The following is a 60948-nucleotide window of genomic DNA, read 5'->3' on the forward strand; positions in this document are numbered from 1 at the left end:
GGTCTAAAGAAACGTATGAAGAAAATATAGTCATATTTTTGAAGAACATAATATCATAGTCTGAGTTTTCTTTGTTAGGAACTAATATGACTGCCATATTGCTGTGGGCTACACTAGTTCATTTAGCAGACAAGATTTGCTCAGAATTCCGTGGCATAATTTTTTCTTGTTTTATAGTATGAATAATATAATTGAACATAGCTGAATAAAATAAAATAATATTTTAAAATAATTTCCAAGGAAGTCTGCACTTCCTTGCTGAGCAGTTAATAACAGGACCTTCTACAGTGAATTCAGACCCCTAGACTTTTCCCATTTTTTTGTTACATTACAGCCTTATTCTAAAATTGATAAGGATTCTTTTTATCCACCTACACACAATACCCCATAATGACAAAGCAAAAACAGGTTTTTAATAATGTTTGCAAATGTATAAAAAATGAATAAAATGATACCACATTTACGTAAGTATTCAGACCCTTTACTCAGTACTTGGTTGAAGCACCTTTGTCAGCATTTACAGTCTCGAGTCTTACTGGGTGTGACACTACAAGCTTGGCACCTGTATTTGGGGAGTTTCTCCCATTCTTCACTTCAGATCGTCTCATGCTCTGTCAGGTTGGATGGGGAGCGTCGCTGAACAGCTATTTTCAGGTCTCTCCAGAGATGTTTGATCGGGTTCAAGTCCAGGTTCTGGCTGGGCCACTCAAGGAAATTCAGAGACTTGTCCCAAAGCCACTCCTGCGTTGTCTTGGTTGTGTGCTTAGGGTCGTTGTCCTGTTGGAAGGTGAACCTTTGCCCAAGTCTGAGGTCCTGAGTGTTCTGGAGCAGGTTTTCATCAAGGATCTCTCTGTACTTTGCTCCGTTCATCTTTCCCCTCGATCCTGTGTAGTCTCCCAGTCCCTGCCACTGAAAAACATCCCCACAACATGATGCTGCCACCACTGTCCTTCACTGTAGGGATGGTGCCGGGTTACCTCCAGACGTGACGCTTGCCATTGGGGCCAAAGAGTTCAATCTTGGTTTCATCAGACCAAATAATCTTGTTTCTCATGAGAGTCTGAGAGTCTTTTAGGTGCCTTTTGGCAAACTCCAAGCAGGCTGTCATGTTCCTTTTACTGAGCAGTGGCTTCCATCTGGCCACTCGACCATAAAAGCCTGATTGGTGGTGCTGCAGAGATGGTTGTCCTTCTGGAAGGTTCTCCCATCTCCACAGAGGAACTCTGGGGCTCTGTCAGAGTGACCATTGGGTTCTTGATCACCTCCCTGACCAAGGCCCTTCTTCCCCGATTGCTCAGTATGGCCGGGCAGCCAGCTCTAGGAAGAGCCTTGTTGGTTCTAAACTTCTTCAATTTAAGTATGATGGAGCCCACTGGTGTTCTTATGGACCTTCATTACTGCAGATATGTTACTGCAGACATTTTTCCCCCACCTTTTATTTAACCAGGTAGGCCAGTTGAGAACAAGTTCTCATTTACAACTGCGACCTGGCCAAGATAAAGCAAAACAGTGCGACACAAACAACACCGAATTTACACATGGAATAAACAAACGTACAGTCAATAACACAATAGAAAAGTCTATATACAGTGTGCAAATGAAGTAAGATTATGGAGGTAAGGTAATGAATAGGCCATAGTGGCAAAATAATTACAATTTAGCAATTAAACACGGGAGTGATAGATGACCAGAAGATGAATGTGCAAGTAGAGATACTGGGGTGCAAACGATCAAAAAATAAATAGCAATATGGGGACGAGGTAGTTGGGTGGGCTATTTACAGATGGGCTATGTACAGGTGCAATGATCTATAAGCTGCTCTGACAGCTGATGCTTAACGTTGGTGAGGCAGATACAGTGGGGAGAACAAGTATTTGATACACTGCCCGATTTTGCAGCTTTTCCTACTTACAAAGCGAGATGATGTGTGTTTCGGATCATTGTCATGCTGGAAGACCCAGCCACGATCCATCTTCAATGCCCTTACTGAGGGAAGGAGGTTGTTGGTCAAGATCTCACGATACATGGCCCCATCCATCCTCCCCTCAATACGGTGCAGTCGTCCTGTCCCCTTTGCAGAAAAGCATCCCCAAAGAATGATGTTTCCACCTCCATGCTTCACAGTTGGTATGGTGTTCTTGGGGTTGTACTCATCCTTCTTCTTCCTCTAAACACAACGAGTGGAGTTTTAAACCAAAAGGCTCTATTTTTGTCTCATCAGACCACATGACCTTCTCCCATTCCTCCTCTGGATCATCCAGATGGTCATTGGCAAACTTCAGGCGGGCCTGGACATGCGCTGGCTTGAGCAGGGGGACCTTGCGTGTGCTGCAAGATTTTAATCCATGACAGCGTAGTGTGTTACTAATGGTTTTCTTTGAGACTGTGGTCCCAGCTCTCTTCAGGTCATTGACCAGGTCCTGCCGTATGGTTCTGGGCTGATCCCTCACCTTCCTCATGATCCCACGAGGCGAGATCTTGCATGGAGCCCCAGACTGAGGGTGATTGACCATCATCTTGAACTTCTTCCTTTTTCTAATAATTGCGCCAACAGTTGTTGCCTTCTCACCAAGCTGCTTGCCTATTGTCCTGTAGCCCATCCCAGCCTTGTGCAGGTCTACAATTTAGCCCTGATGTCCTTACACAGCTCTCTGGTCTTGGCCATTGTGGAGAGGTTGGAGTCTGTTTGATTGAGTGTGTGGACAGGTGTCTTTTATACAGGTAACGAGTTCAAACAGGTGCAGTTAATACAGGTAATGAGTGGAGAACAGGAGGGCTTCTTAAAGAAAAACTAACAGATCTGTGAGAGCCGGAATTCTTACTGGTTGGTAGGTGATCAAATACTTATGTCATGCAATAAAATGCAAATTAATTATTTAAAAATCAAACAATGTGATTTTCTGGGTTTTTGTTTTAGATTCCGTCTCTCACAGTTGAAATGTACCTATGATAAAAATAACAGACCTCTCCATGCTTTGTAAGTAGGATACACTGCCGATTTGCAAGTTATCAAATACTTGTTCTCCCCACTGTATGTCTCCAGCCTCAGTGATTTTTGCAATTAGTTCCAGTCATTGGCAGCAGAGAACTGTAAGGAAAGGCGGCCAAAGGAGGAGTTGGCTTTGGGGGTGACCAGTGAACTATACCTGCTGCAGTGCGTGCTGCTATGGTGACCAGTGCCAGTGGGTTTGGCGATGAATATGAAGCGAGAGCCAGCATACAGGTCGTAGTGGTGGGTAGTATATGGGGCTTTGGTGACAAAATGGATGGCACTGTGATAGACTGCATCCAATTTGCTGAGTAGAGTGTTGGAGGCTATTTTGTAAATGACATCGCCGAAGTCGAGGATCGGTAGGATAGTCAGTTTTACGAGGGTATGTTTGGCAGCATGAGTGAAGGATGCTTTGTTGCGAAATAGGAAGCTGATTCTAGATTTCATTTTTGATTGGAGATGCTTAATGTGAGTCTGGAAGGAGAGTTTACAGTCTAACCAGACACCTAGGTATTTGTAGTTGTCCACATATTCTAAGTCAGAACCGTGCAGAGTAGTGGTGCGTGCAGAGATCCGTTGATGAGCATGCATTTAGTTTTACTTGCATTTAAGAGCATTTGGAGGCCACGGAAGGAGGGTTGTATGGCATTGAAGCTCGTCTGGAGGTTAGTTAACAGTTTCCAAAGAAGGGCCAGAAGTATACAGAATGGTGTCGTCTGCGTAGAGGTGGATGAGGGAATCACCAGCAGCAGGAGCGACATCATTGATGTATACAGAGAAAAGAGTCGGCCCGAGAATTGAACCCTGTGGCACCCCCATAGAGACTGCCAGAGGTCCGGACAACAGGCCCTCCGATTTGACACACTGAACTCTGTCTGAGAAGTAGTTGGTGAACCAGGCGAGGCAGTCATTTGAGAAACCAAGGCTGATGAGTCGAACGATAAGAATGTGGTGATTGACAGAGTCGAAAGCTTTGGCCGGGTCAACGAATATGGCTGCACAATATTGATGGCGGTTATGATATCGTTTAGGACCTTGAGCGTGGCTGAGGTGCACCCATGACCAGCTCGGAAACCAGATTGCATAGCGGAGAAGGTACGGTGGGATTTGAAATAGTCTGTGATCTGTTTGTTGACTTGCCTTTCGAAGACGTTAGAAAGGCAGGGTAGGATAGATATAGGTCTGTAACAGTTTGGTTCATCCCCCTTTTGAAGAGGGGGATGACCGCGGCAGCTTTCCAATCTTTAGGGATCTCAGACGATACGAAAGAGGTTGAACAGGCTAGCAAAAGGGGTTGCAACAATTGAGGCGGAAAATTTTTGAAAGAGAGGGTCCATTTTGTCTAGCCCAGCTGATTTGTTTAGGTCCAGATTTTGCAGCTCTTTCAGAACATCAGCTATCTGGATTTGGGTGAAGGAGAAATGGGGGAGGCTTGGACAAGTTGCTGTTGGGGGTGTAGAGCTGTTGGGGTAGCCAGGTGGAAAGCATGGCTAGCCGTAGAGAAAAGCTTATTGAAATTCACTGCCTCAGTGCAGTGGGCAGCTGGGAGGAGGTGCTCTTATTCTCCATGGACTTCAAATCAAATTTTATTTGTCACATACACATGGTTAGCAGATGTTAATGCGGGTGTAGTGAAATGCTTGTCCTTCTAGTTCCGACCATGCAGTAATATCTAACAAGTAATCTAACCTAACAATTTCACAACAATTACCTTATACACACAAGTGTAAAGGAATGAATAAGAATATGTACATAAAAATATATGAATGAGCGATGGCTGAAAAGCATAGGCAAGATGCAGTAGATGGTATAGAGGACAGTATATACATATGAGATGAGTCATGTAGGGTATGTAAACATTATAAAGTGGCATTGTTTAAAGTGGCTAGTGATACATTTATTACATACATTTTTCATTATTATAGTGGCTAGAGATGAGTCAGTATGTTGGCAGCAGCCACTCAATGTTAGTGATGGTTGTTTCACAAACAGTCTGATGGCCTTGAGATCGAGAGACTGAAAAACAGCTTCTGTCCCAGCTTTGATGCACCTCTATTGACCTCGCCTTCTTGATGATAGCGGGGTGAACAGGTGTTGGATCAGGTGGTTGATATCCTTGATGCGCTTTTTAGCCTTCCTGTGACATCGGGTGCTGTTGGTGTTCTGGAGGACAGGCAGTGTGCCCTGGGTGAAGCGTTGGGCAGACCGCATAACTCTAATGGGCCCTGCGGTTGCGGACGGTGCAGTTACCGTACCAGTCGGTGATACATGATGCTCTCTATTGTGCATTTGTAAAAGTGTTTGTGTAGATTTCTGTGGAACATTTGTTATTTTACCTATTTTAGAATAGGTAAAGACTACATTAAATGAAGAATAGTCTGATGGGTGATAATAGCCTATCACTTGTGAATGATGTATTATCACTTGTGAATGATGCTCAATTACGTGCAGCAAGGCAAGAAAAAGCGCATGCCTTTTTTTTGTGCGCAACTTTTCATAGTCGCACACCTCATGTAGCCTAGCCCATAGGCCTATATGTTTAGACTAAAGTGGCCAAATAACTCAAAATTAAGCATATTAATCCGCTTTACAACCGGTGAAGAGCCTTATTGGCAAACATAGGCGGTGCATGGGTTTCACGTTTGGGGAAGATCATTTTCACCATAAAAATGCACCTTTTTATAATAAAGCATTACATGCATAATCACATTTTGCAGTTACTTATGAGAAGTGTTTTCCCGCTAATTGACTGCATTTTGGAACATTCATGCCTATAGCCTACTGCCTTAAGTGCATTGCTGCGCTTATAATGCAAATAAATAGCTTAAAATGTTGATAAACTATTAGGCTAACGTTCTGATCTGTTGCATCAGCCTCATTGCTTTTAAACGTTTTTTTGATGCGAGTGGTTGTATAATTTGGGGTCTATTGCATCCCACAACTGTCCCAGAGTATGTTTGGAATATGTATTTCTTCTTCCAATAGAATAGGTCAACTTTTGTACTATGGGCGATAGCATATTGACATAGGCCAGTGCTTTTGCTGTTTGTTAGGCCTACTCATCTTGTTGGCTGACGACAAGTAGACTAAACGTGGACAGTTCTAGCATCTTCAATATGCACCTCGAAATTCGATAAGAAGGACGTGCGCAGTTGCATCCCCGATGTGTGCGTCTTCACTTGTAGCCTACTTCTTAGCCGAGATGCTTTGAGAAGGACCCGATCACGTGACGGGCATTGGCTAATAAGAATTGAGATATCTGAGAGAGCCATGTGAGTGAGAGGTTCTTCGGAGCATGGCAGCCGGGAGAAGGGTATTATAATTATTTTATTAAGCCCACAACGGCCACTTTGGTCACTAAAGGTATTTTTTTTAAGGTCATTATGGATACATAAGGGGGATGCTGCCAGGAAATTCAAGGCCTGGTGGGAATATTATCAAGGGCTTGCTAAATAGGGAATGAGAGACTGATGAATTGTGTGCAGCCTGCACAAGAAACAAAGCAGAACTCGTGCCTTTCATGAAAGTTTTTTCAAATCATCATCATTAGTCGCATCATGCAGCCTTAGAATGTATTAAAAATCAAAACATATAGCCCAAGGTATGTCTCATCTAAAGTTTCATAAATAACTTTAAGCATATACAGTGCATTTGGAAAGTTTTCAGATCCCTTTCCCTTTTCCACATTTTATTACGTTACAACCTTATTCTAAATAATGTGTGAATTAAGTTTTGATTTAGAATGGACCATTATCATGCACTCAGGGGAATGGGGAAAATAAATATATGTCATCTATGCACTTAAATAGCAAATGGAGAGCACTTTTCCCGTGGTTAATTTTCATGCCAGCCAGGTAGGCTATACTCCTGTTGCAAAGCAATGTGCTTAATATTAAGAAATTGAGAAATAAATAGTAGGCCAAGCCTATAGAAAGATGATAGGTCCTCCACTTCTTTAAAAGATGCTATCAAAACTCTGTTTTCTCTCGCAATTGCAGAGTCTATAGAAATGTTGCGCACTGTGCTCATTGGCTCTCATGAAGTGTTTTGATTTGAATTTTGGGGGAAAATATGCATTGATGTCACAGTGATTAGTACCAGGCAGTTAGCACGTTTGGTAGGCTACGAATGACCATCGGCAGCATCAGAGCTTGAAGAAGCCTAGTTACCTTGACTAAACGGTCACGTGTAATTTGACTGTGGTCATGACTCCTGACCGCCGATGTGGTGGTAATGCGTTCACCGTAATAGCCCTAGTATCGGACGATAATTCGACCAATATTCAATAAATAGGATGATAAAATGGTATTTCATGCTTATTTGAACACTTGCTTATCTGAACACTTGTGACCATTCTCATGATGTCATTATTGCCACAATGTATGAAATCAGCATTTGAAGCATAGTTATAGGACAATTGCTCTTCTGGATGACAAATCATGAGAATTCAATGTGGGAAAATTATCCCCCGCCCGCTGTCATAGTCAGCTATGTCGGTATCAGTCATTTTTGTCTCCCAAGAATCGGACCCGATAAAACACATTGGTCGGGCTCTACTTTAATATGATTTTCAGGGCAGTTATGTTCCTAAATCGCTGACGGATATACTGTCTGATTCCAATGAGTGATATCTTGTTTTTTATCTTCATTTTCAAATATTGTAGAGATGTTCATTGTTCACACACACAGTCAGTACCTCTGGCAAATTGCTAAACATCTAAATAGCACAGGGGAATCGAAGGTTCAAGCAGTGCATGAGTTTCATTCACAGGGTCAAAACACACAAGATCGCTCCACAATCTTTAAAACTGGATGTCATAGCTACCATGACTGTAAGTTGATCAACCATGTTGTATGACAGTAGAGTAAACCCTTTAACCCAGCTGATCCCACTCTGTAATCCAGTTCATCCAGACCTAGGATGGACCATCACTAGTGCAAGGATGGACCATCACTAGTGGCTTTAACTACTGACAGTCAGAAGGTTATGACATGCCAGACCTCCAGCCATTTACACTTAGTTTAAATGTTTACATTCAGCCTTCATCCCACTCTGCCTGTATGTGATGGGTTAATGTAGCTGCTGACTGACTCTTTTTATTTCATCATGAAGCAGCTGGACTGGTGAGGTGACCAGTGTCCCGTTCCCTACAGGCCACACCCTGTTGACAGTCCAGGGACTCAACACTGTGAGGCTCAGAAATGTCTGTTTTTTCTGAAGTCTTACAGGGTGTGGACTGTGGAGTCTGTCTTCTCCTCCTGCTGTCTGTAAAGCAGCCTGCTGCTCTCTGAGGTGACCTTGTCTGGCCTACTGTAGTCTACCCTGACAGGCCATGTACTTTTTAATATATACTGAACAAAAATATAAACACAACATGTCCAAGTGTTGGTCCAGTGTTTCATGAGCTGAAATAAAACATCCCAGAAATGTTCCATACATACAAAAAGCATATTTCTCTCACATTTTGTGCACAGTTTTGTTTACATCCCTGTTAGTGAGAATTTCTCCTTCGCTAAAATAATCCAAGAAGCTGATTTTAAACAGCATGATCATTACACAGGTACACCTTGTGCAGGGGACAGTAAAAGGCAGCTGTAAAATGTGCAGTTTTGAAATACAACACAATGCCACAGAGGTCTCAAGTTTTGAGGGAGTGTGCAATTGGCATGCTGACTGCAGGAATATCCACCAGAGCAGTTGCCATAGAATTGAATGGTCATTATCTACCTTAAGCTGCCTTCAATGTTGTTTTCAAGAATTTGGCAGTACGTCCAACCAGCCTCAACCGCAGACCATGTGTAATCACACCAGCCCAGGACCTCCACATCTGACTTTTTCACCTTTGGGCTCATCTGAGACCAGCCACCCGGACAACTGATGAAACTGTGGGTTTGCACAACTAAAGAATTTCTGAACAAAGTCTCAGAAACCGTCTCAGGGAAGCTCATCTGCGTGCCCGTCATCCTCACAAGGGTCTTAACTCCAGATCGGTGTTGTAATTTACTTCAGTGTGCAAATGCTCACCTTCAATGGCCACTGGCAGGCTGGAGAAGTGTGCTCTTCACAGATTAATCCCTGTTTCAACTTTATCGGGCAGATGGCAGACAGCGTATGGCGTTGTGTGAGGTCAAGCGGTTTGCTGATGTCAATGTTGTGAACAGAGTTCCCCATGGGGTTATGGTATAGGCAAGCATAAGCTATGGACAACAAACAACGACCAATGCCGTGCCATTTATCCACCGCCATCACCTAATGTTTCAGCATGGTAATGCACAGCCCCATGTCACAAGGATCTGTACACAATTCTTGGAAGCTAAAAATGTCCCAGTTTTACATGGCCTGCATACTGACCAGACATGTCACCCATTGAGCATGTTTGCAAAGATGTTGCACTGCATGAGGCAAATGGTGGTAACACCAGATACTGACTGGTTTTCTGATCCACACCCTACTTTTTTTTAAAGGTTTCTGTGACCAACCAATGGAAGTCTGTATTCCCAGTCATGTGAAATCTATAGATTAGGGCCTAACTTATTTATTTCATTTGACTGATTTCCTGTTTATGAACTGTAACTCAGTAAAATCTTTGAAATTGTTGGATGTTGCATTTTATTTTTGTTCAGTGTAGAACGTAATGTGGAAATGTATCCTTATGGTTTCCACTGCCTGAGAAGAGCTCTGGATTTAAAGTTTATTTTCATGTCTTTCATTAGCGGCTTCATCATTCCTGATACACACCAACATAGAAAAGCTTAAAATGACTCAGTGCAGCACTAGAGAAAGTCCACAAACCATTTTAGGCTGTGTCATCCACCCTGTGTAGCTAGAAATGAGGCATTGGGTAAGCCAAATGGAATTAGTGACATGCCCTTCTGTTTCCCTCCCTCTCTCTGTTGATGTCTTATTGTGTGTCCTGGGCAACAGCACTTTGGCCTAAATTAACCAAAGCACTACAACTCCAGTGTGAGAGCCCTAATGTGTCTGTTTAGTTCACAGACACCAGGCATGTGGATAATCTGATTTATGCCATATAGGCTAGTGTCCTGGGCTTGCCAGCCAGCTGTTGGATGTCATCACATTATTGAGGGTGACAGGAAATCTGCCCTAGTGCCCTTATTGGTCAGATGTAGGGGATGGATAAAAACAGATTCATATGGTTTGTTAGTGCAATTTTATATAAAAGAAAGAAAATGTAAAGAATATATTTTCGTTTATTTGTTATTGAATTGTAAACCTCTTACCAACCTAGAATCTGTGTGACAATCAATTAACAATAATTATAATTTGACTGTGTCAGCAACCTCTCATCTCATATATGGAAACGCGTGTGGAACCAACCTGTATTTTGTCGTCTATAGAAGTGACCTTTTAGAATCTAGGGACCACCACTACATGGCTCAACTGTGATAATGCATTCAAGCAGGACAGCAGCAAGTACTGTATGACCATATACTGTACATGGAAGGTTATCAGTTCGTCAATGTTCTGCTCTGGAGAGATGAGTCATCGTAAACCAGTGTTGTTTGAAAAGCTTCTCATTTGTTATATTTCTGCATCTCCTCCCTTTAGTGAAGATTAGGATTACCATGTCCAGTCTCATTCTCCTCCTCCGAGGATTGTGTATCACGTGACCTCATAACTCCAGGCCCCTCTACCTGCTTTGCCAATGGCTGATTTCTTATCAAAGTTATTAAATTGATGAAACATTTTAGTAGGACAAAATGCAGAATATTATCCACTGCGACTGTTTGTGCTACGCTTATTTGTAATGTTTCAATGTACAGCTTCACTTAAAACCCAGACATTGTAGGGTTTGCAATCATTCTGCTATGTGACTATTACATCACTCAGTTTTTGTATTTATTATAGTCCAGCAAAATTAAGGCAGTTGCTGCAGTACTCACTCTGTTCTCTCTCTGTCCATGTATCTTATCATGTGTGTGTCTGTTAGTGGCCAGCGAGGCTCCAGTGTCCAGACCCACTCCTCTGTATGGGCAGCCGTCGTGGTGGGGGGAGGATGATGCTGAACACTGTGAAGGACAGCAGCCAGACGAGGACCCTGCAGGTCTTGAACAAACACTTCTCTACTATTAGTATACTATCAGTTCATTTGTTTCTCCGGATATGTGAGAGTGAGCATGTCACTCTGAAAGAGGCCTGGCACTTCAATATTGTTATTAGCTGTGCTAACTCATAAAGGTTACAGCCAAATGTATTTGATTAGAGTGGCAAGCATAATACTTTGTTATGCATCACACCAAAAGTTTTCAATACATCCATTGAGAGATGGATGGTGTTTAGCTCTGTAGTGCCGACTAGTGACCAGGAGCTGCCAGTGTCACACTGAGCCAGGTTGGTCCAGGGCCGTCCCAGGCCAGCGGGCAGTGCCTCGTGATGGATTACCCCTGTAAGACCAGGGGACAGGGTGGAGGAGAGAGGAGGGAGGGTGACTGTTAGCCTCATGCTGCCCAGCCTGGCTGGAACAGATTACCACTCTCCTTTGGACTCCAAGCTCCCACAGTGACATTTCTTCACAGCCAGCTGGCCTGGCACCCATTGATTGGCTGATGTTTTTGTTTGTTTACTTAGTCAAGCCACCTTATTATTTGTGGCTGCAGATTTATAGGGAATACTTGGCAGAGTTTTTCTGTGATTTGTTTTCCTTTGCATATTTAATATTTCATTCGAGTAGTGTCTGTGATTCCTTCCCTTACCCAACTCATACTGCATATTCTTTGTGCCTGCAGTTTACAGTAGGGCTGGGAATTGCCAGGGACCTCACAATACGTTATTATCATGATAATTAGGTGCCGTTATGATATGTTCTGCGTTTCTCATGATTCTCACAATTCTGTGCATTGTGATTCGATATTACGATTTGATGTTCCAAAAATATTGCTCACTATATGTCTGCTGCAGAGAGATGAGAGAGAATGATAAAACTAGTTTTGATCAGTCAGGGAAATGAAAGTGTGAGTTTAGGCGCCCACGAGCGCTAGCTAATGCTAATGATATCAAATATATCAAATATCGATATAATATCGTCCAAAATAATATTGCGATATTCAACTTTATTGATTTCCCCGCCCTCCCAAAATCACTAGTTTACAGTATTGGTCTGTATAGTATTTATCTATATTGTCCCCTGTGTCTGCCCCTACAGAGAATACTAACGAGAGCTACAGACAGGAGGTCAACGGCTCCCTGTCAGACAGCCAGGCCAGGCCCATCTACTCGCACCACAGGGAGCCCAGCTACTTTGAGATCCCCACCAAGGAGTTCCAGCAGCGGGAGCTCCAGGAGGTTCCCACTAAGGACACTGACCCCCCTGCTGTCCCTGTTCTCCCCCCAGCCCCCACCCCCACACCCCCTGTGGTGCAGAGCCACGCCTCCTTCACCATCGAGTTTGATGAATGCATGCCGGGTAAAATCAAGATCAAAGACCATGTGACCAAGTTCTCTTTCCGCCAGCAACGCAAGCTCCTGAATAAGGAGGCGGTCACCGCACCCACGGAGGTGATGTCAGCAGAGAGCAAGGTGGCTGATTGGCTGGACCAAAGCGATGTGCGCTTGGTGCAGAGGTGGTCTCGGACAGAGGACATTTTCAGCACCAACAGTGACCTGCCCATCTACAACAAGGCTTCCACAGGTGAGTGACACAATGATATATATACACTGAATCCACTGTTACTGTCAGAGCTTTCAAGCTAACATGTTTCTGTATTTATCATCAGGCCATCACCATGAGGATGGGACTCGGGGCAACTCTGAGGATTCTGTTGTGAACGGGAAGCAGGTTATCCAGTCAAAGCCCCCTAGACCCTTCACACCCCCTGACTCAGAGGACCTTCTGTCCAGCTCCCCTCCAGAGACTCACTCCCCTCCTCAGAGCCAGGGCAAAGAAGACCCCCAGCAGGCCTTCGTCATCGAGTTCTTTGATGACAATCCACGCAAGAAGCGTTCACAGACCTTCACCAACAACACAGTCCAGCCCGACAGCCCGGCCCTTAGGAACAAGCTGGAAAAGAAGTTGAGCCCCAGCTCCCCCACCCAGCAGTATACCATACCCCTGAAGGGCCCGGGCTCTGGAGGCCCCCAGAGGGCCGGCTCCCTGAGGCGGGAGAAGACAGAGGATCGGATCAATACTAGCTTCTCTTCCCAATCCTCCTCCATACAGCCCAGGCCCTTTAGAAGTGTGGGCCGGAGGTCTAAACTGGCCCAGGACTTCACTGCTGAGTTCCTGAGGGAGTCCAGACAGGAGACTAGACCGAGCATGAACACAACCTGGGAGAGGAAGACTTCACCTGTGTCTCCTACCATCAGCCCACCACCAACAGAAATGGCAGCAGTGCCCAACTCCCACCATACCCCACCAAGCCCCCCTCAGCCCCCTGTCCCATATCTGACTCAGACCTCCACCGTCAACCAGCCTGTGTCCCTGAAAGCCCCTCTAATATCCCTGGTCAACCACACCCTGGAGGCCGCACGGAGCCTGGAGGCCGCACAGAGCCTGGAGGCCGCACGGATCCTGGAGGTTAGAAGCCCCAGAAGCTTGGGGAATGAGGAGGACGATGCCTTGAGTGAAGCAGGCACCTACACCATCGAGACAGAGGTCCAGGATGAAGAGGTGGTGGAGGCACGCAGCAAGATAGACCAGGCAAGTCTTTTTGCCTTACTCTCTGTAATAGTCTTATCTCTCCAAGTTTGTTTTAATATCACACCTTGTCATGCCATGAGCTTCAGCCTGAGAACCTGCCTTGTTAAGTATCCGACAGCCATGCTATCTAACAAAAGCTATCATGGGTGTCACACAGGAGCGTAGAGGACTTGGCAGCCGACAACCCTGGAGCGACAGCATTCACACATCATGCTTTGTTTCTGACAGGTGTTTGGGGTTGTTGAGGGGCCAGAGCAGCCCAGCCACGCTACAGCAGCAGCATATAAGCCTGTTAAGGCTCAGGACAGGGAGGAGCGTAGGGAGAGTAGCTCTGTGGATCTAAGGCCAGCTCCAGGGCAGGGACAGAATCAGCTGCAGGTAAACCCCCAGCCGGCCTCCGTGTGGTGACAGATTCCCAGAGCTAACGCAATCAAACAAACAATCAATCAATCAATCAATCAGTCATTTAATTCATCTACTGGGTCAATAAACTGGGAAGCACAAATCTGCATGTTTTGGTCTCTTGATTCTCCATGGTTTCTCCTTATCTCCCTCACAGATTTTGTGTAGTGTCTTTTGGTTTATGGGGGTGTTGGTGTTGTAGTTCTTTACTTCCTGCTGGGTTTGGATGTGACCAACTGGTTTTCTCTTGTGGTGTCCTTGGTTTCTATCTGAGGAATAGGAATGGCTTTGTGGCGGTTGGCATGTTTTTGCTGTCATAGGATATTTTTTTATATCTGAAAATGACACTAACATCCCTAGCTGTATATGTGTCTATTCCCTAATAGATTTTTAAAGCGTAAATTATAATTTCTTGAACGGGATTGTGTTATTTTTCCTTGTATTGTAAGCGTTATTGTGTTTACTGACTGCTGTTGTGACATGAATAACTAGAGTGATCCTTCATGCAGGTGTCTGGTGGTTCTAAGTGGGTGTCTCGCTGGGCCAGCCTGGCAGACAGCTACACAGACTCTGGCCCCTCAGGCCTCTTCGACATCCCCTCACAGATTGAGCTGTCAGGAGGAGGTAAGACACCTGATGGGAATTTGCACAGAATTTGAAATGATAATGAGATATAGTCCTGATTATCAACTTCATAAAAAATGCATCCTTCTGTTTCCATTCAGTTGGTGGGAGGACCGGCTATCAGGCGATGCTCAGTCGCAACGTCAAAAGTGTGGAATCAGAAGGCCAGAGTTCCAGAACACGGCGGATTCTGCCTCAGGCACCGTTGGTGGAGAAGAATGAGACTCCAACTCCCAGCATTCTTGTCCATCAGGACACTTACTCTACCTATGATGTCAGAGAGAAGAGCTCCAGAGCGCTCTGTCCACAGGAGGGACTCCACAACCTGTCTGTTCAGGATGACCTAGACCCAGACAGCCTGAGTGATGCCAGTAAGTCAGACGACGGCTCCATCGTAGACCAGAGGACGACGCCCACACCAGATATGACAGACAAGAGTTCATCTCCGAGCAGAGAAGAGGAGAGGCCCAGACTCACACCCAAGTCTACATCATTCTACATCGACTCTGAGGAGCGGGGATCCAGACCCAATACGCCCAGGACTGAGAGAAAACTACCACCTCCTCCTAATACACCACAGTTCTCCACAGCCACCCTGACCAAACAACGGGGTGGACAGGACTCACAGAAGACTGTGAAGCCCAACTCGTCAGCTCCCAAGCTGGACTACCAGGGTAGAGTCAGCCCTCAGCCCAAGGAGATCTCAGTGTCTCTGGTCAGGCAGGAGAGCTTCACTAAGGACCAGCCAGGTGATGCTGCACAGGTCACCAGACTCCCCTACATCTCCAGCCAGCCTGCTCAGAATGACCCAGACCCTGCTGGGGTGTTCCAGGGTATCTGCAGCCAGGACACCCACTCCTACCTCAAGGAGACTGAGGACGCTCTGGCTGCCCTGGAGGCCAAGCTCCAGGCCCAGACTGATGTAGTTCCCTGCCCCATAGATGACACTCTGTCTGGGGAGTCTGACATGGACTCAGCCAGCACTGCCAGCCAGCGCAGCAACCAGACTACACCCAAGACCAGATCTAAGAAGCCCTCTATCACCTGTGGCCTTCAGAGGGAGAGGTCCTCTGCCAGCTCCTTCACCCAGGAGCCCAGTCGCCAGCCGTCAGCCCATAATCGCCTGTCAGAAAAGCAGCGGTCTCAGGGAGAAGATAGCAGAGATAGTAAGCCTGAACCAGGCAGGAGGCTGGGGATGAGACGCAGTGTGAGCAAACATGGCTCCATGGACCTTAGCGATGACACCCAGGGCTCCAGCTTACCCTACTGGCCTGATACCATTTCCTCAGACCAGGAGGGCTACCGGCCCACTGCACGCAAGAAGTACACCACCCCCCTGCAGAAGGAGGAGTCTTCTAAGTCCTCCAAAGTGTCCCAGGCCCTGAGCCGCTCCAACAGCATGTATGCCCCAAGGCCTACTAGAGCCTCCATGCTTCGTCGGGCTCGCCTGGGCGAGGCGTCCGACAACGAGGGCACAGAGACGGACAGGATCTCCCAGGAGGCCAGTGGGACCACCAAAGCCTCCCAGGACAGTAAGAAGCAGCTCTCCAGGCTGGACATGCTGGCTCTGCCCCGGAAGAGGACCAGCTCCTTCACCACTCCCAGTGATACAGAGTCCTCCGCACCCAGGACAGGCTTCTCCAACCGCAGCACAGAGTCCAACAGCGGCTCTGGGCGCAAGGCCTCCGTCGCCAGACCCAGCTCTAAGCCTGTGCTAGGCAGGGCCTCTGGAGCTCCCTGCAAGCCCATCACCCGCGGCCGCTCCAGCAGCGCCAAATACACCAGCAGCACAGCCAGTGAGTTACACACAAAATCTACTCTTTGCAAAATATGATATAACATTAGTCTTTTGACAAAGTGGTCATTACAGGTAGAACAATCTGTCTTAAGTGTTTAAATATGTCCCAGACAATCTTGAAATGTTTCAGAAATGTAATGAAACGTAAAAATGTCAACTTCTGGATTGGAAGCATCACAATGTAGGTTTGCGTAAAGGAGACCAGTCCTATTAATGATCTGGATGAATTGGTTTAAGTGAGTTTGAGACAATTAGTTCAACTAACAAGTTACAAGGGGGCAAGCCTAGGTTGTATTCTTCTGGAGATTTGTTTCATGAGCCATGGTTTAAAGGTCCCTGACCTTTGGCTTTTAATAAGGACCTTCACTAACAACACTTATACTGTATTTCTATTTGTAATTTAAATATAACCCCTGCAATTATTTTCTATAGGGGCAATTTCACGGTAACAGATGCTGATTTTTCACTTTAAAATGTATGCAAAACAAAACCCAATGATGGCAAAGATCAACAAACTATACAACTCAATGCACAATGACTTAACAATTTCCACAGAAAATCTTACAAAAACACATTTAGTTGAAGAACAGTGCAGATGCAAAGTTTGGTAACAGAATGACAGCACAAACCGCCATTCTGTTACTGTGGAGTTGTGTGGTCTGTCTGACTTTGCAATTATTGTTTTTTGTTTGACATAGCTTTTAAGGTGAAATCAGTCTCAGCATCACTCTGTTACCGTGGAATTTCCCCTAGAATACCTGTGGTGAAAGTGGATACCATCTGCTCAATGTTCTCATAATCATTATATAACATTCAATCATAACACGACTGCCTAGAAAATTATGAGAGTATTGTGGGTCAGATGTCGAATACCGTACGTACATTATCCTTTGAGCGATAATAATTACATTTCTCTTTACTTTGTGACTTCTTCTATGGTCTTCAACAGCATTACTATTTTTTACAGTAGCCATTACTATTGTTGGGTTGAGTGCTCATTTCAGGTTGTGAATGTTTTTGAATAAAAGAAAATCCTAATGAATAACATATATAGAAAGACTTAGGTTGTGATCTTGCATCAGTACATTTACCATCTGAATGAGCACTTCTACAAAAACCCTTCTGTATGGGTCTCTGGGGTATATTTGGGTGTTTTGCGATATCTGGGGTTTGTAGTTTTTTTTGCGGTGTCCTTGTCATGGTGTCTCTGTCTTTTCCTGCCTTCCTCATCCTCCTAACCTCACAAACACCGTTCAAACCAATTCATGGCTCCAAGGCTCCAGACGACGGCAGAAAGGCTCTGACTATACCTCCACCTCGGAGGAGGAGTATGACTCTGGTAACCAGATCACCCCTAAACACAAACGCTCCCAGACCCCCTCAGCCTCCCGCTCCCAGCCCCTCATCCCCCCGCGCCCCAAAGCCCGCTCAAGAGACTCGGACCAGGAGAGTCACGAGGGAGACGCCTACCAGAACTGGTCCTCCCACAGTGCTGAGATAGCAAAGTGAGTTGAGATAGCAGGGGGACAACCAGGGCTGGCTCCAGGCATAAACGGCCACTTAGGGCACCAGACTCTTTAAAAAAAAATATATATATTTATTTATTTATTTTTAGGATCTCAATCGGCGTCTCAACATTGAGTTAGAAATTTGTTTGTGCATCAGCATTTTTTCTCTTTTTATGTCAGCCATTAGCAGTCACTCAATGATGGCTAGCAATTATTTGATTGGTAAGTCAGTCTAGCAAGCCATCTAAACATGTAGTTATCATGGCCAAATACTGACCGGGCACGTAGGGCATGTGCTCAGGGACCCTGACATCCAGGGAGCCCCCATGGATTTTGTTAGTCACTCTCACTCAGATATAATTAACATGGCATTAGTCATGGCAAAATGTATAGAATTGCAGAAAATTGGCTTTAAAACTATAAAAGAATTCTCTCCACCCCATGACAATTTTGTGGATATATCAGGAACTTAGCTGTAAAAATGCCCAAAACAATATCTCTGCCCCTTGGCAAAATTAGAGAAACAGCATTAAATTTCTTATAAAATTGCAAAAATGTCTCTCCGCCCCATGGCAAAATCTGTAAAACCTCTGAAAGCTTGCTTCAAAACTGCAACACTTTTTTGCTCTTGGAAGAGTGCCTGAGGTGTCTCTGTTGGTCTGTTCTCCCCTTCTAGACTGAGTCAGGACCTGGCTAAAGATCTGGCCATCCTGGCCAGGGAGATCCATGACGTGGCTGGTGATACTGATCCTCAGAGCTCTTCTGGAGTGGAGGCCAACACACCTGCCTCTACCATGACCACCCAGGATGAGGTATGTTAACCACACTGCCAAGTCACACACTTATGGGCCTGATGGAGAGCTTTTCAATTTATATATTTTCTATAGCACCCATTAAAGTATATCTGTACCTGTCTTTACTGGTTCATGTTACAATGGCTGGAGAAGACAAATTGATCAGAAATACAATGTAGACATTGTTAATGTTGTAAATGACTATTGTAGCTGCAATCTGCTATTGCAGCAGATTTTTTTAATGGAATATCTACATAGCCGTACAGAGGCCCATTATCAGCAACCGTCAACTCAACCTTTAAACCAATAGTTTCCATTCACTCCATGCTATCAGACAGCACAGCCATCTCCTCAGGCTGCACAGCCTTCTCAGGTGCAGATTTATCAGTTCACTTTCACAACAACATTTAAATTGGTTGCTCTCACATCTGGGGCCAATGCAAAACACTCCGCTGTCAATAATGGGGTCATATCCATGGATTCATCTTGATCGCTCTGTTTCTATATGTTACCTTATGATTGGCACATATCATAACCACCCTTAACTAATGTCTGGCTCCTGTTGTATTGCAGTTGGTCCATCCTATTCCTGAGGCTGGTGTGAACTACCAGAGAGCTCCCCCTGGTTCACCTGCTGCCGGGGACCCCGACCAGACCATGATGAATGAGCAGGAACACAACTCTAAGCACAGAGGATGGAACCAGGAAGAGGTTAGACAATAACATTGTTCATACCATTTCAATCCCTTTTGAGAATTTAAATTTAAAAGCAAATAGATTGTCTCTTGATAAGTTGCTGTTTAGCCCAGCGGTGATCAGCCTTGTCTTTGTGAAGTGGAGAGCTGACTGAATGTCTGTCATCTCTCTCTCCAGGTTGTTGTTGATGACCTTATGCTGAATCCAGTGTCCCAGATCTCTCTGGCTATTCGAGAAAACACAGAGCAACTAGCTGAGAAAATAAAGTAAGAATGTCTAGCTTGACAAGAAGCATGTGCAAAAGTTCACAATACTTTGTCAGGCCATTCTCCCCACAGCTCATACCAGAACCAGATGAGAAGTTGTATTAATCCTCTCTGATATGCAGTTAGCTCTGCATGACTAAGTGAGTGATCACAGCCTGCCAGCATGGTTAATGGACTGAAAGTGAGTAGAATATGCTGTGTTGGGCAGATAGTCTATCCTTAGGGAGATATGGTACATCAGATATTCAGTTTAGTAATTCCTCATTTTATACGTGGTTGCTTTGTCTGTACTCGAGCTAGTTTTTTTTTGTGCTTTCAGGGTACTATTCCACAACAAACAGGACATTTGGGAGGAGATTGAAGCAAAGATCAATGCTGAAAATGACATCCCTGTCCTGAAAGGCTCAAACAAGGTTGGTATTTCCAGACTTATTGGACCAGGTTTATAGGTATTTCTGATGATTTGCTGTATTGTTTAATTCCCTCTGCAGTGTAAAATGCCTATCTGTATTTCAGGAAATCACATCTATTCTCAAAGAGCTCAGAAGAGTTCAGAGACAACTTGAAGGCAAGTGCACCTTCATCACAAATCTTGAGTAAAATCTCCATGTAAACAAGCATCACTTAAAAGCTTTATTTCTTTTTTTGTCATTTGCTTTTCTCCCTCAGCATTTCAGATGTTGATTTGTGCCAAATTTGTCTGTCCCCTTCCCAGTCATCAACACCATCATTGAACCGAGTGGGAACCTTGAGCCAGCCAAAACCTCCACTCCTATCTCCCCCTCCTCAGCCAGTGTAAGGCCATCCAGGGCCCCTTCGAGAGACTGGAGATCATTAGGTTCCCAGCAGGGTGAGGGTGGGGTCTCCTCTTCCAGCTCCAGGTCCAGTGAGAGTGTCAGGAGATCAGCTATGGCCTCAGAGGCAGAGAGCTATGTGGTCTGAGGTTCTGGAACACAGTGCCTCCTCTTCACTGCTGCGCCACAATCCCAGGTGTTGAGAGAGTGGATTTGAGAGGGGGAAATGGATACTGCTAGAGACAACTGTGGCCCCACTGCACGATGACACTACTGCACTGTGTGTACACTACTAGAGAACTGAAATGCGTATTGAACTGCCATGGTGTGAGAAGGAGATTGTAGAAGACACACTAAATTCATGCATTGGTTAGTTCAGCTGAGGGAAAACCCCTTTAAGGCAAGGCCATTATTGTGCCATATACAGTGCATTTGTAAAGTATTCAGACCCCTTGACTTTTTCCACATTTCTTCCAGCCTTATTCTAAAATGTATTACATAGTTTTTCCCCCTCATAAATCTACACACAATACCTGATAATAACGAAGCAAAAACAGGGTTTTAGAAATTTTTGCAAATGTATTAAAAATGAAGAATGGAAATATCTTATTTACATAAATATTCAGACCCTTTACTCAGTACTTTGTTGAAGCACCTTGGGCAGCGATTACAGCCTAGGGTTTTCTTGGTTATGACGCTACAATCTTGGCACAATTGTATTGTTCATCATTCCCTCAATCTGTACTCGTCTCCCAGTCCCTGCTGCTGAAAAACATCCCCACAGCATGATGCTGCCACCACCATGATTCACCATAGGGGTGGTGCCAGGTTTCCTCCAGACGTGACGCTTTGCATTCAGGCCAAAGAGTTAAATCTTGGTTTCATCAGACCAGAGAATCTTGTTTCTCATGGCCTGAGATTCTTTAGGTGCCTTTTTGCTAACTCCAAGCAGGCTTCATGGGCCTTTTACTGAGAAGTGGCTTCTGTCTGGCCACTACCATAAAGGTCTGATTGGTAGAGTGCTGCAGAGATGGTTGTCCTTCTGGAAGGTTCTCACATCTCCACAGAGGAACTCTGGGGCTCTGTCAGAGTGATCATTGAGTTCTTTGTCACCTCCCTGAACAAGGCCCTTCTCCCCCGATTGCTCAGTCTGGCCGGGCAGCTTAGTAGTTCCAAACTTCTTCCATTTAAGAATTATGGAGGCCACTGTGTTCTTGGGAACCTTCAATGCTGCAGAAATGTTTCGGTACCCTTACCCAGATCTCTGTGCCTCGATACAATCGTATCTCTGAGCTCTACAGACAATTTCTTCGACCTCATGGCTTGTTTTTTTGCTCAGAAATGCACTGTCAACTGTGGGACCTTGTATACACAGGTGTGTACCTTTCCAAATCATGTCCAATCAATTGAAATTACCACAGGTGGACTCCAATCAATTTGTAGAAACATCTCAAGGATGGAAACAGGATGCACCTGAGCTCAATTTCGAGTCTCATAGCAAAGGGTCTGAATAATTATGTATATAAGGTGTTTCTGTTTATTTCTTTTATACATTTGCACAAAAGTCTAAAAAACTGTTTTCGCTTTGTCATTATGGGTTATTGTGTGTAGATTGATGAGGAGAAAAAATATAATTTAGTACATTTTAGAATAAGGCTGTAATGTAACAATGTGGAAAAAGTCAAGGGGTCTGAATACTTATCTCAGTTGATCTCACTTTCACAAAAGCATACTTGATTATATGCGTTTTATTGACATGTTTCGGTGATTTCCATTAATTGGGAAAGTGTTGCTGCAATGAACTTAGAGCACAGTATATTTAAAATCCACTTGAGTATGTTTTATTTAATTAAGTATCTCTTACTAATGCAATTAAATACGATTTTGACTTTGATTGATGAAATGTATGAATAAGTAGAAAGACGTTCTCCGGGATCCCTTGATAAACCAGTGACTGGGTTTATCAAAGACTTCCCCACTGTATTTTCTTTTTCTATTGACCACTTTTTATCTCTATGGACCAGACTTGAAGAATGTATATCAAGTATTTAATTGTAATGATTTATATAGTATTAAAGAGTTTATAAGTTGGCACTTGGACACTTGCTTTGAGCTAAGACAAGAATGTTATTTTTCTGGTCATTTAAAAGAGGCTGAAGCATTTTAGAGATGAAATGTAAGAATGGGTCTAGGAGTCACTGTTTCACAAGGTATCTCACGTTGCCAGTAGAAACATGTCATGATCAGATGTGTTTTGTGCCTTATTCTTTAGAGTCAAAAGTAGCAATTAGGTCTGACTCATGTCTGATATTACAAGTTTCCTTATTCTCAGAACTGAACATCTGTGTGGAATGTACTGTATGGTTGGGTGGGCAGGGCAGTGGGGCTTAGTGGTGCGGTAGAACATCTAGGTTTAATCACCTGACAACAGCCAACTGTCTGGAGTGAATAGTTGCATAGCTCAGCCCAGAGATTTTAAGCTTTAACACCGAATAAAACACAGGACTCATTCAGGACTTCTACCAGCTAGCGCCATTTGGAAAGTGTTTGTTAGTATTGCCGATAGGTTTGATTGTCAACCTGTCAGTTGATTGCACAGCTGTCCATAGTGTGGTCAGCGATATCTACTTTCTGTTCCCTTCTTGATTCCCCTTTTTCAGTTTAAATTGTGATCCGTAGCTTCAATTTTGCTGAAGTTTACCGTTGAAACGTCTTAGTAAAAGCTTTTTTGTGTGTCCTTTCAAACTATATAAACCAGTGACCCGCAGTGTTTGGCATTATACCCCGATGAAGACTGCTTGTCTGTCCAAACATTGGTTCTAAAATGATTGCATCGGAGCTCCTAGAGTGTGCGGCTCTCCTTTTTATTTTTTTTATAGTAAAAGTGAACACTTTACGGACTCAAATGCTCTCTGACAGTTTTGCTTTCTGGATATATTTCCTCCAGTTTTATTTCTGTACACTCCTTCATTAAGCACACCACACTACCTGGTCTCCTGTGTTGTTGATGCCAGTTTATTAGGCCTATTAAGTGAAGTGTCAAAAGCAAGATGCACATGCTGTTCATTGTTTTGTTATAATCTAATTAAAATTGGGAGTGACAATTAGCAGAAATTCTGTGCAATTATAAATTAAATAAACATGTCTTATAATGTATGTACATATCTAAAAGTTTGATCTGGAGATGACCTCCATCTAGTATTTTGCACTATTGTAATACCATCGGGACCCTTCAACCTAATATGCTGAGAAGCTACACTTTAAGCCCCCTTTTTTACTAATGGGGTTGCGTTCATTCTTTTAAAGATTGTATAAATGCTCTTCTGTCCAGAATGAGAGGAGGCTGAAAGTTCAATGAAATGAAAGGACTGCAGTACACCACAAGTGCTTTCCTCTTTTCTAACCAGTTTGTGTAGCTGTCCATGAAGTAGTAACCGCAATTTCCCTCAGTGCCACAAAGCCTTTTGGGATATATTGTTTCATACCACAAAGTACAGTACTTGTATGAGCTCAGTTAAATCTGTCTCTTTGAGCTTTTGATTGCTATGGCTCTGTGCTATTCATTGCAGTTCTTCATCAAAATTAGAAATACCTTGGTGTAAGTCATGAGTCCCATTTTGTTAAACCTGTTCGTATCCCTTCAATGTCATCACCATGGTTTGGTTTTTTGGTTGTTTGGCTCTTGCACCCTAAACAAAAAAGTTTCCACTTTATTTTTTTATTGATGTTTTCCAGAATGAATCTATTGAAAATGTTATCATTTTGTGCTTAATTCAGAAAATGGGATTCAATTTTTTGAAATAAACTGATTTGTAATCAATTATGTGGTGTACTGTCATCTTCATGATATTTATTCCAAAGTCACTTGTTTGATGTAGGCCTAATATTGTAGAACTCAACACATTTACATGTTTTACAAGTCATTGTATTTATAGGTCCTGATCTGTCAGAAAGAGAAATGAAAGAAAAAACAGGAACCATGTATGTTACTGTGTACAGTAAATGTCATACTTCTTAGTTTCATATCAGTGTCTGTGGATTAGAGGAAGAAACAAATCCCTTGTAGTAGACAACACCTGCTTTATTCTGTAAGTTGTTTTTGTATGTTAAATGCTGTTTAAATGTATGTTTAAAATTATGTTGATGATCAATTACATTATAGGTCTGAATTTCAACAGGATGCCAGGAACATTAGTGCCAGAGATGTCCTCTCCTTACAAGACTTTGCATGATAGCTATGTTCCCAACCGAAGGGTAAGAGTTGCTTGTCAAGCATTTGTCAAACTTTTCAGTAGAATCTTATCTGTCGATACAACTGAAGTCTGTTCTAACTATTGTTCATATTTATGTTGAAATCCATTTTTTCTGTCCTCATTTTTCATAAACATCACACTTGGTTGTGTGTCCGTGCTCTCAGGGCTCAAAACGGCTTGTGTCTATAGCTGTGGTTGTGGGATGTTTGACTGCTTTGGGTGTACTGCTCTCCTTTTCTATATTGGACAAGTGCACAGAAGAAGAGCATTTCCAAAATGACAAGCTCTTCCAAGAAACAAGAACAGATCAAAATAACATTTCTGATGAGCAAAGCCGGTGAGCTTCATGTACACAGTATAGGTTTTTGCTTTAACACAATTGACAATGTAAAACAGTGCTGTTTTTTTTCAAGGGAATTGGATGCTTTGTTTCCCATTTGTAATCATCCCCAAAGACTAGTAATTAAGAGGTCCTGTTGTGAATTCCTCAGAATTATCCTTGTGGAGAGCATTCCCCTGTATATGAAATATGACGACAATGCAACCTTTGGGACCCCAGTGGACAAGGCCTGGAGAGATCTCCTGTCCATGGCAACTAACCAAGTCGATGTGGTTTCCTTCTACTGGACTCTTACCGGTGATGACATCAATATGAACTCTTCCACTGACTTACCTGTGAGTTATTTTTTAAAAAGCCAGTGCAGGCAAATTCATCCCTGTAAATTTGCCTGCACTTTATCTAATGTCATCAACAGGGAAAGGACATACTGGAGCAGCTTGGAGCTTTGCCTTCCAGAAACGTATCAGTGAGGGTTGTGACGAGTATTCCCTCTATGCTGACAAACTCCACAGATCTACAAGTTCTGAGACAGAAAGGTCTGAAAACATCCCTTAAACCAACCCTGGTCCTCCAGTAGCCCCTACAGTAGACATTTTTATTGTAACCTTGGACACACACACCTGATTCAACATGCAGACTAAAAAAAAATGTATTTTTACCTTATTTAATTAGGCAAGTCAGTTAGGAACAAATTCTTATTTACAATGGCGGCCTACCGGGGACCTGTGGGTTAACTGCATTGTTCAGGGGCAGAATGACAGATTTTTACCTTGTCAGCTCGGTAATTCGATCCTGCTACCTTTCGGTTACTGTCCCAATTCTCTAACCACTAGGCTACCTGCCGCCCCAAATCATCAAGCCCTCAATGAGTTGAGTGAGATGCATTTGTCCAGGGCTACAATGAAAATGTGTACTGTTGGGGGAACTGGAGGACAATGGTTGGGAAACAAATCAAATCAAATTTTATTAGTCCCGTGTCAAATACAACGGTGTAGGCCTTACAGTGAAATGCTTACTTACAAGCCCCTAACCAACAATGCAGTTTAAAAAATATGAAAAATAATAAAGTAATTATAAAGTAATTAAAGAGCAGCAGTAAAATAACAATAGCGAGACTATATACATGGGGTAGCGGTACAGAGCCAATGTGCGGGGGCACCGGTTAATCTAGGTAATTGAGGTAATATGTCCATGCAGGTAGAGTTAAAGTGACTATGCATAGATAATAAACAGAGAGTAGCAGCAGCGAAAAGAGAGGGGGGGGCAGGCAATGCAAATAGTCTGGGTAGCTATTTGATTAGATGTTCAGCAGTCTTATGGCTTGGGGGTAGAAGCTGTTTAGAAGCCTCTTGGTGCTCCGGGTACTGCTTGCTGTGTGGTAGAGAGAGAACAGTCTATGACTAGGGTGGCTGGAATCTTTGACAATTTTTAGGGCCTTCCTCTGACACCGCCTGGTATAGAGGTCCTGGATGGCAGGAAGCTTGGCCCCGGTGATGTACTAGGCTGTACGCACTACCCTCTGTAGGACCTTGTGGTCGGAGGCCGAGCAGTTGCCATACCAGGCAGTGATGCAACCAGTCAAGATGCTTTCGATGGTGCAACTGTAGAACCTTTGGAGGATCTGAGGACCCATGCCAAATCTTTTCAGTCTCCTGAGGGGGAATAGGTTTTGTCGTGTTCTCTTCACGACTCTCTTGATGTGCTTGGGCCATGTTAGTTTGTTGGTGATGTGGACACCAAGGAACTTGAAGCTCTCAACCTACTCCACTACAGCCCAGTCGATGAGAATGGGGGCGTGTTCGGGCCTCCTTTTCCTGTAGTGCACAATCATCTCCTTTTGTCTTTTTTTCCATTTTATTTAACCTTTATCACTTTGAGGGAGAGATTGTTGTCTTGGCACCACACGTCCAGGTCTCTGACCTCCTCTCTATAGGCTGTCTCGTCGTTGTCGGTGATCAGGCCTACCACTGTTGTGTCATCAGAAAACTTAATGGTGTTGGAGTCGTGCCTGGCCGTGCAGTCATGAGTGAATAGGGAGTACAGGAAGGGACTGAGCACGCACCCCTGAGGGGCCCTTGCGTTGAGGATCAGTATGGCGGATGTGGTGTTACCTACCCTTACCACCTGGGGGCGGCCCGTCAGTAAGTCCAGGATCCAGTTTCAGAGGGAGGTGTTTAGTCCCAGGATCCTTAGCTTATTGATGAGCTTTGAGGGCACTATAGTGTTGAACGCTGAGCTGTAGTTAATGAATAACATTCTCACATAGGTGTTCCTTTTGCCCAGATGGGAAAGGGCAGTGTGGAGTGCAATAGAGATTGCATCATCTGTGATCTGTTAGGGCGGTATGCAAATTGGAGTGGGTCTAGGGTTTCTGGGATAAGGGTGTTGATGTGAGCCATGACCAGCCTTTCAAAGCACTTCATGGCTACAAACGCTACGGATCGGTAGTCATTTAGGCAGGTTACCTTAGTGTTCTTGGGCACAGAGACTATGGTGGTCTGCTTAAAACATTTTGGTATTACAGATTTCGGGCAGGGAGAGGTTAAATGTCAGTGAAGGCACTTGCCAATTGGTCAGCGCATGCTCGCAGTACACGTCCTGGTAATCCGTCTGGCCCTGCGGCCTTGTGAATGTTGACCTGTTTAAAGGTCTTACTCACATCGGCTGCGGAGAGCGTGATCACAGTCATCCGGAACAGCTGGTGCTCTCATGCATGTTTCAATGTTATTTGCCTCGAAGCGAACATAGAAGTTGTTTAGCTTGTCTGGTAGGCTCGTGTCATTGGGCAGCTCTCGGCTGTGCTTCCCTTTGTAGTATGTAATGGTTTGCAAGCCCTGCCACATCCGACCAGTGTCGGAGCTGGTGTAGTATGATTCAATCTTAGTCCTGTATTGACGCTTTGCCTGTTTGATGGAGGGCATAGCGGGATTCTTATAAGCTTCCAGGTTATAGTCCCACTCCTTGAAAGCGGCAGCTCTAGCCTTTTAGCTCAGCGCGGATGTTGCCTGTAATCCATGGCTTCTGGTTGGGGTTTGTACGTACGGTCACTGTGGCGACGACATCATCGATGCACTTGTTTATGAAGCCAGTGTACCTTGTATATTATCCTACTGTATTTTAATCTTTAAATGTAATTTCATTGGTTTTCTGTAGGAGTCCAAGTAAGAAAGGTGCACTTTGGGCATTTGACTGGGGGTGTACTCCACAGCAAGTTCTGGATTGTTGATAGGAGACACATATTCCTAGGAAGTGCCAACATGGATTGGAGGGCTCTTACACAGGTAAAGGTCTAGTGATGATATAGTAGACTTACCTTTGAATACTCCACTCGCTTTGCTCCTACATGTGTCATGACCGGTAACAATGCACTATCATCTTAGGTTAAGGAACTGGGAGTGGTGATCTACAACTGCTCCAGTCTGGCTGAAGACCTCCAAAAGATATTTGAGTCCTACTGGGTGATGGGTCATCTCAACAGCTCCATCCCAGACCCTTGGCCCTCCAAATATGACACTGCCATCAACAAAGAGCATCCCTTGCTGCTGAAGGCTGATAATGTTTCAAGCCAAATCTACATTACAGTGAGTCCCTTCTGTTTCACTTCCCCATTCTGTGCTTTCAGAGGGCCCAGATCATTCTACTCCTCCCAGACCTCTTTCTTCCCATGGCATGTCTGCCCTCTCTCTCCCAGGGTTCTCCTCCCTCTTTCTGCCCAACATCTCGGACTCAGGACCTGAATGCCATCCTCTCAGTGATATCAGGGGCGCAGCACTTCATTGATGTGGCAGTCATGGAGTATTTTCCCACCACACGCTTCATACACCCTCAAAGGTGAGCCTGCTGTCCTACCAGGCTCATAGCATTTTTCAATACGCCCTTGAGTTTTACTTACAACTCTGCCTTCTTGTTTTATTGTTAGATTAATTTAATCAACCTCTAATTCATCCTTTAGGTACTGGCCGGCCATTGATGATGCATTAAAGAGAGCTGCTTTTGAGCGGAATGTTAAGGTCCGTCTGCTGGTCAGCTGTGGACGTGATTCTGATCCAGCCATGCTACCTTTCCTTCAGTCTCTAGCCTCCCTGAATTACCCTGCCCATAACATCAGCATTCAAGTGGTAGGAAGACACATATAGCCTACTGGTATTATTATTCAACCATGTTGTTGTCTTCCTTTCTGTACTGTAATGCCAGATTGTCCTCTTTTTCAGAAACTGTCCATTGTGCCAGTAGGGAACCAGTCAGAGATTCCCTACTCCAGAGTAAACCATAATAAATACATGGTGACTGATAGAGTGGCATATATTGGTAAGTGTTACAGGTCTAACAACAAGGCCTACAGTAGATTTTTCAGAAAATAGTTTAATATGATGCTACTTTATTGTGAACAGACACAGTTGTATATATGAAGGCATTACATGTAATGAACAGCCTGAATTCCAAATCCTTCTGCCCCTCAGGGACGTCTAACTGGTCTGCTGACTACTTCAACACCACAGCTGGAGTGGGGCTGGTGGTTTCCCAACACACACCAAACTGGCCCTGGGGGACCCAGGCTCTGCAGGGGCAGCTCAGAGCAGTTTTTGACAGGGACTGGCACTCTCAATTTACTGTATGTTTTGCTGACTTGGGCCATCACCCTGATTGTGCACTCTCAAAAGGATAGGTGCTTTGACTACCATCCATACACTTAGATATAGCAATGTTTACTTTAAGTATGGCTTAGGGAAATAACAGTAAGCCTGTTTGGCTGCTTTTTCTAGCCTTGGGTTGTTTCTATAAGGGACGTTGCAACTGAACACATGATTTGCATCATTGTTTGTTAGGCCACTTGTTACCTTTTTTTCCTACTGAAAATGTACTTTTGGAATGTTTCATACTTCACTGTGTTACCTTTCACAAGCTGATAAATGCAGTTTTGTGATGTACTTTATTGCTAATTATTTTTGCAACGAAATTGTATTATACAAATTCATTCATTTGAAATAAAGGCAGCAAAGTTTATTCAAGGGTTTGTGTTTATTTCCTCTACACTAGATGGCGGTAATGTAAATTATTCCGCGTGTACTTTCTAAGTTGAAAGGTCACGGAGCAGAATTTCATGTTGTAGTACGTGTGCTTCTGACGGGCTAGCCAGCTAGCTGAAGTTACAGAATTGCAGTGGGAATCATGGTACTACTTGAAAACGACTCGGTATGATAGAATGCCTCATCGACTAATGTAGTACATCTTAGTTAGATACTGTCACTATTAGAAGACTGGTTTAGTTTGATAAGTATTCTGCATTGGCGTAAGTGGAAAATAAACCACGTCTGCCTGCTAACTTGCTCTGCCGCCATAGTTAGCATTTGCTAACTATTAGTTTGGATTGCTTCTGTGGTCAGCTTTATAGAATAAGAAATACTGGACAAGTTTTTAGTTAGAAGTAGCTAGCTAGGTCGTAGAGAGTGAGTTAGAAAAAATATATCTGACGTTACACACACATGGATATATGTCGGCGAGTTAGGTAGCTAACGTTAGCTCATTAGCCAGCTGGCTAGTATTAACATAACGTTACAAGCTACCACCACAGTTGATATCACTGTTAACGAACTTAAATTACATCTCATTATTTTCCTCTAGTTTTTGACGGAGCTGACACGGCTGTTCCAGAAATGCAGGACCACAGGCAGTGTTGCCATCACGTTAAAGAAATGTAAGTGCTCAGATTTTGTCAACTGTGACTTAACGTTATTTGGTGGCCGAGTTTATCCTTCAGTTCTTCCAGGAAATGTTCATATTAGGCCTATATCTTCTTTTGAGCTCAACCTCAGAGGTTTACATTTACAGTGATATTTATTTATACATTTTATTTAACTTTTAGCAGCTTTTTTTACAAGCAAACATGCATAGACAAAAACAATAAACTTAAAGCAGCAATATGTTACTTTTTGGGCGACTCCACCAAATTCACACACACATGTGAGTTACAGAACTATCATTCTCATTGAACGCAAGTCTCTTAGAAACGGTAGATATGTTATGTGTGCTATTTCTATGCTTCCTGTTAAGTAACATTTTTGCCTCTTACTTTCAGTTTTGTACACCAGCTTTAAACAGCTGAAAATACAATGTTTTTGGTTATGGAAAATATATTTCAGAGTGGTTTAGACAGTAAAATGATACTCTATACTTGCTTGTTTTGTCACGCAAACGATTATAATTTTAGCAACCATGAAATTGCGTACCGATTCTGCATAGTGCATATTTAACATGCATACCTTTTAGGGCTGACCCCAATTAGTCGACGGGTCTATTGTTTGGCTGTTGGTCGACGGGGATTTTTTGTTGTCGAGCAGTAGCAAATATATATTTTATATGGCACAAGACGCCTGTCTGATTCGCGCCCATCTCAGTGAACAAATCCATTGGGGAGGCTGAGACTAATCTTAATCCATTGCGGAGGCCGGGTGGATGGCATAGTCCAAGAAGGTCTGTGAGGCTAAAATGCACGTCTCACTCCAGAAATTACACTACTGCCAATTTGTGCACGTTCATTATTTCATAATTTAATTGTGTGAATTGTTTGCCTTGATTGTTAGTGTATCAATTCCCCATTGCATATATCATCAGTAATAGTTTATATTTACCTTTAATTTGTAATCTACAGTTTTTGTTTGGTTATGGTAATTTATGTTAATACATTCAATATATTATTATTATTCCAGTCTTTTACCATGATCATTGTCAGAGTGGACACGTTGTTTGAAGAGCGCACAACCCATGCTACACTTGTGCGAAACAAGTTTTGGTTCATTACATTTACAAGTTATGTCAATTTTAGTCATTGTCTTTGTTTGAAGCTCTACTGTGAATGTTGAGTAAGGACTCGCACTGATTACGCATAGAGGTAGGCTACCTGGCCGGCGCGCAAATGTAGGCATATAAATGTGCCCATTTGGGGATCTGATAGTATTTCTGATTGGCTTAATGCACCACCACTAATGAGCGGTGGAGCTTCTCAAAGTAATGTTTTCTTAACCTCAAACAGCAAGCAAACAAAGTCTGTTTTTACATACATTGAGAATGACAATAGTTGAAAAATCTTTCCAGGGCTTACTGGCGTGGGAAACTGAGGGCCCAGAATATTTTATAAACTGCAAGTTTGCTAGCTTGAACTTCTGGCTGGAGCCAAGTTGATAGTTGATACAATGTTTCAAGTTTGTTGCAGAAAGGCCATGTGTAGCCAATATTTAGGATATTTTCTACCTGCAGGCTGCAATATTTTTATTTGTTGCTTTGTGTAGGCTATTTTTTACATAGTTGGCAATAGAAGTTACTTTTTGGGTTTGTATCATTTTTATTTACATTTGGATAGAATTTTGATTAACCACATGACAATGATTTTTAGATATGAAGACGTTATTATAAATTAAATGAAACTGTTCCACGAAATTGTGCATAAGAAAACCATAACTGACACGCAGATCGGTAGGAATTGTAAGATAAATTCGCATTCCACATGAGAAAGGTTACCAACTCCTTGTGTAGCCTATTAACGCCATCTTCAGGATAGTAACTGTTGTGAAAGCCAGTAGGACCTGAAGGAGAATAGTCGGGGTTAGGTTAAGGTTTTTCGCTTCTGGTTATCTTGATCTCTGGCTCCCTCTTGAGTCATTTGTGGTGTATTTCATTAGATGGGTGTATATTTGATTTCATTAAAACACATAGGGTGTGTCTATATATGGAAAAATACATTGTAAAACATTTCTACCAATCAATTGGTCGGCTTTCGGTCACACTATTTTTTTTAGTCGGGGACAGCCGTAATACCTTTCCACCTAGATGTATAACATCACATATGTTCAGACCCAAATGTCCCCAACGTATCCACACCCAATGTTGTTTCTAATACTTTTAAGACTACCGCATATTACTTTTTATGTTGTGTTATGTTGTTTCTGTTTGTTGCCAGACTTTTTTCAATATTTAAATAATAAAGCATTTGATTCTTCCATTCTCTCAACATTGGGGTATCATTTAACTTCCAGTATTTAAGTAATAGCTTCTTCGATATAAGTGACACCCAATGGTTTGGACAATATTGTTTCTCACCACACTCCCATATGCCATGTCTTGAAAAATGCCGATAAGACAGATTAAACGTACATTTACATTGTAAAACTTCCTACAGCCAGCTTTCTAATTCTGCTCATAACTTTTGGACTTTATAACACTCCCAGAATGCATTCATTATTGAGTCATTGTTAGTTTTACACTTATGACATTACTTTGCCATAGTGCTGTATAATTTGAATTTTGTCTCTTGTATAATACATTCTATACATTAATTTATACTGGGTTAGGCACATTTTTGTTAACGGTAATTTAGTTTGAATATAACAAACACTCCCTACATCTTGTGCCAATATCAGTTATTTTTATTTGTTGGTTCCAATAGCTTACTTTTTTTTTCTCAAGTATCTTTTAGAGTATCTTTTTCTGATTCAAATAGGATTCCCTCAATTTTGCTCTGATGTCCCAATTTTGACCTGAAAGCTTATGTGGAAAAAGACTTAAGTTGCATACAGTATATTTGATGATGTCTACATTGGTCAGTCCAAAATTGCTTTTTAATTCTGGCAGGGAAATATTTATTTACTTTTACCACGTCATTTACGGTTTCTATGCCTTTAGTTTTCCATGTGAGTCAATTTATCAGTGGATTCTGAAAAGCTATGATTGTTCCATAGTGGTGTGTTTTTAGGCAGTAATATTCGTTCTTTGTACAATCTGTTTCATTTCCTTCCATGTTATAGTGTTCTTAACTAAGAAGGTGTTAATGTTCTTAGCTCCATCCTTTGTGTTCCTCTTTAAATCAAATCCAACTTTATTTGCCACGTGCCAAATACAACAAGTGTAGACTTTACCATGAAATGCTTACAAGCCCTTAACCAACAGTGCAGTTCTAGAAGAAGAAAGTATTTACCAAGTAAAAGTATTTACCAAGTAAAAAGTAACACCAATAAGAATAACACGGCTATATACAGGAGGTGGCTCTGGTACCAGTCAGTGTGCAGGGGTACAGGCTAGTTGAAGTAATCTGTACATGTAGGTGGGGGTGAAGTGACTATGCATAGGTAACAAACAAGCAGCTTCGTGGGCAATATGGTGTTGAATGCTGAGCTGTAGTCTATTAACAGCATTCTCACGTGTTCCTTTTGTCCAGGTGAGAAAGGGCATTGTGGAGTGCAATTGAGATTGCGTCATCTGTTGGGATGGTATGCGAATTGGAATGGGTCTAGGGTGTCCGGGAGGATGCTGTTGATGTGAGTCATGACCAGCCTTTCAATGCACGTCATGGCTACCGACATGAGTGCCACGGGGTGGTAATCATTTAGGCAGGTCACCTTCGGCTTCCTTGGTCACAGGGACTATGGTAGTCTATTTGAAACATGTAGGTATTACAGACTCAGTCAGGGGGAGGTTGAAAATGTCAGTGAAGACTCTTGCCAGTTGGTCCGCGGAAGCTTTAAGTACACGTCCTGGTAATCCGTCTGGCCCAGCGGCTTTGTGGCTGTTGACCTGTTTAAAGGTTTTGTTCACATCAGCTACCGAGAGCGTTATCACACAGTCATCCAGAACAGCTGGTGCCCTCGTGCATGCTTCAGTGTTGCTTGCCTCAAAGCGAGCATAAAAGGCATTTAGCTCGTGTGGTAGGCTCGCGCCACTGGGCAGCTCGCGTTTGGGTTTCCCTTTGTAGTCCGTAATAGTTTTCAAGCCCTGCCACATCCGACGAGTGTCAGAGCAGGTGTAGTAGGATTCAATCTTAATCCTGTATTGACGCTTTGCTTGTTTGATGGTTCGTCTGAGGGCATAGCGGGATTTCTGAAAGTGCATGCAATTTTCATGTGCTCCACAGCAAACTGTCATAAACAAATCTCACAAGTATCAGACACCGCAAGTGAAAACCCCAAAAATCTAAAACCAGGAAAGCTTAAGTTAATTTGGGAAAATATAAAGCATATTTTGGGGGAAAATAACATTCAATAGGGCCCCCTTAGTAGTTTAGTAACCATTATTTTACCAGGTATATTGACAGAACATAGTGCTCTACTTTCTCTTTTACACTAAGGACCTGGGGAAGAGTTGCAGGAGAGAGGAGAAGAATGTGCCTATTTGAAAGCTAGAAAAAAAGAGTATCTTATGACGTTTCATTTTTTTTAAAGTAGCTCATGCTAGAAAACGGTTGGAGACTTCTGCTGTAGATAGTTCCAGATGCTGTTAGTTATTTTTCCTATTGCCATTACATGTTTTTCCACATTAATTTCATATCCTGAGTTTCTAGAAATATTTTTTATTAAGGGGGCATTCGTTTTCAATATTAGTCAGGTACAGTGCATTCGGAAAGTATTCAGACCCCTTAACTTTTTCCACATTTTGTTACATTACAGCCTTATTGTATAAATTACTTTTTTCCCCTCAATATTCACACAATACCTCATAATGACAAAGCAAAACAGGTTTTTAGAAATTTATGCAAATGTATTAAACAAACTGAAATATTACATTTACATAATTATTCAGACCCTTTACTCAGTACTTTGTTGAAGCACCTTTGGCAGCGATTACAGCCTCGGGTCTTGTTGGGTATAAGGTTGCACATTTTGGGGAATATTCGGAGGTGGAAACTTTCCGATGGAATTAACGGAAATATATGCAAATTAATATTAATACCATTTAAATGTAGATGTTTTTTGCATTTTATATATTTACCATATCATATGGAGACAGAAACAACCTCTTCCCTTATCATAAGTAGACATAATTGCAAATGATTAAATCCTTCCAATTGAAATAAAATAAAATAAACATTTTGAATTGAACTTTAATTAAATGAGTTTACTCTTCACATGGGATGATTTCACTGAACAACAAAGGAAACGGAATATTGCATGATCCCCTATGATCCCCAATGATCCATCGCATCTCCCCAGAACATTTTCAATATCTGTAAAATGATAGTCTAGAAACTAAAGCTTTGGTTGTCTTTCTCTCAGGCTTCCATGTCTTCATCCTGGACCTCCTCAATGTCCACCTATGGAACATCAGACTGAGGCCTTATCTTCACTGTCACTTTCCAACCTTGTTATGGATGGCTTGTTGTCAGGCCCAAAAAGCCTAACATTTTCCCAGATGGCCACCAATTTTTCCACCCTTGTATTGGTCAGCCTGTTGTGTGTGTGTGTGTGTTCCCAAACAAGGGCCAGTTGTGCTCTGAGGCGGCTGATGTTGGTGGGGTTTGGAGGATGATGGAGGCTACAGGGGAAAGAGCCTCAGATCCACAAAGTCCCTTCCACCAGGTGGCTGATGACATATGTTGGCATGACTGCCATATTGCATCTCCATCCCAAAACCTTTGCTTGGAAGTGAACTTCGCCAGACTGCCAAGAACCTTGCCCTCATCCAGGCCAAGGTGGCGAGACACGGTAGTGTTGACACCATAGACCTTGTTGATCTCTGCACCTGAGAGGATGCTCTTGCCAGCATATGTACGCTGCGGTGTGTATGGGCTTCAGGCAGAAGTTTTCATGTTTTTTTTTGTATTTCAGAACTGCAGTTTCTTCTGCTTGGAGCAACCGTGAAGTGGGCAGGGCAGTAAGGATTTATTCTCTTACATCTGCAAGCAGAGTCTGAACATCAGACAGGATAGTATTGTCTCCCTCAATCCGTGCAATGGCTACTGCTATAGATTTCAGGCTGCTTACCACTCTCTCCCAAAATACATCATCCAGGAGGATCCTCTTGATGGGGAAGTCCATATCGGCAGACTGTGATATGGCCATTTCTTGGCGAGACTCCTTCCCCTCCAGGAGACTGTCAAACATGATGACAACATGTTGCTGGGCAGCTTCAATGTGGTGCTCTTATTCTTCTCACTTTGCTTGGTGAGGTAGATTGCTGCTATAACTTGATGACCCTTCACATACCTAACCATTTTCTTGGCTCTCGTGAAGAGCGTATCCATTGTTTTCAGTGCCATGATGTCCTTGAAGAGCAGATTCAATGCATGAGCAGCACAGCCAATCGGTGTGACGTGAGGGTTGGACTCCACTTTAGACGAAGCAGCCTTCATGTTCCAGCATTGTCTGTCACCAGTGCAAATACATGCTGTGGTCAAAGGTCGTTGACTGCCTTCAGCACATCTGCAATTTAGTGACCGGTGTGTCTGTTGTCCCTTGTCTGTGCTCTTGTAGATTACTGGTTGAGGGGTGGAGATGTAGTTAATTATTCCTTGCACACGAACATTCGACCACCCATCAGAGATGATTGCAATAACAGTCTGCTTTCTCTATGTTGCTATCGTAAGGTGTCTGATTCATCCTTTTCACCTCGAATAGAAGTAGATGGACTTTTGTCAGAGGTTGCGTGTTGTGAACGCAGAGGGAACTTTATGTACTTGGCCAGATGATTCTGCATCTTTGTTGCATTTGTCACATATGATTTGGCACAGTATTTGCAAATGTACACAGCTTTTCCTTCTACATTCTCTGCATTGAAATGGCTCCACACATCAGATAGTGCCTGTGGAATTTTCCTGTAAAGATTAGGGAAAAAAAAGAGTAAAAAAATCCCAAATACAATTCCAAGTAGAGATAAATAGTTAAGCAGTTAAACAACTCCTTTGTAAGATGAATGGTTTTAAATGAAACATGTATGGAAACAGGTGAAATAACACCCCTCAAAACTTACCAGAAAGCATGTAGTCCTTGGCTCAAAATTCTAAACCTGTATTCGCTTTGTCATTATGGGGTATGTACTGTATTTTTGCTTTTGGATATTTATATATTTTAATTTAATGTATTATTTCAGCTGGGAAGTTGAATGCTTCCAAGGACGGCCAAAAGCATTTTTTGCATCAACAGCCATTGAGAAATCTACATCTTGTCTTTTTGCGTATTGTATTATACTGAGAAATGTTCTTGTATTTTAAGTGTTTATGTTTAACAAACACTGTTTGATTAATATGTATCAAATCTGGGAATACTTTTGCTATTCTGTTGCCCTTGAGTTTAATCATTTTATTGTTGCATTTTTATAAAATGTATGGGTCTAATCTGTTGAACTCCAGAATTGACTGGTTTTAATATAACTGAAATAACTGTTTTATACATGGACCTAGGAAGTACTGAATTGAGTGACATGAGTTGTTATTTACGTAAATGGAGGCGCTACCTTGTCCCAAAATATAAAATACAATTCTATGGGAAAGCTGTCCATCCCCGGTGCTTTTCTCAGCGCAAATGTTTTAATTGTGTAATATTTATTTTTCTGTGATTTTTTTTTTTTTTTTTTTTTTTTTTTTGTGACTATCTGCTGGTAGTTGCTTCGGGGTTATTGAATCTAAGGCTGTCTGATCAGTCCAACTACAGTGAGTAATCCTGTTGACCTGTAGTTTGTTGTCATGAACTTTACAGATGACGGGAGAACCAAACCAGTCCCCAGAAAAGGCCACCCAGAGAGTTATGAACCAGCAGACAACAAGTGTCTACTCAGAGCGTCAGACGGCAAGAAGAAAATCAGCACAGTGGTCAGTCTACAACATCATGTGGCAAAGAAGTGATTTATGATGGTTTGGTTGATTTTTAGAATAAAATATTTTTCTTACCTAGTCAGGCAATTAGTCCATACATCTCTACTTAGTATTTAGCCAGACTAGATTCAGACTCCACGCTTGCGTACAGCTGCACTGGGGTCGGACAGACTTCCTGTTTCGATTAAGACACTGTGGAACCGGTGCAAGATTGCTTGTTTTTCAGGAACCTGCCATTTTCGTCCTCATGCTCGGTTGCATAAGCCACAGCCATTTTGTAATGACAGTGTCAGCCAATCAGCTCCTTTGTTGTTTAATGCGACGTGCCACTCCATAATGGTTGCTGTGGCTACTGCTAGCTAGCATGAGGATGAAAACAGCAGTTTAATTAAACTAGCACTTTACTTCAAAACGTACAATTTCTGAGAGCAACGCAATTTCACATCCCTGGGTTGAGGTGCGATTTCTGCGATTTCCATTGCTCTTGGGTGTTCTGACATCAAATCAAAGTTTATTTGTCACGTGCGCCAAATACAACTGTTGTAGACTTACAGGCTCTAACCAATAGTGCAAAAAAGGTATTAGGTAAACAATAGGTAAAGAAATAAAACAACAGTAAAAAGACAGGCTATATACAGCAGCGAGGCTATAAAAGTAGCAAGGCTACATACAGACACCGGTTAGTCAGGCTGAGGTAGTATGTACATGTAGATATGGTTAAGGTGACTATGCATATATGAGGAATAGAGAGTAGCAGTAGCGTAAAAGGGGTTGGTGGGTGGGACAATGCAGATAGCCCGGTTAGCCAATGTGCGGGAGCACTGGTTGGTCGGCCCAATTTTAGGTAGTATGTACATGAATGTATAGTTAAAGTGACTGTATATATGATAAACAGAGCATAGCAGCAGTGTAAAAAGAGGGGTTGGGGGGGCACACAATGCAAATAGTCTTATGGCTTGGGGGTAAAAAACTGTTGAGAAGCCTTTTTGTCCCGAGACTTGGCACTCTGGTACCGCCTGCCATGCGGTAGTAGAGGGAACAGTCTATGACTGGGGTCTTTGACAGTTTTTAGGGCCTTCCTCTGACACTGCCTGGTGTAGAGGTCCTGTATGGCAAGCAGCCACTGTTGTGTCGTCTGCAAACTTAAGGATGGTGTTGGAGTCGTGCTTGGCCATGCGGTCTTGGGTGAACAGGGGGTACAGGATGGGACTGAACACGCTCCCCTGGGGACCTCCAGTATTGAGGATCAGCGTGGCAGATATGTTGCTGCCTACCCTCACCACCTGGGGGCGGCCCGTCAGGAAGTCCAGGATCCAGTTGCAGAGGGGGGTGTTTAGTCCCAGGATCCTTAGCTTAGTGATTAGCTTTGAGGGTACTATGATGTTGAAATCTAACTTCGCTGTTGAAATAAATCCATATGATTTGCTATACCTTGCAGACAGTAGTGCTAATCAGTTTTCCTTTTATCGCCAGGTTAGCACCAAAGAAGTAATCAAGTTCCAGATGGTAGGTACTGACATTGGTATGGTTTTTGTAACAAATGCATCACTGGAGCACTGAATGCACATTGTCTTGTTTGACTAGATCTATGTAATGCTAAAAATGATTTAGCAAATCATTTAAACACACTCCTCTTGTCTGCTCTCTCTCTTTTCAACTTGTCAGGCATACTCTAACCTCCTGAGAGCACATATGGACGGCCTTAAGAAGAAAGACAAGAAAAGCAAAAGCAAGAAAACCAAAGCCACCCAATGAGCAACAGACTCTTTCATAGCATACTGGCGGAACCCAGACTTGCCTGTACCACCTCCAAGACACTCTAACAATCATCTCTACCCCCATCCTTCCTGCTGCTGGCTGCGGCCCACAATCTTCCACCTGGGGACTGCTTTGACATCATGCCATTGTTTACACAGCAGTGTCTCATCCCTGGCCAGTGAATGGTATTGGTCTATAGGGATGAAGGGAGAGCTGAGGAGTTTAACACTCAGAGAGGATACTATAAGTGAGCTGCCTTTTTAGATCAATCCCCCCACCCCCATGTCAACATCTCTGCCCTGGATCCAAGTTACACAGAGAGCTGCATCTTTTATGTAGTCACGGAAAGGATGGAGCGTGTTGATAAAATACCTTTCAAATCGTTTTCATTTTAACTACTACCTATTTAGTCAGTTCGGTTTGCATGCATCAATTTGATTACATGTTCACTAAAGTTCTGATTTACTTTCCAATCGGACCTTGTCTTAACCATTTATGGATAGATGATTAAATGTGTAACTATATACCAACTTCGAGTGAAGCTGCCACATACATTTGTTAGGGTTGGAGCTGAATGTTTCTTTTGCCATTCGGAAAATGTTAGATTATTATATTTTATGGTGGAAAGTGAGATACAGAATTGTTTTTGTTTTTACTTAAGAAGAAATGATTAAATGGGTGAGTTCCTTATTGGTCCAATTAGTTCTTCGTCACTCATGTGTCCACTTAATGAAGGTGGTAAATTAATAGTTGTAAGCTAAGCTGTAAAGCGAGGATCCAAAAGTTAGCTGACACATTGTAAGGCCTCTTGTACTGTTGTATTATCAATTCAAATGCAGAAAAGCTGCAGCCTCTTAATTTGTAGGATGTATTTGTCATGTGATGGAAGATTGAGTGAAGGGGAAATTTAGAAACTTCTGAATAATATAGTATATTTACTGGTGGCTGAAAGGCATATTTGATTTATGGATACAGAAAGAACCTTGTACTTGATAAATTTAGTTTTTAATCAACAGGCTTGGTTTTCCTTACTGGGTGTAAACCTAACCATGATAATTATCATTAAGGATTATAATTACTGTCCAGTGAATGACACACAGCTGCAGCTTTTAACACATGTCAGATGAATGATGTCATCGTTTATCACAATGTCATTGATGAGGAATACAAATTGTTACTGTAAAATGAGATATAAAGTGCTTTGTTGGAATAAATAACAATCTGGCAGCGATTTGTTGAAATAAGGAATACGCCGTTTAACTTTACATTGTAGGCTGATAACACGAGCTACAGTTGAAGTTGGAAGTTTACATACACCTTAGCCAAATACATTTAAACTCATTTTTTCACAGTTCCTGACATTTAATCCTAGTAAAAATTCCCTGTCTTAGGTCAGTTAGGATGACGACTTTATTTTAAGAATGTGAAATGTCAGAATAATAGTCAAATTATTTATTTCAGCTTTTATTTCTTTCATGACATTCCCAGTGGGTCAGAAGTTTACAATTAGTATTTGGTGGCATTGCCTTTAACTTCTTATGGCTGGGGGACAGTATTGAGTAGCTTGGATGAATAAGTTGCCCAAACTAAACGGCCTGCTCCTCAGTCTTGCTAATATATGCATATTATTAATAGTATTGGATAGAAAACACTAAAGTTTCCAAAACTGTCAAAATATTGTCTGTGAGTATAACAGAACTGATATTGCAGGTAAAACCCTGATGAAAATCTAACCAGGAATTGGCTTCTATTTTGAAATCTCCATGCTCCATAGCCTGCCTTTGCTCCATTTAAAGGGATATCAACCAGATTCCTTTTCCTATCGCTTCCTCAAGGTGTCAACAGTCTTTAGACATAGTTTCAGGCTTTTATTTTGAAAAATGAGCGAGAAAGATAACATTGTATGGCCGGGTGCCAGCTGCGTTTTGTATGCGTAACAGAGTTTGGGCAGCCATTGCCTTTCCCTCTCTGACTGAAAAAGACTGTTGCGATTGATATATTATTGATTATATATTTTAAAAACGTTTAACATGTTTCTGTGGACATTACGGATACTATTTGGAATTTGTCTGCGTTGTCGTGACCGCTCTTTCCTGTGGATTTCTGAACATAACGCACCAAACAAACGAAGGTATTTTGGATATAAAAATAATCTTTATGGAGCAAAAGGAACATTTATTGTGTAACTGGGAGTCTCGTGAGTGAAAACATCCGAAGATCATCAAAGGTAAACGATTAATTTGATTGCTTTTCTGATTTTCGTGACCAAGCTAATTGATGCTAGGTGTACATAATGTTTTGTCAAGCGATCGATAAATTTACACAAACGCTTGGATTGCTTTCGCTGTAAAGCATATTTTCAAAATCTGACACGACAGGTGGATTAACAAAAGGCTAAACTGTGTTTTGCTATATTGCACTTGTGATTTCATGAATATAAATATTTTTAGTAATATTATTTGAATGTGGCGCTATGCAATTCAGCGGTTGTTGATGACAATTATCCCGTTAACGGGAGGACAGCCATAAAAAGTTAATTGTTTAACTTGGGTCAAACGTTTCAGGTAGCCTTCCACAAGCTTCCCACAATAAGTTGGGTGAATTTTGTCCCTTTCCTCCTGGCGCAGCTGGTGTAACTGAGTTAGGTTTGTAGGCCTCCTTGCTCGTACACACTTTTTCAGTTCTGCCCACAAATTTTCTATAGAATTGAGATCAGGGCTTTGTGATGGCAACTCCAGTACCTTGACTTTGTTATCCTTAAGCCATTTTGCTACAACTTTGGAAGTATGCTTGGGTTCATTGTTCATTTGGAAGACCCATTTGACCCAACCAAGCTTTAACTTCCTGACTGATGTTGCTTCAATATATCCACATAATTTTCCTTCCTCATGATGCCATCTATTTTGTGAAGTGCACCAGTCCCTCCTGCAGCAAAGCACCCCCACAACATGATGCTGCCACCATCGTGCGTCATGGTTGGGATGGTGTTCTTTGGCTTGCAAGCCTCCCCCTTTTTCCTCCAAACATAAAGATGGTCATTATGGCCAAACAGTTCTAGTTTTGTTTCATCAGACCAGAGGACAGTTCTCCAAAAAGTACGATCTTTGTCTCCATGTACAGTTTTAAATCGTAGTCTGGCTTTTTTTATGGTGGTTTTGGAGCAGTGACTTCTTCCTTGCTGAGCGGCTTTTCAGGTTATGTCGATATAGGACTCGTTTTACTGTGGATATAGATACTTTGTACCGGTTTCCTCCAGCATCTTCACAACGTCCTTTGCTGGTGTTCTGGGATTGATTTGCACTTTTCGCACCTAAGTACGTTCATCTCTAGGAGACAGAACGCATCTCCTGCCTGAGCGGTATGACGGCTGAGTGGTCCCATGGTGTGTATACTTGCGTACTATTGTTTGTACAGATGAACATGGTACCTTTTGGTGTTGGACCAGACTTGTGGAGGTCTACAATTTTCCAAGCTGTTTAAAGGCACAGTCAACTTAGTGTATGTAAACTTCTGACCCACTGGAATTGTGATACAGTGAAATAATCTGTAAACTATTGTTGGAAAAATTACTTGTCATGCACAAAGTAGATGTCCTAACCGACTTGCCAAAACTCTAGTTTGTTAACAAGGAATTTGTGGAGTGGTTGAAAAACTACTCCAACCTAAGTGTATATAAACTTCCAACTTCAACTGTATGTAGAAAATGAATACTGTAAGCGATAAATACACTATATACACAGCTAAAAGCCACGTGCCACATTTTTGTGCTATGCTCAACAGTCTCTGGGTGGAGGCCAGCCATAGCCAGGCCTCTCATCTGGGTGTGTTCCTCTTCTCTGGCCTTTCCTTGCGGGATGCTGCCTCATGGTGATGTCTGCTTGTCTCATCCTGGTAGCCCTGCTGCATAAGCCTGCTCAGGTACAGGAACAGGGTCTGGTTCACAAACACACAAGGAATTATGAGGATACCTGTAATAATGTAGAATTCGAATCAAGGTGTCTGAATGCAGGGTTCCCCCAACTGGTGAGTTTTTATTAATTTTGGAAATCTGTTCCAAAGTATTCCCACCCTTATACAGTGCCTTCAGAAAGTAGTCATACCACCCTTTTGACTTTTCCCATATTTTGTTGTGTTACAGCCTGATTTTAAAAATGGATTAAATTGAGATGTTTTTGTCAATGGCCTACAATACCCCATGGCCTACAATATCCCATAATTGAAAAGCTGAAATGTCTTAAGTCAATAAGTATTCCATCCCTTTGATATGGCAAGTTCAGGAGTAAAAATGTGTTTAATTAACAAGGCACAAGTTGCATGGGCTGACTGTGTGCAAAAAAAGTGTTTAAAAATATTTTTTAATGACTACCTCATCGTCGTACCCCACACACATAATTATCTGTAAGGTCCCTCAGTCGAGCACTGGATTTGAACCACAAAGACCAGGGATGTTTTCCAATGCCTTGCAAAGAAGGGAAGCCTATTGGCAGATGGGTAACAAAAAAGATGGTGGAGTTATTAATTATACTTTGGATGGTGTATCAATACACCCAGTCACTACAAAGATACAGGTGTCCTTCCTAACTCAGTTTCCAGAGAGGAAGGAAACAGCTGAGGGATTTCACCATGAGGCTAATGCTGACGTTAAAACAGTTACAGAGTTGAATGTTTGTGATTGGAGAAAACTGGATGGATCAACAACATTGTAGTTTCTCCACAATACTAACCTAATTGACAGAGTGAAAAGAATGATACCTGTACAGAATAAAAGATTCCAAAACATGCATCCTGTTCTCAACAAGGCCCTAAAGTAATACTGCAAAAAATGTGGCTAAGCAATTCACTTTGTGGCCTGACTACAAAGTGTTATATTTGGGGCAAATCCAATCCAATACATTACTCGCCATATTTTCAAACAGTGGTGGCTGCATCGTGCTATGGGTATGCTTGTAATCGTTAAGGACTGGGAGTTTTTTAGGATAAAAATAAACAATGGAACTAAGCACAGGCAAAATCCTAAAGGAAAACCGGGTTCAGTCTGCTTTCCACCAGACACTGGGAGATGGATTCACCTTTCAGCAAGACAATAACCTAAAATACAAGGCCAAATCTACACTTGAGTTGCTTACCAAGAAGACAGTGAATGTTCCTGAGTGGCCAAGTTACAGTTTTCACTCAAATCTATTTGAAAATCTATGGCAAGATCTGAAAATGGTTGTGTAGCAATGATCAACAACCAATTTGATGGAGCTTGGAGAAATTTGAAAAGAATAATGGCAAATGTTGTGCAATTCAGGTGTGGAAAATTCTTATATACTTACCCAGAAAGACTCACAGCTGTAATCATTGCCATAGGTGCTTCTACAAAGTATTGACACGGGTGTGAATACTTAAGTAAATTCAATATTTCTGTATTTATCTGAAAACACGTTTTCACTTTGTCATTATGGGGTATTGTGTGTAGATTTTTATTTTATTTAATCCATTTAGAATTTAGGCTGTAACGCAACAAAATGTGAAATAAGTCAAAGGGTATGAATACAGTGCCCTCCACTAATATTGACACCCTTTGTAAATATGAGCAAAACAGGCTGTAAAAAAAACATATTTATTGGTTATCCTCTTGGTCTTTCATTCAAAATATTCACAGAAATCAAACTTTCAATTAAAGTAAAATAATTGAAAGAAAAAAATCATTTCTAACATAAAACAAATATTTTTCTCAAACATATGTGTGCCACAATTATTGGCACCCCTTCATTCAATACTTTGTGAAACCTCCCTTTGCCAAGATAACAGCTCTGAGTCTTCTCCTAAAATGGGTAATGAGGTTGGAGAACACATGACAAGGGATCTGAGACCATTCCTCCATACAGAATCTCTCCAGATCCTTCAGATTTGAGGTCCAAGCTCGTGGACTCTCCTCTTCAGCTCATCCCACAGTTTTTCTATGGGGTTTAGGTCAGGGGACTGGGATGGCCATGGCAAAACCTTGATTCTGTGGTCAGTGAACCATTTTTGTGTTGATTTTGAGGTGTGCTTTGGTTCATTGTCCTGCTGGAAGATCCAATGAAGGCCCAGTTTAAGCTTCCTAGAAGAGGCTTTGATTTAATATCTACTGATATTTGATGGAGTCCATGATACCATGTATCCTAACAAGTTGTCCAGGGCCTTTGGAAGAAAAACAGCCCCACAACATCAAAGAACCACCACCATACTTCACAGTGGGGTTGAGGTACTTTTCTGCCTGGATATCTTTCTGTCTACGCCAAACCCACCTCTGGTGTTTGTTTCCAAAAAGCTCTATTTTGGACTCATCTGACCATAGAACCCGGGCCCATTGAAAGTTCCAGTAACGTTTGGCAAACTAGGCGCTTGAGTTTGTTGTTTGATGACAGCAAAGGATTTTTTATGGCAACCCTCCCAAACAACTTGTGGTTACGTAGGTGGTGTCTGATCGTAGTTTTGGAGACTTTCTAAACCCAAGACCCAACTAACGTCTGCAATTCTCCAGCTGTGATCCTTGGAGATTTTTTTGGCCACTCTAACCATCCTCCACTGTGCGTGGGGTCAATAAAGACCGAAAAAAAGGTCTGTGTAAACACAGGCTTTATGGAGATGTTGTACATGTTGTTCTATGAGATGATCTTCATTAGCTAATGTCCCTTTTTGTGTTTTTTTTAAGCATTTATGTATTCAAAACAAGCACATAAAATCTTCATAATTCATAAAGGTCATGTTAACTGACTAATATTATCTTCTAGATCAAAACGAATAAGATCTCCTGTTTTAACCTCAGACCTTATTTTTGGCGTTTATCCCTAAACCCCATTCTTCCCAATTAATTTACCCCATAGGAATGGCTGAACGAACCTGAGGTAACTCATTTACCCCATGGGAATGGCTGAACGAACCTGAGGTAACTCATTTACCCCATAGGAATGGCTGAACGAACCTGAGGTAACTCATTTACCCCATAGGAATGGCTGAACAAACCTGAGGTAACTCATTTACCCCATAGGAATGGCTGAACAAACCTGAGGTAACTCATTTACCCCATAGGAATGGCTGAACGAACCTGAGGTAACTCATTTACCCCATAGGAATGGCTGAACGAACCTGAGGTAACTCATTTACCCCATAGGAATGGCTGAACGAACCTGAGGTAACTCATTTACCCCATAGGAATGGCTGAACGAACCTGAGGTAACTCATTTACCCCATAGGAATGGCTGAACGAACCTGAGGTAACTCATTTACCCCATAGGAATGGCTGAACGAACCTGAGGTAACTCATTTACTTTTTTTTCGGACTGGTAAGCACAAGGTTGGAGTTAAGGGCAGTTCTCCATGAATCCACTAGAGGCAAGTACAGACTGTTTCAATGGAACATTTATGATAAAATACAGAGCTTCATTCACTCATTTCATTTTATTTATAATAGCCAGGCTAGTTCACTCGGTAAAATTAGCCATTGTTTTCATGGAGTCATGGAACCCATAAAACTAATTAGAAAACACAGTGACTATCAAAAAAACGAAACATTATTCACATCGTACACAGTAGCACACAGCGCAGTTTTACATTGTACTGAAATGTATATTGTACGTAATAAGAGTGTATGATATAATACTTTGTTAGTTATGTAAAGCAGGGTTACATGATGTGACAGCCATGCACTGGTTTCACAATATGGTCATTTTGGGTTAATTGAAATTTTCATGTCAGTCAACCTATCTCATCCACTGGTGATAATCTTCATCTTGACATGAATCATTGGATGTGAATAACTCTGGCACAGCAGAAAGCCAAGGGACCTCTTGGACAATAATTGGTTACACCCATGATTATACCAATTCAACGCATTCTGCTGAACATTTATACTGGGTGAATTCCTAGAAGAGCATGTGATTGACACCCACATATTAAATCACAGGGGGTGCCAAGAAAGACTGAAATCTGTACCTTCCATGCCTCCTCAAGCTCAGGGGTCCATCTCTCTTTGAGAATGGGTTGGACAGCACAGATGAATTCTGCTCCTACATACTGGAAAGAAATCACACCAGAATAGGGATGTATACATGTATCCCCCCAAAAAATGCAAACTCTAACTTTGCTTAAGATGCATCGTCAGTGTGTGTGTCTTACGCTGTAGTATTTGGGTGGGGCGTTGTAATGGTAATGGCTCCTCCCTAGCTCCACAGCCAGAACATCTAGTCTCTCCAGCTGGTCCAGTCTGGCCACACTTTTCTCAATGAAGGACATTACTCTGAGAGGAAACACAGGCCTGGATATTAGGACCCACAGGCACACCTTGATTATCACCATCATTTGATCATACAGTGGGCACTTAATGTGATCCAATTCATTTAGTCATCGTTTATCCTCTCTTTCAAAAATTGTTCTCCGTCATTAAACGCTGAAACTGAACATGGTTCCGTTGTTGCCCGTAGGCCTGTATTTTACGCCGAAGAGCATGTTAGGGAGAGTTTATGCAGAAAGATAAATATGCACAAGAATAATAAATGGGTGTACTCCCTCTGGGGGCCGGTGAGGACATTTGGCACTAATGCCTGTGCAAGTGATTTGAGGGGCACTTGGCCTTTTCCTGGGAGTATAAGCTCGGAAGGGCCGTGTGGAGATGTAGTGTACATATCCATGTCTGTCTCCTGTAATGCCACTGTATCCTTCATACCTTTGATTAAGTGGAGTCCTCAGGCTTAATTAGGTTTATTGGCCTTTTGTGGGGAGAAACACTAAGAGGCTCAGCATGCCCCAGTGACACAACAGAATGGAGAAAACACACCATTGGGAGCTGCATGTGGAGGATAAGTGTGTTCTTCACTGGCAGCAGACCTGATAATAGCTAGCCAGATAATGATAATCTCATATAGCGACCCAAACAGTGTTGACAGATCTTTGAAATAGGAAACTTAATCTCTACAGTATGTCATACATTAGTTTGCTTCCATGTAATCAGTGATGGTACATTGTGAGATATATGTAAAAAAAATATTTACATATAAAAATACCATTCCCTCTGTGGTATACCGGCTGTAGTGTATTGAACTTAAGAGTTGTACAGTGTTGTGGTGTGGCGACTGACCGTAGGCCATGTGACCTGAGCTCCCGGCTGGTTCGTAACATCTCAAGGTCCTCCACGTCTCGGAACAGGAAGAATACATCCTTGCATTCTGGATGGGTCTCAAATAACCTGTTACCAAGACAACAGACATGAGCCAGCTTCATTAAGCCTGCCTTAACCAAACTGACGTATTCATGCCCACACACAAACATCCCTTCGTCCTCCAAATTCTCCCACTGACTACGTAACAGAGTTCAAGCAAGTAAATAAGGTCTTAAAAGTCATCCACTGTTTTTTTTAGAATGTAAGTGTTGATATGGTCCTCTAGTTAAGCCATGCCTGTCTCTATCCTTGTCAATATCTTCAAGGTGGCGTTTAAAGTCATCACATCTCATCCACACAGTGATTTTAAGAAAATCTCTGAGATCTGATTGTTTGTTTGATCCCCTTGCAGCTATCAGTCGTGGCTGCTCTCTAACCCTCAGTCCTTGCCTGCTTTGCTCTGGGCCTACTATGGGCTGCAATCACAACATCAACACACTCAGTGCCAGGGGGTGTAAAACCCACTTGTCCGTCTCCTCATAGAGCTGCCTGTATTGAGTTCCCCTGCCATTTAAGGTGTCATAATTCGGTCTCCAGATGTGGTGATCTGGCCCTGGCCGTAAGAGTTCCCCTGCCCTTTCAGACACATTCATGTATAGCCTTTCTCATAGACTTTGTCGCTTTCATGATATGGTTCTATATATTGTTCTTTAAACAATTTTTCTATTTTCTATTTTATTTTATGCATTTTGGGACTGATTCAGACTTAGTAAATCGTTTCATTTTTTACGCTGCAGTCAAAAACGTGATTTTCCTCCGTTTTATATATATTTCCACACTATGAGGTTACTATCAAATTGTGAAAATTATGATAATGTCTGTTTAGTGTAAGAGCTGTTTGAAATGACCACCGGAAATTGTTGCCTGTTTTGATGGGCTGGAGTTTTGGTCTGCCTGGTGACATCACCATGTGGTAACTTATTTAATAGAGCAATAAGAAAGAAAGTTCCAAACTTCTCTGCTAATGACAGACAGTTTTCAGTTTCTCCTTCCCCACTCAGACCACTCCCAGAAAGTCCTATAAAAAGTCTTGCTTGAGAAATTAAATAGACGTTTTTGTTTATTTTTGACCATTTTAATTGAAAACAATCACAGTAAGGTACTTAATTGTTACCCAGAAATTATTTTATATTGAGATAAAAATGTCTTCATTGGTCCTTTTAACATGAGATTTAACTCACGTTGCAATACTATCAGTGAGCATTTCCAGCAGAGGTGTCTACCTTAAATATAGTCACGAAATCAGTAAACACATACCCTGCTGTGAGTTCCATAAATGTATACATCACCATTTATGGAATATACCATTAAAGCTCTGTAGGATCTAAAGGAACCATGCATGAATTACTTGGCTTTATAATGCTAATTATGTTCATAGTAATCAACCAATCATCTCCTCTTTTTTTGTGTTTTCCCTCATCCCTCTAGTCAGTCATTTTATGAAGTGAGGTATAAGAGCTTTGCACATACACTTTGATTTGCACCTTTTGCTGCCTCTGTGTGTGAGGGACAGAACCTTATTTACACTCAGAGTTGTATCTCAGTCCATTGCTACTGTCAGAAACACAAGACCCTTGAAATAAATGAATAGGAGCAGAGAAGAGGTGTGTGGGGTGATTTCAAAATAGGTCTCTGAATGGTGGCTATGTTGCATTAAAAATGAATGTTTTTTTAATGCATTTTGGCTGATAATAAAACGTGTACTATAAGTGATACGTCTCAGGGGACTTAAGTTGACACATGAATGATATGGAATTATGCCACAATTACTAGAACCGTTAAAGAACAACAGTGAATGACAAAGTATGAACAGGGAAGCAAAGTAATACATGCTGAAGAAAAAAAAAACATTTTCTGGACATATGCTGCACTGAATGCAGACCTGAATAAATTGTACAATTCTGTGGTTAGGTGAAATGGATGTCAAGATCAGTGGATTTCGAGATGAGTCCTATTCCGGGCAAAGCTGTTAGGACATATTCTTTACTGTGAATGTCATTCTCACTTTATAGGCACAATGTAATTCATACCACACCTCGCTGATGTGAGAGCACAGGGGAAACGACCCTGGTCTCGTTTTCTCCCACATACAGAAAACCACGGTACAAGAGCTCGACACTTTGATCTAGTGTATTCCCTGTACTTGAGGGGTTTGAAGTGGAAGTGGAATTCTAATTCCTGCTCTCTCATATGCAGTAGGTATTTCAAAGGCTCGCCTTTGATAGAAGAGTTTACATTTCCTCACATAGCATACACACAGCATGATCTGTACAGTCCATCAATTACATTTCCACTGTCAGCTTATAGAAAATACATTCCCTGGTGAGACACTCTTGGTCTAGTAGTACACAGAGCAGAGGAGGGCAACAAGGTGGAGTCTTCACAGTGCTGCTGGTCTAATTGAATGTGCATGCTGTTAACCTGAGGACAGCCTTGCTGATAACCCAAGGTCAGCCTTTGTTTCTAGGGGCCTTGAAGTGACCTTAAACCAAGGAAGGCCCCAGTGGTCCCAGGCCAACACGCTAAGGTCAATCTCTTCAACTCTCTGGATCTCCTCCAGGCCAGGGACACATTGACCTGATTGGGCTTGAAGCCATCTGCTGTGCTGTGCCTGGTGGTCTCTCTCTCTCCATCTCTCTCCACTAACAGCCATAATGTCTGACTACATTAGCACCAAACTAGGAATGCATTGTGCACTCAATATTCATGTTTTTTTTCTCTGTCTGCGAGCTATTACATTTCAAAGGCTGGCTATTGTGCTCGATGCAATGTATTTTCTTTGCTGTGAATGTCTTTGTTTGTCAGTAGATGGGAAGAGGACTGGTGCTGTATATTTGTTATGCAACATTGAGATGTAATGTTGGATGATGGGAGGGAGGGAACACCCTCCAACCCCTTCATGAAAGTCTCCAAGCCCCAAGGCAGAAGGATGTGGCAGAGGTTAAAGAATATGACTATCTACAGTTGCTTGCTTGTGAGCAGAGGTTAGGCACAATGTCACAGTCACATTCAATCATTGAGCCCCGAGACTCCTCTCTGTTGTGGACCAAATAATGTTTCTCCCTAAAATGCCTTGAGAGCTTTTTGGCAGCACAAGGAGTGACATAATTTTATTAGGATGATGTGGCTTAATTCTCATACAATATAACAATTATAATGTGTTGATCCTACATTTTGATCCTACTGTTTCCACAAAGTCATATGTATTGCAGCTATAATTAACACACATAGACAAATAACTACTGTGTAATAACAGTTTGAGTAATGTGAAGTTGGCATATTCTTTAATTTATAGTCATGTATGGGCCTGAGGGCACACAATGTGTTGTGAATAATGAATGTATTTATTGTCATGTTTTTAATTTCGTATAACTGCCTTAATTTTGCTGGACACAATGTAGAGTAGCTGTAATGGGGATCCATATTAAATACAAATACGTCATGAATGATAATAAACGTAGCATTAGTCACTTACAGTATCATGCAGTCCCTGCGGTCAAACTGTCTTTGTTCTAGCCAATTTATTCAATCATTTCTGGAATGTATTTATCTCTTATTTGAAGTTGAGAGCAATAGTGTTGAAGAGTTTTGCCTTTCTATGTGCGAGATGTGTATTATGAAAATGTTCAGTCTGATAAAGCGAATATCTAACTTGCTTACAAATAACTAAAACAAAACTATTCAAAACATCTCACCTGACGAACATAATAATTCCAACTTTCGCAATGTCCTCCTGGATAACTTTCCAGGACTCTTTGATCATCTGGATTTGCTTCTCGTTGAGATGCGCAACATCTTCTTCCGTTGTCTCTCCAAGTGTTTTCGGTGCCAGTCCTGATATTGCGCAGCCCATTCTTCTTTGTACAGTACAATTAACTTAAATGTAGGTAACCTTCTTTAGTAATAACACAACAGACGCAAAAATAACCGAATTACTGCCGAGAGAAAGGTCTGCTCCCCTGGCATATGGTTCACGTATACTCCTCTTGCGCGTATGGCTGTAAATCTAGGCTACACCAGAGGTTCCCAAAATGTTCCGTTCCGGGGACCACCAAATCGCTATCAAAAGATCGGGGATTCGTATATATATTTTTACATAAAATATCTTAGCAGTTCATTTTTTTGAAATGAATGTAACACATTAAAATGCTATTTTTATTATTATGAACAATTTTGATTGTGAAAAGTAAAATACAATTTCTTACAACATTAATAATCCCAACTGTTATTAGAATTCATTGATTTATTATAAAACATCTAAAATAGTCACAGACGACCTACAATACCCCGGAACACAGATTGGAAACAACTGGGCTACACCATCCAGCATGAATGGGATTCAGTGATATCCAGAGCGCAGGTGTGCTTCGTAATAAGTGTTCATTTTCTGTAACCTTGAGGGGAGGGGTAACATTTTTTTCCCATAACTACTGCCAAAAGCACAACGATGAATACTGTAGTAGTCTATGCATCTTATGTATGTATTTTATAGGCTTCATATAGGTAAATATGACCATAGTTTATAATATTTCTATCATATTTCCAGGGGCGTTTCCAAGATTTGAAGACATTGGATGCTTAGCCCAAAGCCAGAGGTGTATGGGGGATTCCTCCCCCGGAGAAGAACAATTTAATTTCAGCAGCTACATGCATTAATCTGGTGTACTTTGAGACGAACATTGAGAGATTAGAGCACTAAGAATTTTGGAAAGAAAAATATAAAATAACATTCATTATTAATGTGGATGAACAATGCCTTTAAAATAGGACTTGAAGAAAGACTTGCAGGGGGGTATGTTTCCCAAGTACAGGGGGTTTGAAAATGTTAACTATAACAATTCATTTCTCCAAGGTACCCCACCTTGAATACAAAAAAACACTAAAGGTGGTTGAGGCTGACACTTGTTGCTGACACTTGTCATCATGCAATACAAAAGCAAGATATTTTACGTTTAAGGGCTAATGAGAGTCCCCTTACCATCTCTTCCTAGCTGCTTATGCACACTACTCAAATTAATTCATAATTAAGGTAACAGACATTTCAATATAGTCTATTCTCACTTTTATAACTGACAATCAACATAGAACATAACACATGAATGCCGACAAAAATGAATAGCCTCTTGTAATTTATTTTTAAAGACAAGTAGGTGTCACGACTTCGGCCGAAGTCTGTCCCTCTCCTTGTTCAGGCGGTGTTCGGCTGTCGACGTCACCGATCTTCTAACCATCACTGATCCACTTCTCATTTTCCATTGGTTTTGTCTTGTCTTCCTTCACACCTGGTTCCAATCCCATCAATTACATGTGGTGTATTTAACCCTCTGTTTCCCATCATGTCCTTGTCGGAGATTGTTTGTTTGTATGTTCGTGTATTATGTATTGGTGCGCGACGGGTTCTTGTACCCACTTTTATTTATGTTGTATTTTTGGTTTTGGAGTTTATTAAAGTTTATTAAACGACTCCATTTATACCAAGTCCGATTCTCCTGTGCCTGACTTCCCTGCCACCGACACACACGTTGTTACAGTAGGTATATTTGATTTCAAATACGTACAGTGGCTTGTAAAAGTATTCACCCCCCTTGCCATGTTTCCTATTTTGTTGCCTTACAACCTGGAATTAAAATATGTTTTTGGGGGGTTTGTATCATTCGTTTTACTCAACATGCCTACCACTTTGAAGAGGCACAACTACTCCAGCTCCTTCAAGTTGGATGGGTTCCTGCTGGTGTACAGCAATCTTTATTAAGCCATACCACAGATTCTCAATTTGATTGAGGTCTGGGCTTCGACTAGGCCATTCCAAGACATTTAAATGTTTCCCCTTAAACTACTCGAGTGTTGCTTTAGCAGTATGCTTAGGGTCATTATCCTGCTGGAAGGTGAACCTCTGTCCCAGGCTAAAATCTCTGGAAGATTGAAACAGGTTTCCCTCAAGAATTTCCCCGTGTTTAGCGCCATCCATCATTCCTTAAATTCTGACCAGTTTCCCAGTCCCTGCCGATGAAAAACATCCCCACAGCATGATGCTGCCACCACCATGCTTCACTGTGGGGATGGTGTTCTCGGGGTATTGGAAGTGTTGGGTTTGCGCCAGACAGAGCATGTTCCTTGATGGCCAAAAAGCTCAGAGTACCTTCTTCCATATATTTGGGGAGTCTCCCACATGTCTTTTGGTGAACACCAAATGTGTTTGCTTATTTTTTTCTTTAAGCAATGGCTTTTGTTCTGGCCACTCTTCCATAAAGCCCAGCTCTGTGGAGTGTACGGCTTATAGTGGTCCTATGGACAGATACTCCAATCTCCGCTGTGGAGCTTTGCAGCTCCTTCAGGGTTATCTTTGGTCTCTTTGTTGCCTCTCTGATTTAATGCCCTCATTGCCTGGTCCGTGAATTTTGGTGGGCGGCCCTCTCTTGGCAGGTTTGTTGTGGTGCCATATTCTTTACATTTTTTAATCATGGATTTAATGGTGCTCCGTGGGATGTTCAAAGTTTTGGATATTCTTTTATAACCCAACCCTAATCTGTACTTCTCCACAACTCCACAACTCCCTGACTTGTTTGGTGTGCTCCTTGGTTTTCATGGTGCAGCTTGTTTGGTGGTGCCTCTTGCTTAGTGGTGTTGCTCTGGGGCCTTTCAGAATAGGTGTATATTTACTGAGATCATGTGACAGATCATGTGACACTTAAATAAAGTCTACCCGTGTGCAATCTAACTAATTATGTGACTTCTGAAGGTACTTGGTTGCACCAGATCTTATTTAGGGGCTTCCAAGCAAAAGGTGTGTACACATATGCATGCACCACTTTTCAGTTTATATTTTTTGAATTTTTCTTTGAAACAAGGTATTTTTACCATTTCACTTCACCAATTTGGACTATTTTGTGTATGTCCATTTTAGGAAATTCAATTAAAAATCCATTTAAATGACAGGTTGTAATGCAACAAAATAGGAAAAATGCCAAGGGGGATGAATACTTTGCAAGGCACTGTAGTTCCACCAGCAAAATTGGGATGAAGTGGAATAATAAAAAAGGACGAGAAATAACAGTAACCCAGCCTACTGTTCTTGCCGACAAGCACTAATTATTATATATACAGTGCCTTCTAAAGGTATTCGTACCCCTTGATTTATTCCACATTTTGTTGTGTTACAGCCTGAATAAAAAAGGTATTAAATATATTTTCTCACCCATCTACACACAATACCCCATACTGACAAAGTGAAAATATGTTTTTAGACATTTTTACAAATGTATTGAACATGAAATACAGAATGATCTAATTTACATAAGTATTCAAACCCATGATTTCGATACCTGTATTGTGCAACATTTGCCATTATTATTTTCATAAAACTCAGTCATATTGGTTGTTGATCATTGCTACACAAACATTTCCAGGTCTTACCATAGATTTTCAAGTAGATTTTAGTCAAACTGTAACTTGACCACTCAGGAAAATTCACTGTCTTCTTGGTAAGCAACTCCAGTGTAGCTGTTTCAAGTTATTGTCATGCTGAAAGGTGAATTCATCTCCCAGTGTCTGGTGGAAAGCAGACTGAACCTGATTTTCCTCTAGGATTTTGCCTTTGCTTAGCTCCATCCCGTTTCTCTTTTATCCTGAAAAACGTCCCAGTCTTTAATGATTATAAGCCTACCCCTAACATGATGCAGTCACCACTATGCTTGAAAATATGGAGTGTGGTACTCAGAAATATGTTGCGTTGGATTTGCCCAAACACAACACTTTGTATTCAGGATAAAAAGTTAATTGCTTTGCCAAATTTGTTGCAGTATTACTTTAGTGATCTTTTGGGCAAACAGGATGCATGTTTTGAAATATTTTTTATTCTGTACAGGCTTCCTTCTTTTCCCTCTGTCAGTTAGGTTAGTATTGTGGAGTAACTGCAATGTAGTTGATCCATCCTCATTTTCTCCTATCACAGCCATGTTTTAAAGTCACCATTGACCTCATGGTGAAATCCCTGAGCGTTTTCCCTCCTCCTCAGCAACTGAGTTAGGAAGGACGCCTGTATCTTTGGAGTGACTGGGTATATTGACACACCATCCAAATTGTAATTAATAATTTCACCATGCTCAAAACGATAATCAATGTCTGCTTTTTATGTTTACCCATCTACTAATAGGTGCCCTTTGTCGAGGCATTGGAAAACCTCCCTGGTCTATGTGGTTGAATCTGTGTTTGAAATTCATTGCTCAATTGAGGGACCTTACAGTGTGTACAGAGATGAGGAAGACATTCAAAATCATGTTAAACACTATTATTGCACACATAGTGAGTCCATGCAAATTAACCACATTTTTACTCCTGAAATTATTTAGGCTTGCAAGAAAAGGGGATGAATACTTCTTGACTCATGACATTTCAGCTTTTAATTAATTTGTAAACATTTCGAAAAACAATTACACTTTCACATTATGGGGTATTGTATGCAGGCCACAATCCATTTTATATTTAGGCTTTAACACAACAAAATGTGGAAAAAGTCAAGGGGTGTGAATAATGTGTGTGTGTGTATATATACAGTTGAAGTCAGAAGTTAATGTACACCTTAGCAAAATACATTCAAACTCAGTTTTTCACAATTCCAATTGAATCCAAGTAAAAATTCCTTGTCTTAGGATCACCACTTTATTTTAATGTAAAATGTCAGAATAATAGTGGAGAGAATGATTTATTTCAGCTTTTGTTTCTTTCATCACATTCCCAGTGGGTCAGAAGTTTACATACACTCAATAAGTACTTGGTTTTATTGCCTTTATATTGTTGAACTTGGGTGAAACGTTTTGGGTAGCCTTCCACAAGCTTGGCACAATAAGTTGGGTGAATTTTGGCCCATTCCTCCTGACAGAGATGGTGTAACTGCGTCAGGTTTGTACGCGTCCTTGCTCACACACGCTTTTTCAGTTCTGCCGACACATTTTCTATAGGATTGAGGTCAGGGCTTTGGAATGGCCACTCCAATAACTTGACTTTGTTGTCCTTAAGACATTTTGCCACAACTTTGGAAGTATGCTTGGGGTCATTACCCATTTGGAAGACCCATTTGCGACCAAGCTTGTCTTGCGATGTTGCTTCAATATATCCACATAATATTCCTCCCTCATGATGCCATCTATTTTGTGAAGTGCACCAGTCCCTCCTGCAGCAAAGCACCCCCACAACATGATGCTGCCACCATCATGCGTCATGGTTGGGATGGTGTTCTTTGGCTTGCAAGCCTCCCCCTTTTTCCTCCAAACATAAAGATGGTCATTATGGCCAAACAGTTCTATTTTTGTTTCATCAGACCAGAGGACAGTTCTCCAAAAAGTACGATCTTTGTCTCCATGTGCAGTTTTAAATCGTAGTCTGTTTCTGGTGTCCTTTGACAGCTCTTTGGTCTTGGCCATAGTGGAGTTTGGAGTGTGACTGTTTGAGGTTGGGGACAGGTGTCTTTTATACTGATAACAAGTTCAAACAGGTCCCATTAATACAGGTAACGAGTGGAGGACAGAGGAGCCTCTGAAAGAAGTTACAGGTCTGTGAGAGCCAGAAATCTTGCTTGTTTGTAGGTGACCAAACTTATTTTCCACCATAATTTGCAAATCAATTCATTAAAAATCCTACAATGTGATTTTCTGGATTTCTTTTTCTCATTTTGTCTGTCATAGTTGAAGTGTACCTATGATGAAAATTACAGGCCTCTCTCATCTTTTTAAGTGGGAGAACTTGCACAATTGGTGTCTGACTAAATACTTTTTTGCCCCACTGTATATATATACAGTGCAGGGTCAAAACTTTGGACACATATACTCATTCAAGGATTTTTTTTTTTTTTACTGCTATAGAATAATAGTCAAAACTATGAAATAACACATATGGAATAATGTAGTAACCAAAAAAAAGTGTTAAAATCCAAATATAAGTTATATTCTTCAAAGTAGCCACCCTTGGCATTGATGACAGCTTTGCACACTCTTGGCATTCTCTCAACCAGCTTCATGAGGAATGCTTTTCCAACAGTCTTGTTGGAGTTCCCACATATGATGAGCACTTGTTGGCCGCTTTTCCTTCACTCTGCGGGCCAACTCATCCCATACCATCTCAATTGTGTTGAGGTCGGGTGATTGTGGAGGCCAGGTCATCTGATGCAGCACTCCATCACTCTCCTTCTTGGTAAAATAGCCCTTACACAGCCTGGGTGTGTGTTGGGTCATTGTCCTGTTGAAAAACAAATGATAGTCCCACTAAGCATAAATCAGATGGCATATCACTGCAGAATGTTGTGGTAGCCATGCTGGTTAAGTGTGCCTTGAATTCTAAATAAATAACCAACAGCTTCACCATCAAAGCACCATCACACCTCCTCCTCAATGCTTCACGGTGGGAACCACACATGCGGAGATCATCCGTTCACCTACTCTGCATCTCACGAAGACACTGCGGTTGGAACCAAAATTATCAAATTTGGACTCCAAACCAAGGGACAAATTTCCACCGGTCTGATGTCCATTGCTCGTGTTTCTTGGCCCAAGCAAGTCTCTTCTTCTTTTGGTGTCCTTTAGTATTGGTTTCTTTGCAGCAATTTGACCATGAAGGCCTGATTCATGGAGTTTTCTCTGAACAGTTGTGGAGATGTGTCTGTTACTTTAACTTTGTGATGCATTTACTTGGGCTGCCATTTCTGAGGCTGGTAACTCTAATAAACATATCCTCTGCAGCAGAGGTAACTCTGGGTCTTCCTTTCCTGTGGCGGTCCTCATGACACCCGATGAACTCTGTATGTGGTTCCCACCGTAAAGCATGCTTATCTAATCCAGATATACAGCGCCTTCAGGAAGTATTCAGACCTCTTGACTTTTTCCACATTTTGTTGTTACAGCCTTATTCTAAAATAGATTTCTTTAAAATCCTCAGCAATCTACACACAATACCCCATAATGACAAAGCGTAAACAGGTTTTTAGAATTTTTTTGTACCAAGAAATGTCTGCAGCATTGAAGGTCCCTAAAAACACAGTGGCTTCCATCATTCTTAAATGGAAGAAGTTTAGAACCACCAAGACTCTTCCTAGAGCTGGCCGCCCAGCCAAACTGAGCAATCGGCAGAGAAGGACCTTGGTCAGAGGTGTGACTAAGAACCCATTGGTCACTCTGACAGAGCTCCAGAGTTCCTCTGTGGAGATGGGAGAACCTTCCAGAAGGACAACCATCTCTGCAGCACTCCACCAATCAAACCTTTATGGTAGAGTGGCCAGACGGAAGCCACTCCTCAGTAAAAGGCACATGACAGCCTGTTT

The 60948-nt window shown here is 41.9% G+C and overlaps 4 protein-coding genes across 8 annotated transcripts in view; 3 read left to right on the forward strand and 1 right to left on the reverse strand.

The window, feature by feature from the left end:
* Positions 1-21057, forward strand: part of LOC112256639 (centrosomal protein of 170 kDa protein B) — a 43559-nt gene extending 22502 nt beyond the window's left edge. For 2 of the 4 annotated variants that reach the window (XM_042325410.1, XM_024430025.2), the window contains 13 exons: positions 10945-11058; positions 12157-12642; positions 12728-13650; positions 13879-14028; positions 14562-14676; positions 14778-16472; positions 17751-17979; positions 18659-18794; positions 19350-19487; positions 19650-19738; positions 20058-20151; positions 20255-20306; positions 20454-21057. In XM_042325410.1, coding sequence (XP_042181344.1) covers positions 10945-11058; positions 12157-12642; positions 12728-13650; positions 13879-14028; positions 14562-14676; positions 14778-16472; positions 17751-17979; positions 18659-18794; positions 19350-19487; positions 19650-19738; positions 20058-20151; positions 20255-20306; positions 20454-20680 — 4448 coding nt within the window. In that variant the 3' untranslated portion in view covers positions 20681-21057. Of the gene's footprint in view, positions 1-10944; positions 11059-12156; positions 12643-12727; positions 13651-13878; positions 14029-14561; positions 14677-14777; positions 16473-17750; positions 17980-18658; positions 18795-19349; positions 19488-19649; positions 19739-20057; positions 20152-20254; positions 20307-20453 lie in introns of those variants that run through there. The other 2 variants (XM_024430027.2, XM_042325411.1) reach the window with 2 other exon arrangements.
* Positions 21058-24510: 3453 nt separating this feature from the next.
* Positions 24511-30129, forward strand: LOC112256637 (5'-3' exonuclease PLD4). Of its 2 annotated transcripts, none has more exons than XM_024430022.1 (11): positions 24511-24620; positions 24711-24786; positions 24950-25122; positions 25277-25460; positions 25541-25661; positions 28279-28406; positions 28506-28706; positions 28817-28956; positions 29078-29243; positions 29337-29433; positions 29586-30129. In XM_024430022.1, the coding sequence occupies exons 1-11, from the start codon at positions 24535-24537 to the stop codon at positions 29789-29791; spliced, it is 1578 nt and encodes a 525-aa protein (XP_024285790.1). In that variant the 5' UTR covers positions 24511-24534; the 3' UTR covers positions 29792-30129. The 2 variants fall into 2 exon arrangements, with proteins under 2 accessions (XP_024285790.1, XP_024285791.1); XM_024430023.2 differs by having other exon boundaries at positions 24526-24620; positions 24695-24786.
* A 56-nt stretch (positions 30130-30185) lies between these two features.
* On the forward strand, positions 30186-41670 carry LOC112256638 (signal recognition particle 14 kDa protein). The gene is made up of 5 exons (XM_024430024.2): positions 30186-30318; positions 30748-30820; positions 38583-38695; positions 40172-40204; positions 40364-41670. The coding sequence occupies exons 1-5, from the start codon at positions 30295-30297 to the stop codon at positions 40451-40453; spliced, it is 333 nt and encodes a 110-aa protein (XP_024285792.1). The 5' UTR covers positions 30186-30294; the 3' UTR covers positions 40454-41670.
* A 2457-nt stretch (positions 41671-44127) lies between these two features.
* On the reverse strand, positions 44128-53924 carry LOC112256636 (neuroglobin-like). The gene is made up of 5 exons (XM_024430021.1): positions 53336-53924; positions 49560-49667; positions 48602-48722; positions 48419-48499; positions 44128-44389 (listed from the first exon to the last, which is right to left on the reverse strand). The coding sequence occupies exons 1-5, from the start codon at positions 53491-53493 to the stop codon at positions 44270-44272; spliced, it is 588 nt and encodes a 195-aa protein (XP_024285789.1). The 5' UTR covers positions 53494-53924; the 3' UTR covers positions 44128-44269.
* Positions 53925-60948: the final 7024 nt, after the last annotated feature.

Source organism: Oncorhynchus tshawytscha, linkage group LG08 (genome assembly GCF_018296145.1).
Source record: "Oncorhynchus tshawytscha isolate Ot180627B linkage group LG08, Otsh_v2.0, whole genome shotgun sequence".
NCBI lineage: Eukaryota > Metazoa > Chordata > Actinopteri > Salmoniformes > Salmonidae > Oncorhynchus > Oncorhynchus tshawytscha.

Excerpts from the sequence above, each read along its gene's own strand:
- LOC112256637 (XM_024430022.1), top strand. The coding sequence starts at position 24,535 with ATGTCATACTTCTTAGTTTCATATCAGTGTCTGTGGATTAGAGGAAGA. Across the intron at positions 24,787-24,949 it reads GCTATGTTCCCAACCGAAGG|GGCTCAAAACGGCTTGTGTC; the intron begins GTAAGAGTTGCT and ends CCGTGCTCTCAG. Across the intron at positions 29,434-29,585 it reads TGATAGAGTGGCATATATTG|GGACGTCTAACTGGTCTGCT; the intron begins GTAAGTGTTACA and ends TCTGCCCCTCAG.
- LOC112256638 (XM_024430024.2), top strand. The coding sequence starts at position 30,295 with ATGGTACTACTTGAAAACGACTCG. Across the intron at positions 30,821-38,582 it reads TGCCATCACGTTAAAGAAAT|ATGACGGGAGAACCAAACCA; the intron begins GTAAGTGCTCAG and ends TGAACTTTACAG. Across the intron at positions 38,696-40,171 it reads AGAAGAAAATCAGCACAGTG|GTTAGCACCAAAGAAGTAAT; the intron begins GTCAGTCTACAA and ends TTTTATCGCCAG.
- LOC112256636 (XM_024430021.1), bottom strand. The coding sequence starts at position 53,493 with ATGGGCTGCGCAATATCAGGACTGGCACCGAAAACACTTGGAGAGACA. Across the intron at positions 49,668-53,335 it reads GGAATTATTATGTTCGTCAG|GTTATTTGAGACCCATCCAG; the intron begins GTGAGATGTTTT and ends TCTTGGTAACAG. Across the intron at positions 48,500-48,601 it reads CCCCACCCAAATACTACAGC|TATGTAGGAGCAGAATTCAT; the intron begins GTAAGACACACA and ends ATTTCTTTCCAG.